Here is a 60,586-nt window from a genome sequence, read left to right as displayed (position 1 = left end):
ACGATTCCTTTTATCGGCTGTGACACAAAGATAGTGACATTTTGTAAGGTTCGTGACTGTCGTCGGGCGAGTGTTGACTTTTTTCTAAAGCCCAGAATTCTGTTCTTACTTTACTTATTCCTTATATGTTTGTTTGTCATGGAAAAAGTATTTTTAACCTGTTCCAAGTCATGCACTTACAACAAACACTCCTAAATTGTATGTCGCCGATGTAAGCTAATTCAATAAGCAGTTTATTTATAATTCAAACAGAAACTTCCAACACTATTCTAGTTGAAAGAGTGTGTAAATAACGTCTGTAACAGATAAGGAATAATTTGTAACAAAATAAGTTGAAGTCAGAATGTGTATTCTGTTTATGAGTGTGTTTAGTGGTAATTTAGTAAATGTTGGTTTAAGAATGTACGCTTCGTTATCTCAATTGTTATAAATGTATTAGCATTATCTATCTAAAGCTTCTTTCTGAATCACGCATGTACTGATATGAAGCAAAAAACTAACAAACATTTGAATATCAATACCAATTTTTGCTCAAATATCAGCCGTGAACTAGCCTGGATGAGGTTCGTTTGTGAAGTTCGTTTTCGAAATAATTTTGTTAATAATGTATTTAATTGGCTCTTCGTGCGAAAGGTCTTCGCGTAGCAGAATTTGAAGTCGTTAACAGTTCATGTGTCCTGCCCGCTTTACATATATCATTTTGCGTTTTTGACAGAAAATAAATCGAAATACAAAAAAATCATACCCACAAGGTCAGGTATTATTGACTATTGAACCATACACTTGATATCGATCCTTATTTTGTGTGACAAAACGACTCATTTGCTTAGAATTATAAATGGTACCGTGTTTTATAACATTGAAAGCATACTGTAGGATTTCCAAAGTTATGTTAGGTTCGTTATTGTTATTAACGAACCTTTCTGATTATATTTCTTCATGTTGCCAAGGAAATACTTAAAATTCCAATTAACACACACTGCATGCATTTTTTTTTCAATATCGTTTTTTCAAATTAATGACCATATCAGTTATCATGGTATATGAGTTAGATTTATTGCAAATGGCTCACTACCTGTACATGAAATATTGACATCCTGTTGTTACTTGGGTTAAAGCATATATTTCAAAAAAGTATTTGCACTTCATAGTTCAATATCATTGAACTACTGAGGTGATTTATCCTTGCTCCAAGTATGATTAATTTGACAAGTATACTGTGGTGAAATTTCTTATAAAATAAGGTTATATAGTGTGTAAGGTTCGTTGGATTTAATATATAACCCCCATTATTGTAAAAAAGAATGTATGCATCTCATGGGAAGCACCCGTCTTATTTTTCAAATGCATAGGTAATTTAAAGCCTAATATAAAGCCTATATAAACTATATTATTATGATAATAGAATATATAGATTTATTCTCCAGTTGTGGATCATTGGTTTGTTCAGAATTATTTCAAATGAATGCAAGCAATTTGCATTTTATCTACTACGATAAACATTTAGTCTGAAAGTAACGAACCTTTCAATATGAAGCATTTTAACTTGTTATCAACCTAATCTTTATTATTTACCGCACCGCTTTATTGAGAATGTATGGTTAAACCTTTGTCATCATGGTTAAAGTACGTTAAAAAGTTAAGTATTGAAGTATTGCGAAGTCTAAAATCTAAAAGAAGACAAATTCGACTCTAAAAATGCTTCACTACGACACAGAAAAAACAGACAACATAGCTGGTAGAGTTTTAAGAGATAAACCGACCAAAACTGTTTATGTGCACAAAATTCATTTTTGCTTAATATAATATTAAAATACACGTATCGTTTCGTTAATTTCCAGGCCGAATTTCTCGAAACTTCTTAAGTCCCTTATAACAGGATTAAGCTAAGGTCATTATTTCCGTTTTTTAATAATTTGGGTAATAGGTACTTTTTTTAGTGTTTTTGTACTTTTGATAGAAATTATCTTTATGATAATGATTAACTATTTTTCATTATCAAAATTCAATTTAAGTATTATTTTGGCTAATTAAAACAACCTTCTTAAGCCTGTTAAGCTCTTTTTTTTCGAGAAATTGGGAGCAGTGTTTTCCTTCATGTACTGTCTGACTGTTCCAATGCGCTAAACTCAACCGAATGGAGTCAATGCTAAACTATGCTTGTTTCTTGTTTGTTCGTCCGTTCGTCTGTTCGGCTTTGATCATTTGCAATTGAACATTACCTACTCGACCTGTCTTTGTAGTTTAAATTTCATAATGTTGTGTTATAAAAATTATTTTTCTTACAATGTCATGATTTCCTGTTTAATACAAATAACCCACAAATGATATACCTATATAGAGGTATGGAATTATCATTAAGTTTTTGATTCAGGTAGAACTATTCGAACTATAGATTGATCTACATCATTACCGATTCACCTATAAGGAAGCATTTTGAACAATTAACGCACTTTAAATGATTTAAACTATCGGAAAACAAACTGTTATGAGGTCTTCTGAGTGAATAGGCCACATACAATGCATTCTAACGGAGGATCCTGACGTTGTATAGCAACAAGCTTTAAAAACTAGTCGTACAACAAAGTCAGTACAATTGGTGTACAATGGATAAAGGACGTTTATTTTCGGGAATAATAATTTTGACCGCTTTTACAGTTGGTAAGTTATACTGATTTATTAAAGAAGATTATGAGTCTAAGCATGTTTTTAAGACTGAGAACCTGAACACATATAATGTTTATGTACTTATTTAATGCTATATCATCCGTGTCGATAGTTAAATACCTACATATCACATATTAACGATATGCCATCCGATTGTGAAAAAATGATTGTTTATTGGGTCAAACTTTAGAATATTTAGTGGAAAAATGTTAGTTTCATTCAACGGGTGAGCACCAAAGGCTATATGACACGAGTGGCTAAGCTTAGTTTTTTGCGTTCAAAATACGATATAAATCCATCTCAATCTGAAAAAAAACTCTGGTTCGAACCAGATTATATATTATATTATATATATTATATGCCTAAAAAGAATACAAATTGGCATTTCAAAAGATATGTCGACAGTCATATTTAACTTTTACGATGAACAATTATTATGTTTCTTATTGCTATGTTTTGTTTACTCAACTTTGAGGTGAAGCTATACTGCCAGAAACCACCGGAAGAAGTTCATCGTCGTGTGCTTATATTTTAACACCAGCTGACTATATGAATGCCACATGCCCTATTAATGACGTTATAGCCCTTAAGTCATTCCGGGTAGCAGCAAAGCCAAAAGAAGCGAATTGCACAGAGGCTACAGTTGCGACCCTGTTCGCCGAGTGTTGTTCATCTATCGACAGTAACAACGATTGTTCGTTTGACTACACCTTTGATGCCTACAACTTATACACACCCGCTTGTAACGGAAACAATAATTGTTTGAGGCAGTCTCAAGTTATTGATTTTTATACATCCGGCTGCAATCAGACACATTATGAGCGATTTTCGGGAAACTATATGCATATGGATTTCTTCTGTATTGCCGGTATGTTTTTATTTATTCTTAAACACTTGTCACACTATTCTATAATTATCAATAAAGGGTTGATAACAAGTAGAACGACTCAGAATGCATCTGTAATCAAATGAGGTATTCGACTGAAGTTGTTACCTCTTCTTGACCAACGCAGGTCGAAGAGCATGTCTGATTTGTGCGTATTTTCCTTAAAGGACCAAGAATCCTGGAAATGCCGAGTTCTTGCAGCGCTACAACCCTTGACACGAGTTCGGCAGGTGAAACCCTGTATATTCAGAGCCCCGGGTTCAGCAGCACAGGCATCCCGTCGTCCCTCGCAGGGTGTACGTGCTCTGTGGAAACTGACAGCTGCTCATCCAACATTGATATCTACACAGTACAGATCATTCTCTACCCGAAGAAGGACAACAAGTATGGACTAACAACACTCTAATTATAAAATAACAAAACAAAGGAAACTATATATGAACGCACCAATCATTCAATAAGTTTCATTCGTGCTTGTGTGAACGTAAATATCTAATGCATTTTCACATTATAGAACGGCCATTGGAAATAATTATCGAGGCAAGAAGGTATTTCTTTGCCTTTTTTCATTTCAATATTCACTTAATAGAGACAGTGTTTTATATTTTCTCCACAGCAATACATGTACAGAGCAAAAACAATCACTGTCCATTATATCCAGTGGTGGCACGGCTTTTGAATGGGATTGCATTGACAGTACGGTCAACATTGGTTCGCAAACTGCAAGCGGGAACTACTTGGTTCTTAACTTAACAAACGCGCATAATGTCGATCAAGGCTCCTTCTGGCTCGGATTCAAAGGCAAGTGTGAAGCATATACACCTACGATAACTGATACTTAATTTTAGAAAAAGAAATAGGCAAAATGTCTTAAATGGCTTTTATTTATATAGCTTCAGATGGAATGGGCAATGTATCGATTAATTGTCCTGCTAAGGAGCAAGTGAATTGTGCTGATACAACGACATCTTCAACAACACTGACCACAGAAACAACATCCACCACAAGTACACAGACCACTGATGCAGACGCAAATACTACTACAACCACATCCACAACACAGTCGAATACAACCACGACGCCTTCAACAACATTGGCCACAGAAACAACATCTACCACAAGTACACAGACCACTAATGCGGACGCAAATATTACTACCACCACATCCACAACACATTCAAATACAACCACGATGCCTTCAACGACGACACTAATGTCGACGACTGTAACTTCTACAATGACCTCCACGATCCCTTTCACAACGTCTACGACAGCCCCTCCTGAAATCGGTAGGTTACTATTGGTCAATTTTACTGTCATTGCAAGGACACCAAATTAGTAAACATAAAGCACAGAACAAATTTATGCTTTCTCCTTCCTTTTTACCAAGAGGAACGAAAGGGTCAGGAATATATTTTTGTGATATTAAACATCATAACCAAGGAAGCGTGTTGTACAGACGGACTTGAGCCTTGTAACTAAAATGTGTTCGTCATTATTGCGTAAAAGGAACAAAATACTGAAGACTTCTACGCTTCTCAAATGACAACAGTTTCAATAGATTAAATCCTAAAGGTATAACTCATACATGCGTTTAAATCATTAATTGTTAAAATCATCTACTTCCTAGTTCCGGAATGTTAATTAATTATACCTCTTATGACGGACATTTAATATACTGCAAAACTGGATTTGATTGGTTGTTCCGATGTATAATGGAACTAAAGTAGGACAAGCAGATACTTCCTCATTCGCTATTATCCTTTTAACGACAAATCAATACCTTTTGTCATTGTTTAATAAAGTTTTCATAAATGGGGTAAGGGTGAACGGATTAATAGCAAATACGAGTAACACGATATGCATTTTTACTCTTCGATTTAAATAACAAAATGAAAATATGTTATCCCATGTCTCGTAATAATTTGTAAAATATGTTATTCAGAAAGAATTGAATTATGTTATGTTTTTATTTATTTATTTATTTATTTATTTATTTATTTATTTATTTATTTATTTATTTATTTATTTATTTATTTATTTATTTATTTATTTATTATTTTATTTATTATTTTATTTATTTATTTATCTATCTATCTATCTGTCTGTCTGTCCGTCCGTCCGTCCATCCATCCATCCATCTATCTATCTATCTATATATTATTTATTCTATCGTTTTGATTTAACTTATAAACTTTTTGACAATGATGTTTTCAAAGGAAATAATTGATATGCGTCCACATTTGAAGTCTACACATTTATTCATATTTAGACTGCGGAGGCTCACCTTCCATAAGCAATGGAAATACAACCCTAATTGACCAAGCCAACACCACCCTTGGTGCCATAGCGGTGGTGACTTGCGAGAAGAACTTTGCACCGGATGGGTTGTACGTGCAATGTTTGCATGACGGGATGTGGTCCTCCACTACTTGCATCAGGACAGGTCAGTTGTTTTTATTAACTACCTACAAGATATAACTGATAAAATGATAAAAAACATATATGTGTGCATCAGCGATGATTAATTATTAATTGATTGATGTATTGATTATTATTTGTTTAGGTTAAAATGCACTGTAATTTATAAAGCGGTAAATAAAACGTTAACAGATGGGTATTTATGCCGATCGCTATTTGTGTGCTTTTGAATTTGGTAAAACATAGAACAACAATACATAAAAATTATATATATATGTAATGAAGTTCATTTTGTATTTGTAATTTTCTTGAACCGGCACACTCAACTTTTGAGATATATAATATACACTTATATATTAGTATGCTGGTTTACATGCAGACACGTAATCGTTTTATAAAGAGTAAACATATTTTATAACAAACAGCTTGCGACCTACCCCCCAACATGGCAAACGGGGAGATCAACCCTCTTAACTCAAGTGATACGTCTTTTGGAACACATGCGAATGTTTCATGCGACGAAGATTTTGCCGCTACCAAAGACTCCATCACATGCTTAGCCACTGGGCAGTGGGAGCAAACTCAATGCTTGCCAACAGGTATAATACAATCTTATAGCTCTAAATGAAACATCAGTTCACCACTTATGACCACATATTGTATGTTATTCGAAAACGTCATATTTTCACAATATGCAAAATTTACATGATTTCTGATTCTTTACAGGTTGCGGAAAACTTCCACCTCTAGATAACGGCGACTATTTACTCGAAATGACTGGGAACCAATCGATTGGAGCAGCTGCTAGGACCGTTTGCGAGAAGGATTACAGCCCAAATGCCAAGACCATTACATGCCTCGGTACGGGGCAATGGGAGAGAACCGAATGCAAAACCAGTAAATATTCATTTTCAGTTATCTGTCACAATATTTTGATTGGTATTACACATACATGCACTCGTGCTATTATGCTTTCAATTTGCAAATGATACCTTTTATGATTTATTTCTTTTACTTCGCCCATTCGGATGGTAATTAACATGCATCAGTCTTCGTATAAAGGTGTATGATCTCGACAATAACATGCACTATTAAGATTTAAGTAGTGTATGCATACCATGGGCATTATATTTTCAATTAAGTCTTTCGACCTTTCTTCTGCTTGCTGACATACCCGATTTCTTTATTATACCGCATCATAAGCATTTGGTTATGTATCAGACTCATAATTTTGTACTCTAATATTTGTAGGTGTTTACAAGACGGGATTTATTGTTGTGATTATTCTACTTGCCTTGATGTTCATTGGCGCAGTAGTGCTAGCCATATTCCTTGTGAAAACGTACCTCAAGACGAAGCGAGATAACGTTCAGGTATGATGACAAAGCAAACAAGCCAATGTTAAATGTGTTTCCCCATGTATTTTCCAAAATAATTGTACTATTCAAGTATGCAACAGCAAATCCATGAAAACATATGGCCACATTTATGGAAACATTCAGGTCCAGTTCATAAAGTTGTATTCTAAACGTTAAAATGTAAATTAATATGACAAAACGAAAGCAACTCACTAGTTAAATCAATCTCCATTAAGACTTTTTTGTTTGTTGATTAAAATATGTTTTGTTCTGACTGTAGAAATCTGATCCCGAGGGTTCGCACGCTGTAACCACAAGCAACAAGAGCATTAATACATTGCCTCCGCCGAATTTCTCGAGTAAAGCCATCATAACAGATACCAAGGAGGAAAGCTCGAAGTCCACACACCCCCTCATAGAAGGAAAGAAAATCGACAAGCTATTAGCATTGGCCTCCGTCCCAAAACCGAAAACGCAAACGTCAAACACACAAACAAGAATTTCTGAACAGATGGCGCAGACACAAACGGATGAAAGAGCAGTTTCACCGTCATCTATTCACCTTGAAACGAAAGACAGTTCATCACAAACGAAAAGAAAACATAAACATAGAAACCCGTCTGTGAAAGAAAACCATACTGAAGAACCAACAAGAGATCCCATTGATTTCAGTGTAGCACCGGTAGAAATTGATAGCACACCTACTATCCCCTCTCAGAACACTTGGGATGGAGATTATACAGAAAACCCCAGCAGAGCACAGTATTGTGGGTCTAGAGATTATACACCAGGTATTCGGAAAGGTGAAAGTCAAGCGATATATTATCTCACTGAAAAATCACAAGGTCAAATGCCTGAACGAAAACTGAAAGTAAAAAAGAAAAAGAAAAAGCGAAGCAAATCTGCAGGACCAAAGCATCACAGCCACTCTGAACATGGCGAGCAACATTTGCGTAACGGGAGCCTAAACAAACAGGAACTTCACAACCAATTAAATGCAAAACAAACAATCATAAACGGGTTGCACTGAACACAATGTGGTATTATGTGTAACTTTCATACTACCTTGTATGTACAAATTAAGGGTAAGTATTTGTCCATTATTTATTATTTGCGAGTGTGCACCGTTATATGTCTACAAACCATTGTGGACGTTTCACTAACTACTTTATGCAAATATTCAATCCACATGGCGAACCTGCCAGCCACTACGAAATATCAATTTGGTGGCAAATTTATCTCACGGTGGCAAACTTTGACAAAATTAAACATAAAATGACATCGTCTTATAAATTACGCGTCAATAAGGTAAACAAATCGGATAATATACGATGTACTAATCATGCTGACAACACCATTGATAAAGTGTTTCGTATTGAGATTTATCAATGAAATAAAAATGATAGTTCACTGTTACCGTGAAATAACATTTTGATATATGTGACTGTTTTGTTTGAGACCGCCCTCAGTTCCAAATCAAACTTCAGCGCGCAGTTTTAACGAAGTCATTTACGAAATGGCGTTACATTCTCATACAATTTGGCGCGCTTTTCTGAAAGACTACAATTTGACATAAGTTTATAACATTTCTAATACATTTGCTTTAAGAGTGTAATATCAAACATGATTCAACTTGATAATTTAAAAGGATTTGTTTGTTGTGAATTTAGTTCTACATTGTATATGACAATTTTAGTTGTGTATGATAACGAAATAGGGAGGTGTTTTCCTGACATTCTATTTACCACGTTTATGGTGTAAAACACACTTTGTACTTATTTCACGTGTGATATTCGCATTACCTTAATTTTACATAAAACTTAATCACTAGCATATGTTATTATAATGATTATGAAATTGCATGCACTCATTTCTGTACAGAGTGTTTCGTCGTGTTTGTCTATGTTGCATACTCACGATTGCTTTTATAACGTTTATATCACTCCCGGTGGAAAAAAGAGAATATAAAACTCTAAATATATTCAAAGACTTTGTTTTCACATAGGCTTACTACGTTCACAATTACATCGTTGCATGACATTGTATCAAGGATATAAATCCTGACAACATATCCACGAGTTATTTCCTTCTCCAATAAACTTGCCTCACACCACACTCAAACTCACATGCCTTTGAAGGATAAACAGTTGTTCTACCATCAGCCACCATAAACCAAAATGCAATCTCAATGAACGTCTTGGCATGGCCTAACACATTTTTGCCATTGTCAGTCACATCAACATTGGCCTTAACAAACCATTGGAATACCTCCAAATGAGGGTGAAACACATATAATAACCCGTCTGTTAAACTTGGTTATTATAAGACTTTACCACACCTTCCCGAAATACACTTAAGGAGTATGTATGTATACCAAAATTCATTACTGTACGACACTGCTGTCTAAGATTTCTGAGGTTTTATAACACGGTTTCCGGCTTTCACAGACACCAGTGATCAACAGCACGCATTGTTTGAGTATGACACAAGTGTTTGATAAACATACTATTCATATATTCAATTATTATGTTTATATAAATAAGTTTATAATATGTATTTTAATACTTCCTCAGGTTGAAATAAAATTACAAACTCTTTTTATGTTTTCAAGCCTGTTTGATTCAGCCTGATTAATTTCGTGCGGTAGTATCAAATAACAAGCTTTATTGTTTAACTTGGCAGATAAAGTATTGACTATTGCTGGTATATAAAGATCTTGGTGTACTCCTCTCATAACAATGTGCATGATAAACAGAATGAGGTTTATTTCATTCCAACTTTATATCCTTGTATCATAAATGTATCTCTTGTTTCTAAAACTGCGGTGGATTTCAAATTAACCTTGAAGGTATGTATGTGTCTTGTATTTGAATACTGCGTGTGTCTTTCTATCGTGAACTAATTCGCTTTAATTATACATGATATTTACCTTGTCAAGGGTCCAAATATTTTATAGATATTTTATAGATACATGTTGAAATGGAAAAGCACATTCTACAACAAGTCGTAGACGAATCGCGCAGCATATCGCCATCAAGCGATGATGGAAGCGAAGAGGAAGAAAGTATTGAATCGAAAGAAACCGCTAAAGGCAACCTTGGTCAAGACGAACATATCGTTGATAGACAAACATGCCAAGCCGGCGAAAAACACAATGTGCAAGCTTCTACGACGCGTGAACACACCGCTGCAAAGCTAGCTTTAAGAAAACTACAGAAAGCAGTGTACAACTCATCGAATACACGAGTAACTAATTATTTAAAGCCAAAAGCTGAAGGCTGTACGTCTGTCGCAGAAACCACAAAACAACGAAAATTGAAAAGAACGCAAAGCGCTACTTCTGCTAACAACAGGGGGCAGTTGTCATACAAACACATCTACAGTAATGTAAATGGTAAGGACATTACTTCGAGAGAAAGGGAAAACGTGAAAAACACCAAGAAAGACCCTGAATTAGCGACAACAAATAGAAAACAAAAACTCCGTAAAGTTGTTAAACGTCTTACAAATAAAGAGAACCAAGATGAAAATACAGCAGAAAAAGCTGAATATGTTTATGAACGATATGAGGCCAATTTAAGGAATTTAACCAAATCGTTTTTCGCTTTGGAGTGTACTGAACATAAACTTGTCAAGTTCGTCAACAGAAAGGGACGTAACAACAGTAAACGAAGTTCTCAGAGAAAAACTGAACCTAAATGGGGCGTAAAAAGAAAGTCAAACAAGTCTGGAAAACGTACAAGATCTACAAAGTCATAACTGTAAACATTATTAAAAGTAAACAGCGCGGTTGTTCAGTTTTTTATGTTTAATGATAATTTTGAGCTAAGTATATTTCATTAAAATCGGCTACAATAATAGGCTTTTAACGTAACGCTCGCGTTATCAACATGCATTTCTTAAAGTTTGTTTTATTTCAAACATCTAACCAAACTGACTGAGGAATACTTTCCAATGTCGATATAATAAAATAATCCTTAAACGGTACAAAACGCATGTGTGAATATTTGTATTGGATCAAACCCCCAAAATGGCCACTAGAAAGGAACATGACTGACACCGCTTAGTCTATCAATTTTACAAATAAAGCATTATCAACGGCAAGTTTTTGCATGTAATTCAAAGACGTAACACTAAATCCAACGCAGTGACGTAATAGACATCTTATTCTTGAAATACATCCGAGTTAAAAAGTCACGGATACTGTTTTCGTTTCATGTATCGTACGGGTTCATGTATAGAGATAGCTATAGTATTTTGTCATTCTGTGTTACATGAACTGATACCACCAATACTCAATCCTTTTAAGTTAATCATTTTCTTTCAGTTTCAATTTTTATCTCGCGAGCGATGTGTTGAACTTAACTAATACCCCTGGGATACAGTCCATTGGTGCTTTCGTTTAAGTCTTAGACATGTAGACACGTTTTCTTGGGGTATTAGTTTAGTCCTACAAGGACTAGAGTAAATACAAGCTGGATTTCTACGCGGCCTTTCCCGTAAGGGCCATACGTGTGCTTGCTCTGTTGAAGATGACGATTGTATTTTAAAACTATTATAATACTCGTTGAAAGTGACATCTTGTTACCAGTAGGTGTTTGTTTATTTTGTGCTATTTTCGTTTGCAAAAGGCACACTTTCTTTCTGTACAAGGTGGTGAAAGGGCACGTACAAGCCATTGACATTGACCAATTTCTTAAAACTCAAAAGACCTTAAAAAACTATAAGGGCTAAAAAAATTGAAGACTACGTCAATACAAACATTGTTGAGAACTCAGTGAACAACAACACCAAATGCTTTGTGGCTATTCATGCTAAAAGTGAACTTTATAAAAACTAATTCTTTGTGAGAACAGCTATCGACTGGAACATTAGGTGACAATATAGTACACTCTGATTCAGTGAACTTTTTTAAATCGCCATTAACAAAAAAGTGATTAAGCGCACTCCCTCCCCGTGGTCTTATAGCCAGTATTGGACTCTACCACCTATCATTCAGATTCAGATCATTCTCGTATACGATACATACTTCATAGCAGGTTCATGTATCGGCTTGGTTAAAGCGGTGACCACAGCAGATGCTGAGAAAGATACTTTGATGGATGTGCCTGTCGGAGTTGTTCGATCTGTTTTACTTAATCAATTATTAAAAAAATAAAATAATACATAACAACAATGTTTCAAGTCATGTAAATATACTGATGATTCAATGTAACAACGAGTAGTGTTTAAAACAGCATTTTTATCCATTCAGATACACCAAAATAATGACAGCAACAAAACATCCCTATTAATATATAAGGTCCTTTTGAAAAAGGTACTTGCAGTTACTAGATCTTTACGGTACTTGTGTCAACATGTAATTAAATTTTAAATGTCAGAATTTTTTTCATCTGCAGAATTATGGCCCTTATTTGAATTCAATAAGGTAATTTCTTCTTAAATGATAAGGACATTAAACAAAAACATTACATTTTCAGCTTGTGGCTATTTTTTAAAAATGATCCCTCGACCGAATGTTAAAGGCCCGGAAAGAACACAGCAACGCATGTTTGTTATATAAGAAACTGAACAAGTGACCAGAAGTATGTGCTGGTGTGCAAGAAAAGATTTAAAACTTAATTCTCAATTAAAAAGCATATTTGGCGTATGATGTTTTTTGTGTAGAATATGTGACGCCAATATAGGACACCACCGGTAATACTGAACAAAGAGATCCTTACGAACAAAGAGATCCTTACGTATGATGCATGTCCACCCTGATACAAAGATGATAATTAAATCAATTACTATCGACATATATTCATGTTAACAGGTGTATGTGTGGTACTTATGTAATGACAGCCTCATATTATTTACATATGTGTATACCATATACCTATTTTCTCAAGTATATGAACATTGTTTGAATGCCAATTAAGTAACTGTTTCATATTTCTTCAATGTAAAATAAAACAAGAGCTGTCACAGAGACAGCACGCTGGGCTATTCCCTGTTTAAACCAGTATTCTTGAGGAATCCATTTGCAATAATAAGTCATGTACATTTAGATGGTTGAGGGCCTTTTTTAAATTGAATATAATACATCATGTAGTTGCTGAGATATTAACTTATATGGGCTAACATGCAAAATCTTTACCAGAATTTGAACAATAAAGGTCCATAACTTGCATTATATTCAATATAGAGTTATGTCACCTAAATAATGAAGTTGATTGGATAGTTGGGAACACTGCTGTTAAGTACCAATGCAAAATATGAAGTATTGGCTTAAATATGCTACACGGACACTATTGTGTGTAGCATAGCTCTCCATATTTTTCAAATAGATTAACTAATAAAACTAGTAATGATATTCCATGTTTTTACTCTATCTTTTCTCAATAAGGACAAATTGGCAAACATCATGCATATACACTGATTTTGAGTCAATATTAATGTGAAATGATATCCACTGCACTTCCAAATGCTATCTTCTGAACCAGGCAGGTACACCCAGGGATTCATTCATCTTCTCATAGTTTGTCTTTTTTCTCTCAATGAGTTTCTCCGCAACTTCTTTATCTTCTGCAACTTTTGATTTCGGTACTTCCGGATAGGTAAAGGTATCTTTTGCCTGAATAATACATTGCATACATCCTAATTTTGCTTGAATAATACATTGCATAAATCTTTATTTTGTCGAAATAAAACATTGCATAGATCTTGATATTGTCTGAATCAAACATTGCATACATCCTAATTCTGTCTGAATCATGCATTGAATAGATCTTAATTTTGCATTAATCATTAATTGCATAGATCTTAATTCTGCCTGAATAATACATTACATACATCCTAATTTTGCCTGAATCATACATTGCATAGATCTTGATTTTGCCTGAATCATACTTTGCATAAATCTTGATTTTGTCTGAATCATACATTGCATAGATCTTGATTTTGTCTGAATCGTACATTGCACAGAAGTTAATTCTGCCTGAATCATACATTGCATAGATTTTAATTTTGCCTGAATCATACATTGCATAGATCTTGATTTTGCCTGAATCATACATTGCATAGAAGTTAATTTTGCCTTAATCATACATTGCATAGATTTTAATTTTGCTTGAATCATACATTGCACAGATCTTGTTTTCTTCTGAATAATAATTCATCAAATAGATCTTGATCAATGAAAAAATTGTACTTAATTAAACAAAGCTTTATTCATTCAAGATTTGTAACTTTAAATGATGAAAAATAATCTTTATTGGAGAATCTTTTCTTTCAATTTTCTTATTTTAACCCAAAATTTAATAAGAAATAATTTGATCTAAAATTAAAGTATAATGTAGTCCAAGAACAGAAGTTTTAAACAAATTGGCTATTACGGTATACTATATTTATCTATTCTATACAGTGCTATCCAAATGTCACTTTTTATAAGTGTCACCTTTGCTACTGACTGTCATTTTCAGAATTTCCAAAATAAGGCCTCTATCATATATTTTCTTTTTCTCTATAAGGCAAGTATCAAGATAAGTTAATTAATTGACAGTCACATAATTGTATTTCTTGATCATTCCTTTAAACAAAAATGTTAAAAAAAATGGAAGAAATATCTTAATTGGCAATTATAGGATTAAAATTAGACAGAACTTAGCACTGCATGGAAACTACATGAGTGTGCAGGGATGTTAGGACCGCATTTACATACATGTATTGTCGATGTGTCTATGATACTCCAATTAAGGTCACAAATTAAAATGCCAGTACAACCAAAAATACGCGACATACTTACCAAAGTAACATAGGCATACTTCTCAAAATCCCTGGCTATAACATTCTTTCTAACCATACCTGCAACATAAAAGTACATAGATAGGAGAAAACATGATGGTTTAAAATCTCAAAATAACTAGTAACAAAATAAACAAGAGCTGACAAAGAGATGGTGCACTCGGCTATTACGCCACTTTTCCTTTAAGTTAAGAACTGCAAAGTTTTGGTGAAATGTGCATGGATTACTGTAAAATTAGATGTAAAAACATTAAGGGGCATAATTTGCATTATATCCTATTCATACTCGAATAAGTTGAATGTATAAAGTTTCGATGCAATACATCAAGTAGTGACTGTGATATTAACCGACAGTATGTGTGCTTACATGCAAAACCTTAACCAGAATTTCTTGATTAAATAATATAGGCCAATAATTTGCATCAGTCATCGAAATTAGACTTTTGGATCAACAAGCCCAAATTATTATATTATTGCATGGCATCAAATTTTTGAACAAGCACTGCTATATAAAATTCAGAATTTGAGGAAGCCCGAAAGACATTTAACCAGTCAGTGCAGGGCTTCCGGGCTTGTGCTAATTTAATTTCGACCACTGTTGCATCATATTCAAAATTATAAACATCTTCCATGGCCTAGAGTGTAAGATAGGTTCATCCAACCCTAGCATAGGGTAATTTACAGAGACGAGGTGTTCAAGCCCAACACCCTGCACAAGGTTTGGGATAAACCCATCTTACAGGAGTGGCCATGGAAGATGCTTTTTCGGCCACCTCAGTTAAACAAAATAAAGTTAAAATGTATTTTTGTTGGAACTCTTATGTGCATGGTGAAAACATTTCGCATATAGAAATATGATAATTAGTGGTTGTCAAAAATATGCGCGCAATGAATTAAAATAATAATATATAAATATTAATAGTTAAATCATTCATTAAATATTTCTGAGCAGAGTACAGCATAATTATTTGAATGCAACATGAAAACATTATTTTTGGTGCCATTTGAAACGAGAAATGAATTATTTGGATTTTAAATATTGCCACAAAACAAGGTTTCCATGGTGCTACAAAAACAATCTGTAAGAAGGGAGGTAATTAACTGATGTCAATAAAAAGTAGTACCATATTGATACTTTTTTATATTTGCCTGTGGCCATGATGAGGGTTTCCAGCATGGCCAAATATTTGGATCTACTTATCTGGGGTGGGAGAAAGAGTTTTCTCCCACCTCAGATAAGTAGATCCAATAATTTAACCATGCTAGGTATTCTTATCTTGCCCACTGGCGAAGATAAAATGCCCGTATGGAACTCCTTTTTAGTAGTCACCACAATGTAATTACCTCCCTTTTTGAAGACTGTCGTCAGTAGCATCAAGGAAATCTTGTCTTATGGTAATATTTAGAATGCTAATTAATTATTTCTCGCTTCAAATGTCACCATAAAACACTGTTCACGCACCATTCAAGAAATAATGCTTTATTCTCCTTAGAACAATTTAAAAGACCAATTTGACTATTAACATTAACTGGATCACTGCGCGTATAACCATGACAACCATGTGCTATCGCATATCCATACTCAATTATTTTCACTAAGCACAAAAGAGTTCCAGCAAAAAATACATTTTTACTTAATTTTGTTTAACTGAGGTGGGAGAAAAAGCATCTACCATCGCCGCTCCTGTAAGATAGGTTCACGGTAAACCTCGTTTCCGCAAAACACCCTACACTCGGGTCGGAATGAACCTTTCTTACACTCTCGGCCATGGAAGATACTTATATTCTTACTTAACAAATCAAGTTGGTTGGATAGATAGGACCATATGTCTTAAGTTTCAAAGCAATATATGATGTTTTGCTAAGATATTGACTAAAATGAGGTTACATCACTAAACTCAACCAGAATTATCAAGTTGATTAATAAAGGTCACTAATTGCCATTTTATGCAAAAAAGAGTTATCATACTTGATTATTTAAGTAGGTTGGATGGTTGAGTACCATTGTATAAAGTCACGATGTAAGTGGTTAGACTTTAACCAATATGTGGTTACATGCAAAACCTTAACAAGAATTTCTAACATGAAAAATGAAGGCCTATAATTTGCATAGTCTAGAACACATATCTAAAGTTTTAATGCAATAAATGATGTTTTTGCTGAGATAATGAATTGAAGGTGCTTACATGCAAAACCTTAACCAAGGTGGGATGCCGATGCTACGGTGAGTAGCATAGCTCTCCTTATTCTTTGAATAGCCATACTATGGTAGTGTGTAAGTTTATTTATACTCCCACTCGGGCCTTGCCCATTTTGGAAAATGCTCCGATAAGATTGTTAGTCATTTCCTGTTTTTGGAGCAAAGTGCACAGACAGAATGTAACTCTGGTTAGAGTAAACCTGGGTTCTTTAACATAAACCTGTGTATGGCACTATCACATGGGACCCCCATTTAACGTGTGATTAGAGGTGGCATGAAACATGAATTATACAGAGTGTTGTATAAAACAATGTACAGGAGGAAAACCTGCATTTATGCTCTAGTAACATGCAACAAACGTACTATTTTATATACCTTCAAATAACTTTTATTCATTGTAAATAATAATAGTTATTGGAACTGTATCCTTTGATAAGCAACACTTACCAGTAATTCCATTAAAACATTTCAATTATCACTTTCTACCTATATTATCATGGAATTTTCTGTCTCATCTTCTTTACTTAAATAAACATTTAATAACTAGATTTAAACTATGGACTTTTCTTAAGATTGTAATGTAAATATTATAGAAAAAAAAACTAACTTTGTTTGTCCTGGTCTTTAAATACAGCTCCCATATAAGCGACCTCCCTCAGCTCCGTCCTCACTGTGGAAACAGATGTGTCATATATCTTTTCTAGGTACTGTTTAATCTCGGGTCTGGTCATCCTGCAAACATCTTCATGACATTAAAAAGGCATATTGGCTGTCTTATCTCTGAATATATCATATGATCAATTTTGAAATCAACTTTTCTAAGAAGAATAAAAATTAAAAATCTATTTTTGAAATCAGTTTTATAGTCAAAATGTTTTTGAATATGCAAGCAAAGCATTCAATTTAAATAGCAAATCTGAAATTCTTTTTATCATGATAACTATTGTGTCGTACGCACATAAAATGGTCCAACAGTTAACAAACATGTATGGATACAATGGTGTATCATTATGTATGAATTGGTACACTGTATTTCAATTTAGTTCAATTCACTTTGGGTGTGTTATGGACTGCACAAATTGTTATGTTTCTCTTGGTGCTCAAACCTTCTAACCCTCACTGAGTCACTCTGTAGGCAAAAACATCTAAACGTCACTCATAAAAGCTAGCTCAATAGCCAAACAGTATAAGATCTGCTATTTTCATACATAAATCAACATTATATGTAATCAGTGAAAGGAAACTTGCATGGAATATAAGTTTAATGAACTTACTGAGGATGAACTTTAAAATGAACAACATTTGGTGGGACCTTCTTTGTAGGTTTCACCATTTTCATCCAAAAGAGTGGCAGAAACACCCTCGGTTGTGGGTCGCCTCTGTAGTAAAGTGGGTATCTGGGAATAGTTCTTTTCCATAATGGTCTGAAAAAAATAAAAATCTTTTGTTATATAAGTAATTGTAGCTATTTTGATGCATCATAAGTGTTATAAATATCTCACATTCAATTAACCAAGTCGCATATTTTTTAACATACAGCATTTTAAATTTACAAGTTGTTATCAATATGGCATGCTGCAATGTATTGTAAATTTTATGGTAAAAGTTACTGATGTATTTTAACATTTAGCCCAGCTTCGAAAGTAATCATGTATTAAGTATGACAATAACTTTAGTTTTAGGCATTAGAACATTACCCCTAAGCCACTGTTATCCACAGCACACAAATTCTTTTTTTAATATGTCAATTTCGTACTTGTGATGCTTTCATACATTGGTCTGAATCTAGCCACAAGAATGCATGTTAAGGGAACTTTTTGGCACTTGGGACTTTCATTATGTTCTCCTTAATGTGTTGCGTCGCCAAAACAAAAATTGTCAAAGACCCTGTTTATATTCATTTGTCTAAATCAGCACACTACAGCTTAGTCTAAAATAATAGACGTCTTCTACAGGATTCTTCCAATCCCTAACGCTTAAACGGGTTTGTGCAAAAACCAGGGATGTTTGAAAAATATTGAAATTGTATTAAGTGAAGTATTTTATGGTTGAAATGGATAATAAAGGTTTATGTTCATATTTTACCATGGAAGTGCAAAGCTATTTTGCACAAAACAAGCATTTAATGAATTAAAACACATTATTTACCTTTCCAATAAAACGAAAGTTGACTGACACAGACAACAATTATGCCAAGCAGAACAACTTGACCCAATCGTTATAACTCAGCCAACTCTGACAAGCTTCGAGATAGACCTCATAAATACAATCGTAACATCTCGGCCATGGCCGAAATGTTTGGATTGTTGTAAAATTGTGATCTGCAGCATTTCAGGTGCCATTCATGTATATATCGTTATGTTTTGACAGAATGCAATGAAGAAAACCTGTCAAACTCACAATATAAAATAACATTATCTGGTAATATTTTTTGTTTTTATATTTTATAGACGCAATATGCTTTAACCCGGAATCCCCATCAGAATAACTACCCACTTTTCATACAAAACAATTTGCACATGAAGGATTTACCATATCAAAAATCATAAAAAAACCATCAACGTACAATTATTTGGACTAAGACAGCATTGACTGCAAAGGTAAAATGCTTCACCCATTTCCCAAATTCTCACTTTCATAACACAGGGCTCATTAAAAAAGTTAAATTGCGAGCAATTTTTTCATAATCCGGAATAATTCAGCCAAAAGTCTAATGTCGATGACAGCATACACAATATCCGAATTAGTTATTCATCCGAAACCTTTTCACAAACATAAAAATGAAGGTCATCCTGTTAACGATGCTTCACAATATTATTTTACATTGTGTTTACATGTGAATGTTATTGCTACTTACAATCGTTCCAAAAATCCAAGTTTTGTCATTGTAACATGGAGTAAACAGAGAAAATGTACAAGCAATGTTGTCAGTAGCACGCAACAGTTTCTTATCTCGGAGACAGACAACATACGCTGTACGTGTTGTGATTCATACAAAACTTAGCGCAGTCTATACTCAAGGGCATTGATGTCAGGTGGGTCCAGGTTCCTCGATTCGATGAGAATAAACATTGTTTTCAAAATGTCAAAAAACGATATTTTAACCAAATAAACAAAACAAAAAACATACATTTTAATAACATCCCATACTATATATTTTGTACGTAAATATCACAAGAAACATTTGGTTAATTTTCTACTTTTGAAAGGACTTCAATAGATAAAAAAGACTGTTTTCATCTCCAGCGTTATTTTCTATTCCATATAATAAGTTTGATCAATAACATGCGTCCTTCGCCATATCTACTACATTTAAAGAAATTACTTTCTGCGTGCATCTTCTGTTCATTGTCCACAGTACCCAATAGGTGTATATTAAAAAGTCTGTCCCCAATCAGATAATATTTCTGAACGACTGAGCCTTTGTATCTTTTACTCGTGACTTAAATTTGTCAAGCGTTTTATTGTTGCAAACGTAAACATCACGTCGGTTCCACAAATCGATGGAAGATGGAATTGTTGGTTTCGAACAAATGCTTAAACGTCTAGGTATGGTTGCATAATTAAGTTTATTTCGAAGCGGATAGTTGGTAATTTGTTCAGTTGTTTGTGGTATTTGTTCGCGAAGATACTGTGGCAATCTTCCGCTTTTTTGGCGACAAATGCACTCACCTGCGCTCACTTTGTGCAATTCAACCAATTACAATAAAAAGTCTGTGATTAGAAACTGTTTGGGTTAATTACAAATTATTGGGTCAGTTACAAATGAACTCTAGCCGCTTTATGTTGCATTTTTTCTTAACATTCATGCTCATAGACGGCACAAATATCCCATACTAAAGATGAATATTCCATCAAACGTCACATAAACGATATTTATGTATTGCTCAACGTCATGGTACTTAGTGACAGACCGGGTCGAACTCGTATGGATGAAGGGAAACGGTAACACAAGCTTTGAATGAAAATAGGGCATTTATTAATGCCCCTTATGTACCCAAGCACTTAAGAGACTGATTTAATAATTTGGTGTATATGCTCGTGCAATGTTGCATTCGCTGCAAACCAAAGTTTATGATTTTCAACAAGTTCAGTGAAGTGCCGTCGAAATAATATTTGGTAGAATTTGATTGCATAGGGTAATGACATAACTTCAGTCTGTGCACGTAAACCGGTTTAAACCCCCAGTAAATTAACATTTTACTGACCGTGCCAAGGCGGTAACTAACAATCCTTGATAAACATACATAGTTTTTTATATATGATATATGCATTGTGTTGTTTGTGGAGTTTTGTGCTATTTTCCATGTTTGTGATTTTTTGTTTTTGTGTTCTATGTGTTTGGCTGCGATTTGCCGAGTGAGTGTGTCATTAAAAGGGGTTTATGTTTACACTTTTGGCTACTGAGCTTGTTTCGGTAGTTTTTCACATAAGTATTGAGGGATTGAACTGTACAAGCCTTTGTTAAGCCCAATTTGAAATCTTTTTAAGATCGCTATTTATTTTAGACTCAATATGACTGGTATCTGATGAAGAAACGGGTAGCAAGCTTTCATCTGCAAAGAGTCGCGTTGTACTTACAAGGTAGTCGGCAATACAACAGAATTTACATTGCGAGCTTCAGATAATGTTTGTCCAACTATGACTTTGTGTCACCTTTATGACAAATGATGAGAAATCCAATCTTTCACATTGTGGGTAATGCTATATTCTTGTATTTTGAAAATAAGACATGTATTCAAGACTCTGTCAAAAGCTTTGGAAATGTCAATGAAATCCGTGCATGTTGATTTCGTTTTCTCAAATGTCTTTCATATTTGACTGAATATATGTCAATCAACTGAAAAACTGGAATGACCCGGCAAAAATCCAGATTGTAACTTATGAATAAAATAATTGGCATGAACATGATTGAAAACATATTTGAAGACAATTCGTTCCATCATCTTTTCCACACTGCTTATTAACGAAATCGGGCGATTATTAGACGTAAGAGATATATCATCCCTTTTAAAACGAGGAGTCACATCACCGGATTATTTAAAATGTCTTTTATGTCATCTTCAAAAACAGTTATGTCTACCAGAGTAGTATTACTTTTGCGTATTTAGTTGGGGAAGAACGACTATAGTTTCGACATATCAGATACATGTACGGAGGTAAAGAAATTATTCACTGAATTCGCTTCATCGCCATCTTTGGAAATGAGATTATATGTAGATGTATTCAAAAGTGGAAAACGGAATAACGTTTGTATTATTTTTTTTCCTTTATGTCAACCTTTCAACTACTTTCCAATATTGTCGCGGGTTCGTTTGACTGGCATCACTTAAATAAAATGTTATTATAGAATGTTCATTAAGCGTGAATTTACATTATTTGCAGTGCTCCGTATTTGTTTGTATCTTTTCCAGTCAATGACCTTGCGAGAACTTATCGCATTACGTTCTTGTCTGCCGCATTTACGAAACATTCGACGGTTTTCTGTAGTAAACCAATGTTTATTATTAAGTCTAATCGTGACCTATCAGGACGCTTTCACATTTAAAACCTCAGATTCGAGTATACGATGAAAACCACATGAACAATACATGTTTAAATTATTATATTCAAACAATTTTATAAACGCCTTCAAAACTAATCGCACCAGAAATGATTATTATAATTAATACGCACTTATGCTAATACATGTTAAACATTGAATAATACATCCACAATACACACCCATTAAAGCCATACAAATACCGAAGCTGAACCTTTGTCGCGTATTTTATTCCTTTTAAAATACCACCCCTTAAATTACAGTATGGGCTAGTATGTGCTCTAAATTCTCACTTTCTTTCTACAAATGTTTATGCCATCTGCGCATAAATTTAAATTATTGCTTGTTTTTTTTTTTCTAAATTCCATATCTTCATGCATTTGCTTAAAGGAATAAGACTTTAAAATCAATAACAGGAAATGGTACGATTTATAGTATACCCAATCATGTGGTATACGTTTATTCGTAAGTATAACATGAAGGTTACACAGATTGTTTACTATTAGCATTTGCAGTGACGGTGAACTGTAAATACTGTACCACCTGTCGTGTTCGCCTGGGTCTTACATGCCTTGGTCGACCATGTCCCTTTCGTAAATGATTGTGTCGTAAGGACCTGTCGTACATGCCTGAACCGTTCAGACCTGTCGTACATGCCTGAACCGTTCAGACCTGTCGTACATGCCTGGACCGTTCAGACCAGTCGTACATGCCTGGACCGTTCATACCTGTCGTACATGCCTGGACCGTTCAGACCAGTCGTACATGCCTGGACCGTTCAGACCTGTCGTACATGCCTGAACCGTTCAGACCTGTCGTACATGCCTGAACCGTTCAGACCTGTCGTACATGCCTGAACCGTTCAGACCTGTCGTACATGCCTGGACCGTTCATACCTGTCGTACATGCCTGGACCGTTCAGACCAGTCGTACATGCCTGAACCGTTCATACCTGTCGTACATGCCTTGACCGTTCATACCTGTCGAACATGCCTGGACCGTTCAGACCAGTCGTACATGCCTGGACCGTTCATACCTGTCGTACATGCCTGGACCGTTCAGACCAGTCGTACATGCCTGGACCGTTCATACCTGTCGTACATTCCTGGACCGTTCAGACCAGTCGTACATGCCTGGACCGTTCATACCTGTCGTACATGCCTGGACCGTTCAGACCAGTCGTACATGCCTGGACCGTTCATACCTGTCGTACATGCCTGAACCATTCAGACCTGTCGTACATGCCTGACCCGTTCAGACCTGTCGTACATGCCTGGCATGTACGACAGGTATGAACGGTTCAGACATGCTCGACAGGTCTGAACCGTTCAGACCTGTCGAGCATGCCTGAACCGTTCAGACCTGTCGAGCATGCCTGAACCGTTCAGACCTGTCGAGCATGCCTGAACCGTTCAGACCTGTCGAGCATGTCTGAACCGTTCATACCTGTCGTACAAGCCTGAACCGTTCGGAGTTGTCGAGCATGCCTGAACCGTTCAGACCTGTCGTACATGCCTGAACCGTTCAGACCTGTCGTACATGCCTGGACCGTTCAGACCTGTCGAACATGCCTGAACCGTTCAGAGTTGTCGAGCATGCCTAAACCGTTCAGACCTGTCGTACATGCCTGGACCGTTCAGACCTGTCGAACATGCCTTGACCGCTATTACCTATCGTACATTTCTTGTTCGTGCATGCCTGGGTCGTACATGCCTGGGTCGTACATGCCTGGGTAAAACAAACCTGTCATACATGACTGGGTCATTCATGTCTGGGTCGAACACACCTGTCGTACACGGTTGGGGCATACTTTCCTGGGTCTTACATGCCTGGATGATAACGTGCACACCTGTCGTACATGCCTTGGTCAAACACACCTGTCGTACACGGTTGGGTCGTACACGGTTGGATCGTACATCCCTGGGTCTTACATGCCTAGGTCGAACTACAAAGTGCACTTAGTATGTGATGCATCTGAAGCTCCTTTGAGATGATAACTTCACACTTCTACATGTTAGAATTCTATAACATGATACAATTCCAGTACATTTACAGGCCCGCTTTGCACTCACCAAACGGAAAATGCAATTCCTTTTTAATGCATATTTACGGACAAGGATTTAATTCATTTAATGTCACTTGGAACATTCAGTTATAGCCATAGAAAGATTGTCTCTTACACATTCGCGTTTTTTTTCACTTTTGTAAACGCCAAAACTTGATAAACCTTATGGACTGTTGTTTTACCAAAGTCCTCTGATAAATATGTTATGGGGGATGGAGTCTAAGGTAACCTTTACCGAATTCGATTAGAAAAATATTGCCATCTGCGTTGTTTTTGAGTACTATATTTGCAGGTGTTCCAGTGATATTAGCAGAGGGATGGATAAACTAAGTCTCCTTGATTGTTTCTAAGATAAAATTTTTTATCAGAATATGCAATATATTTTTAACATTGTAAGCAGCAAAGATAGAAATACAGAATGGACCTCTTGATTAAAGTGCAGTTATGGTAATTCAATAGAAAGCCACAATAATATTTAAGAAAACAACAAGAGATACAGACTTAGTTTTACTACAGCTGAAAAATGCTAGACTAAGTATATTTACACCAAACTATTGGTGAATGTTTAATCTCGAATAAATCTAAAGAAATATGTGTCTCTAGTGCTAAAACAGTGTTAACAACAATAAAACAAATACAAATACAAAATATAAAAACGTGTTCTTGTCGATTTCTTTGAAAGGTTCCTAATCAGTATAATGTAATCGCTTCAAGATCTGATCACTAGTAGCGGTTGTCCGGACCACTAGTCAAGTTAGAGACCCATAGCTTCGAGTTCTCTCTGCATCTGGCAAATGGCACACAGGCCACAAAACGACAACACCATGCAGTCACCGCAGATAGAACCCTGAAATATAGAGGTACAACAGTTATGGCCAATGCAGTCACCACAGGTGGACCCTAAAACAGACCGACATAACATTTAATGTCATGCAGTCCTTGTCAAAGGTATGTGAACAGTATTAATGACGCAAATGAACTTGACCCTTATTATCATTATGTCTCGATACAGCTTTATCTTTGGATCTCCTCTTCATAGAATAGTTTTTATCTGCGGCAGAATAAGGAAATAATCACATTTTCCTTCCCCGATGTATGTTTGTTTAGTAGTAAAATCCGTGTACACAAGTTAAACGATTTAGGAACACTTTTCTTCCTACAATTGTACCTTAAAGCCAGTAAAAACACACACCCACGCTTAGCGCCCACATAGAAATGTTACACTTTCTTATCACACCATTTTCGTACACCAGAGCCATGATGCTATGCGTACACAATAGTGATGAATGTTTATATAACTTAAGCATACATAGCTCATCGTTATAAATATGATCAAACCTGATGAATGAGAAAATATCACACTTAATGTGCCTGAATGTGTCCAATGGTCCTTATGCGGGCTCTGAGAGCCAGGAGTCCCCCAGGGACAACCCAGGGCATGCAATACAAACTCCCGTCCGCATGGAGATATTAAAACACACAACGTACCTGAATACCTCCAAGGGTCCTCAAACGAGCCCTGAGAGCCAGGAGTCCCCCAGGGACAAACCAGGGCATGCACATACATTCTCCCGTACGTGTCGAGATGTCACAGATGGCGCACGGCAGGCAAAAATACGTCATCAACACTGGCAATAACAAGGGTTAACTAAGCTTTGCTTTTAGACAAACTACATGTATATGGTGATAAATAATACAGTTTATTTTTTATTTTTCAGCAAAATATAATAAACTTATGTTTAACAAAAATGCCTAGATGACATTCTTTCCTTAAAGATGCACTCCTACTCCAAAATAAAATTTACCAAAATTGATAAAAGTTGTTTTAATATACCAAAAGGGATGAATAAATGTCGAAAACGATGTTTTTTATGAAGGATGCCGAGTTTAAATTGACAGAAATGTGTAAAAAACACACGCTATTTCTACCTTATGAGACGATAGTAGATCACAGTAAATCGTTTTGCATTCACCAATGATTTCATAATTTTGCGTTTTCAGCTATTAAATACACGGTTATAATTTTGTTATCAGTAATCAATATTTTCCATAAATGCATTATTTAGTAAGTAGTTAAAGGTTTATCACTGAAATTTTATGTTTGTTATACATGTGTACGTACTGATTTTGAATAAGAGTGTCACTTTAAACCTATTTTCTTATACACTTGTAGACGTATGTTCAGTTCAGAAGGAGGGAGTCTAATTTCACTAATAGGCTACCCTATCAACCGATACAGGCGGGACTTATATTGTACGATCTGGCCGCTACATTTGAACGCGATGATTAGTTTTAGATTAGGGGATTAATTTTCGATAAAAATGTTTTTGTGGGCAAAGGGAATATAATCCTAAAGTTTTTTACAACATCACAAGGTATGCTGTCAGTGATTAAATAAAAAAATGAAAAGCTGTTAAAATGATTTCAAGTATTTTAGATGTCAAGGCCAACACAAAGAGATGACCGCCTGTGTAATAGAATCTGTTGATTTAAAAAGTCAGTCACTTTACACTAATAAATAAGGAAATTAAAACGCACACATACTTATAATACATATAGGTTAATGTAGACTAGAACTGAAGTCCAATATGAATAATTATGGGAAAACGCAATTAATTATTGGGTCGGAAATTCAGCAAATATCTAGGATAAATCAAGTAACTGTTATTAACATATACAGATTCTTATCCTCTGAAGTGATCACTGTAAGGATATTGTCAATAAAATTTATCAGTTTGATAAGAGGGCGTATCATTTAATGAAATCACCAGGAATTGAACCAGTTAATCAACACTTAGCGGGTCATCCTGTTGGGCTAATTATGTACTGTTTGATACTGGTCTAATCTTGTTTTTCCTGCAATTACCAATACAAATGATGGTTGTAAAGTAAGTAAGTAGCATACTAATATATGTTATATATAATTTCAGTTTGCCGCCTCTCAGCTATGGATAATCAGACACAAATCAAACACAACGACTATTGTTTCAATGGAAGCCCAATCCAAAAACTATTTCATTTGTATCAACCTTATTAAACCGGTTAGCAACAAATAATATAATTTAGAATACATTGTGATAACGAATTTTTAATTGTCGGGTGATTTGGGGAAATTGGTATGTAAAATGTTACTTTGAATTCCTTTAAAAAAGTCCTTGCAGTTTTGCTGATCTTTCAAGTGGTTTTGACAGAGAATTACACTTGACGCCTCTTGTTGTCATATAAGATATCAAATTAACTTATTTGCAAGCGAGATAACTAATTCAGTAATGCACATAAGAATCTTTATGTCCAACATCAAGCGTTCATGTGCCTCAAGTGTACTAGGATATCAAAACATAATACATTAAGTAGCTTTAAGTGTGCACTGATAGTACAACGTATTTACATTTAGTAGCATATGAATAAACATCTAAAAGCAAGTAATCAGTATCAATACCATTCCGTCTTATAGTTTTGTTTGAATTGTATTGCTTGTTATTGGAAAACACATTAAAAAAGAGTCATTTTCACTTTTCGGAGTCTTATTACTTTTTGCTGACTCCACATGTGACCCCTCTCGTCCAATCAAAATTGCTTGTACGTGTGGGGTGATTCTATTTTACATAAAGACCACACGTACAACATATAACATCTGCACATGAACACCATTTGATAAAGATTTGAAATTAGTTGATTGCCTATCATTCACCGGGTATTAAATTTAACCAATCTGGGGGGCGGCGGCTTTGCCTCTTGGCGGTTTACCCACCCAGATATTGTATTAAGGGAAACATAACGTAACACTTGTCAACCTATTCTTGTTGACTTTGATTTTATTTTATGGCATTTTGAATTAATGCCCATTATCAATCAACGCAGTGCTTCTTGTTTCTTTTCCTACATACATTACTAGTTCAACCGGCTTGCGGTCGCCTTTACAACCTTTATAAGTGTACAATATATAAAACCAATAAATGATACACACTGTTCTTTACCGAGATAAGGAATTTATAGATAACTTCAACATAACCGGTGAACACCAATTGATAGGACTAGGAAAAGCGTATCCCACCGTTACAAGTAAAAGTCAGTACTGTTACACACGTGATTTGCAGTCGGAGCAGCAGTCAAAGATCCCGCTGTTCCAGTCCCTGTGGCCCTGGACGGACCCGATCATCATTTGTCTGCCCGCCGGCTGCTGGGTTACCACTATGGTAGCCATCTTTGTTGGTCACCGCTATAACCTGCATGATACGAGTTTTGTAAAGGTTTAGGCGTGAATATATAGTTTAATCATAATTGGAATGCAGGTAAACGTAAGTTTAAAGGTTCCAAAAAGCAGGGTTGACATGAATTGATACACCCCGATAAAATATGATAAAACGGGAGGAGAATAAGTGTGTTTGTTTGTTCTTTCGTTGTAGTCGTCTGGCTAACATTCCTTTAAGATCTGAAAATATATATCATATCGTTACATATTTACATCTATTAACGGATATCAAAAAGGTTCATTTACAACATTCTTATGGGCAGTCGAAAGAAATGTGTTATCGATAAGTATTCACTTTTCTGACATATTTTCATCCATCCAATATATTCATAGTTCGTTCGAGTATATTTCAAAACAAATGTATGAGCTTCCCAGTCTGAATAACTTGGAAAAATGTTTGACTATGTAAGATTATAAAGAATATATACTTCTATGACGGACATATAGGTTTATAGGTCTGTGTTTCTATGTTGATTGATGGAGCAGTTTTTCATTTCATTAAATATGGATATCATTACAATAAAAGAAACATTAGATGATTACACCAATATTAATAATGCATGAAAAGCGTCATTCATTATGGAGAAAGGAAGAAAAGCAGCGAAAATGTTGAACTTCTAAATGGAAATTAATATACATTTTATTTCCCTAAATTTGAGTTTTATGAAAGTGATTATTTTTTTCTACTGTAATAGAATTCCGATGTTATTTAGAATACATTATTTTAAAGTTGAGGGCCAGTATCAATAATACATCTAAAGTCATTACATATCTTAATCCCTTTTCCTAAGTAGCTCACTGATCATATGATATAATAATTTAAAATAACTGTAATACTTATTTACTTATATATTGATATTAAAAACACTTTGCATTTGCGTTTACATCTTAAGTACCTTGTTGCTAAAAGTAGCGCTGTAATGAGTATGCATAAAATGTTATGCGATTAATATGCATTGTTGCGTTATTTCGCTATTAGAATCATAGAAAAGGCAATTATTTTTATACACGAGTTACAGAACGCAATATAAAAAGCAGAATTTGCAAATAGTTTAAAAATAAACGCGTTCTGTATATAAAAAAAAAATGTGTATTCTGTGTTGGCATTTTGGCCGCGGCCGGGGAACTTTATACGACCGGTTAAAGTTAGGATCTTGGACATCCGATTCGGACAGATTTATTCCCCGGAAATTTACCCGGACAACTCGTTTAAACCCGGAAAAACGCTTTCAGTACTTTGATTTTTGTATGTAGCAAAGTAAGCTCAGCATAAGCCAATGCAAATTTTATACTGTCTTTTGCTTTCGAGGTTTTCGTCCTTGAACATTTAATATCGCTTTAGTGGGCCACCTCACAGAGTATTGAAAGTATGTTGCAGATCCCAACAGCTGCCCATGGCTTTCATTAAACTGTTGCCTGTGGCCTCCGCTTGGTCAATTATGTGGACTTTTAGCTTTGATTTTACGGTGAAATATCATGATTAATAGTTGTCCCATGACGTGTTTAGCAGCCAAATAAAAGTTGTATTTTTATTTTCAAGACTGATTTTACCCAGTTGAGGCCACAGGCAACTACTTAAAGTAAACCAGGGGCAGCTGCTGGGACTTGCATCATACTTTCAAGGCTCTGTAGTTGGACTCGGCGCAATCGGTGTGACCCCTACCATAAGTGTCAGTGGCCACTCTACACTGAGTGTGCAGCTGTCTGATAAAATAAATTAAGCAATGTACTCGAAGAAAAAATATTCTTGCTGAACGCTGCTTAAAATAAAGCTTAGAAATACTCAAATATATGTTAATCAAGAAGGTATATAGTTTTCAACATCTTCCTAGTAAAAATAAAAAATGAAATAAAAACACTATGGATAATTTTAAAATAGATAGATGCAAAAGGAAAAGGGGTGATATACTTAGCAAACTGTCGCCAAACGTATACAAAACTGTAATAAATTTACCTCGTAAGATAATCCACTAACGATTATTTTTCCGCCAATTGCTGGAGATGTCAGAAACTATCCTTTAAGATTAAATGTTTTCTCACCGAGCGATGCATGCAAACGAAACTGAGACACTCAACCGCCGCGTTTACATTCAAAAATTTGACCTTGGACCCGGATAACGGAAATTAATTGCAATTAATAGATTTTGTTTACTATCGTAGCGAATTAACATCTTGAGATAAAATCAACATAACGACATATTAATGCAATAACTCAATATCTGCTTCTATTTCTATATGAAGTTATTGAGTTATTGCACTAATGCGAATATAGTATATGTATTTTTTTGCATTGACGTGGAATAGCCTAATTTGAAATATTTCGTGACTAAAATGTGTGAGTGTACTATATTTTCGCTTTTTCACATATAATTTCATGACACGTCAAGTCTTTTGCCATGATACCAAAATAACAGGGGGTCACAAGCATTAAAAACCCCACACGATTTACAAAAGATACCTTAAGTCGACGGGTGTCACGTAATGTAACATGAACCATGAAATACATAGACTATAATATATATATATATATATATATATATATATATATATATATATATATATATATATATATATATATATATATATATATATATATATATATATATATATATATATGTGAATAAATGTGTTTATGGGTGTGTAGGTATTGTACCATCGAAAGTATTTCTACAGATCGATAACCCTTACCTTTACCCTTAAGGAACACAAAAGGTGATTCATATATACTTACTTAATGGCTTATCAGGTCAAAAGTCAAAACTAGTTGCGCAAACTTGGGGAAGGATCAGTGAACTATAACTCGAGGACGAAACGTTTTGGTCCTTCCTTAATGGAGAAACTAGCATTTAGGCTGTAGACCGCTATGCATGCAGACTTATAAAAGTTAATCGGAATCTATCATCGCAGATCGACTTAACATTTTAAAATTATGACAAATTAATGCGCGCACGGGCAAATCACACCAATCGCTGTAAGATCTGCTGCTATCAACGACCTTATTTACAATACAAATCTGCTGTTATAGCTACGACTGCGTTCTGCATGAGGATGTTTGTAAATGAACACGTGTTGCGGTTAATATAGTGCGAATAAGATGCATTTTTGCGTAATTACGCAATTAGAATAAGGCCACTGGTCTTTCAATGTTCGTTTAACAAACCCGCCGCTCAAAAAAAAATGGAAATACCAAACTTTTTTATTCTTTCCTCTCCAAATTTTACCCGTCCATTAAAACAAAACGTCGGGGAGAGAAAGACAACTCCTTCCAAATAAACTTCATCGTTTCTAAAGCCAGCCTATAAGTCATCCAATCGTAAGCGCTGATTTTTGTATCCAGACGTTTGATTGGACATCAACGATCGAAGAAACTGGCGGACTGGTTCCAGTCAAGCTCTTTCTCAGACAGCAAACATTAAATTCATTTGTTAAAAAAATAAAAATGATACTGTCTCCGATATTGATAACACAATCATTCCCTCTAATACACTCGTAAAGAATGTATGTGGATATCCAACGGCTGGAAATGCAAGTAAACATGAAGGGAGATCGTTATACCAAATGATCATAGAAAACCCAATTGTTTTAAAAATCGATGAGTAACAAAACACAAAAGATAAGGCAGAATACGCAATTAATTTGAAAGGACGCGTAATGAATTAAAAATGAAAATTGGAAATTCATTCCGTCTAATTTGCCGAAGTTGATTCGATTAACTCAGTTAAAATAGATAATGGTTTCCGTAATTGGCCGATCATTTTCCGGAAGCAAGCCGGAAATAATCGAAGACCTCGGGGTTTGCCTAAAGACGATTTCCGTTGATAAACGAGTAAATACGATTATAGACTGATGCAGGCGGAAACTCACATGTTATTTTCACTTTTCCCGCGAAGATGTCAACGAGGAAAATAGGTCCAAAAAAGATACTACCAACCCAGTCAAATTTGCTTATCTAAACCCAACATCATCATCGGAAATAGTTGGTGAAATATAAGAAACAATAATAAAGGATTCTGTGCTCTTATGCGATGCTAAATCAATCGGAGGATCAATAATCGACCAGCGACATTGCAGGACTATGGCGAGTCAAAAGCCAAAACATATGTGGGTATGTTAACAAAAGCAAATTATTCCAAACAGTCGATTTCTTTACAAGTAATTTAAATGCTTATGGTATCATTTAGAATTATAATAAACGAACTTATGCTATTATGTTTATTTTTTGTGTTAATTTGTAGTGATTTTCTGATATTTAAGCTGCACTAACACAGATTGACTGTTTTGACAAAATAATTGTCTTGGAATGAGCATATTTTCGTGTAAACTTCCATAAACTATTGGAATTTGACTCTTTCTATATATATTTTAATCACAAATATGTAGGAGTAATATTTTGTTAAAAGATGGGATATGACAGCCCTGTAGGTTCATGATATTTGTTGACATACCAAATAACTTGTTTTTCTTTTTTTCCCATTTTTGCACCTTTTTCAGATTTAACTTGGTATCATTCGTAAGAACCATTGTTTTTCGACATTTCTTATTTCTTTTGGTATTGTTAAACAATTGCATTTAATGTGTAAGTCTTATGTAGTGTTCACTATTATTGCCATAATGCTATTGTAATGCAAAACGTACTCTACGTAGTTAATGTGTGTTGTGAGTTATTGTCATAATGGTATGCGTTGTATATGTCATGCAAGTTGTGCACTCACTTATTTTTGATTATTAAGTTATTACCATTAATTGTTTCAAATCACACTAATAAACAAATAATCGTTCATTGTTGTTTCTCAATTAAAATCAAAACGATGGGGTAATAGAAACTTGAACTACTCATTTATAATGTGAGATACCCAATTATTTTCAAAAGTGTGGAGTTATACTCAATCACATTTGAAAACTTATCTTTAACTATGTAAATTGTCATAATTTGTCATAATATAGTTTTATAGTTTATTCATGTCTCATATGTACACAACATGAGCAAGCATAAAATACAAATATCTAAGAGTTCAGTGCACATCCATTCATAAAATTGAATTACAGGAGACTAAAAAACAACATATCTCGACATTGTTGATAAAGGATTAAAACAATTAAGTTTACTCTAAAAAACGAACAACTTAATCTTATTTACATGACTCATTTAAGCTAAGAAACTATTATACATCTAAAGGATTATCTCTTAACTACTTGAACAAATCATTGAAACAGATTTCAAGTATATTAAAACAGGTTATGGCGGTTAATTTAACAATATCTGTATATTTAACAATATCTGTATTGGAGAGTAAAAAAACACACTTATGTACATCATCCATGTTTACAAACTCAGCATTGATATCCTTAGCTTTATCATATAGAGAATTTCTAAGTGGTTGGTAAGCAGAGCACTTAGTTAACACATGTAATTCTGACTCAACATCTTGTTTACATATAGGACAGGTTCTATCATTCAGCGCCAGATTTTCATATCTGCCAGTCTCCAGACGAAGAGGTGCTACCCCGCACATAAACTTAGCAAGTGCTGTTCTATATTTTATAGGCATTGGAATTGATACATAGGACTCAGTTTCAAATTGAGATTTTAATAGTTGATATGTTCTCAACTTATTTCTGCCACGTCCACTAGGACCAGTTGCACTGGTTATACAATTTTTACATGTATTAACATATAAATCCATACTACATGTATTATTTTCAACAAAATCACAAAATCTTTTCGATGAGAACTGAGAATGTGTAATAAGCAGATTTAACAAATCTGTTTTTTTCTAATTGTTGTACAAAAATATATTGCCAGTTTTTGCATCTAGGACTTGCTTTTTTATTACAGTATTCATATATTTTATAGTTCAACCTAGTTCTTTTCATATTATTAAATATATGCCATTGTCTAGCTACAGATCTTCACTGTTTCACAAAAGCGGGTCGCCAACCAAGTTCACCATATAGAGCCGCAGTTGGAATATATTTTCACAGACCTAGATGAAAGCGCATAGCCCTATTTTGCACCGCATTTATACTGGAGTAGCACTTAGTACCCCATATAGAGGCACCATAAGCAACGATGGGCCACACCGAGCTTTCATATAGTTTTGTGAAAACATTATATGGCATGCCACCCAGGCTTTTCGTTTTTGCTATCATGAGCCCTAGTGCTCTTCCAGCTCTTTTTTTTCAAAATCTAAATGCTCATCCAAAAGAAGACACAAGTAGGTGTACTGGCTGACGACTTGTAAAGTATGGTCACCAATTGCATAATTAAACTCACAAATCGTTGCGGGAAATAAGCCTTTCAACGCTTTAAGCGCTTTGATTAAAGTATTTACAACCACGTTCGATCATTATCCATGAAGTGCCTTGGTACCTCTAAAAGTGGACCGGCTAGCAGCAATAAATACTGTACATGATATTTTTGAGGGACATGCTAGGCAAATTTTAATTGTAAATCGGCCAACTATAGAGACACACTATTGGCAACCATCTCCGATTATTCAGGAAACACCTATATAAAGGTTGAATAACGAGCGCTCGTGAAAGCCTTTGTGGGTACTTGCGCATGGAACTGAGAACTCGGGGAGTATAAGCCACGTGAACGTCGAGGCATCGTTTATCTTAAAATGCATAAGCATTCCTGATAATTCAATCAAATACGTTTGAAACGTAATAAGATCAGGCTAAAAAGTGTAACGCCTAACATGACGTTAATTTGTCTTCTTGTCATAATAACACCAACACCATTTGTTACAGCAGTTAAATCAATAAAGATATGACACACTCGATAAGCAGTTCGAGTTTAGACATTGCTTTCCCCCAGTACTAGGTCATACCCTAGCTTATAGCTCCGGTATAAGTCCATAAAAACCCGGTACCATACTATAATCCAGGTACTACTAGACTACACTACGGTACTAGAGTATACCCTTCAAATAGGATTATACTCCCGGAACTAGACTATACCTTCGGTACTAGATTTTACGGCCGGTTCTAGACCATAACCTCGGTACTAGACCATACTCCCGGTACTTGACAATACTCCCGGTTCTAGACCATACTACCAGTACTAGACCAAACCCCCGGTTCTAGACCATAACCTCGGTACTATACCATACTCCTGGTTCTACACAATACCCCCGGTACTAGACCATAATATTCCTGCGGTGTTTAAGTATATGCTCGGTTCTAGACTATACACCGCGGCTAGACTATAACCCTGACACCAGACTTTACTCCCGGAACTAGACCCCGGTACTTAACTATACTCCCGGTATTGTTATTAAAGACTTTCGTTGATTTTCTTATTTTTCAGTGACCAAAATCTTAACCGCACGCACAGTGACTAATTTAGAATTTATTGTAATGGAAATATTTATGAAGCACACTGAAGTTTGTATTTTTCAGTGAGCAAACTCTTAAAAGAAAGATAAAGCCAAAAGAGAAAACGATCTTGATGAAATTTACACAATAGTTTGGGTGTATTGAGTAACTTGATTCACTTGCATTCGTACGGCCCTGAATACCGGCCATTCTCTAAACTCATAATTATAGACAACAAAACAAAGCAATGCTATCATTTGAAAATCTGGGAAGAGCACTTTGGAACCCGATAAACATAAACAGCATGCAACTGCAACATCAATCGTAACAACTCGGCCATCTCCGGCAGGCTTCGAGATAGACCTCGTAAATAGTAGTAAGGATATACGAAAGTGCGATGCGGCTACCGGCGATTAACACCGTTTTCAATCCGCGTAAAGAAGGCCCATTGTAACAACAAGGAAATTGATTGTGTTAAATTAAATGTGGTAGTTAAAGAGAAAATATTTATTGTAACCTCAAATAATGTTCGTTTTATGAATACTTAGATGTTTCCATATACATGAAGCACTCTGTTTCCTCTAGAAAAATCATGAGTACACAGAAAATAAGCTACAATAATGAGCGATCAGGGATACTTTTTATTATTTTGACATTTCATGTGTATCCCTGTAGCGACGTCTCGAGTCTGCCATAGTCTAAAAATCGTCAACAGACTCATTGACGGCCATTTAGGTGGACTAAACAGAAAATGTACTTGACAGTAATTGAAATGATCATACGGTTCATGGCATGCATGAATCATTTACATCGGATTAAATGCATGCATGGACTAAATGTCAGCATTTTCTCAACAGCCATACGATTACCCTATGAAATGTAAGTTTTAAGTCATACTTTGCTTGTGTTAATTTTCACACCATGCTTTGCCATTCTAACAGCATTACTATTCTGTAAAATCATTAATTGCATTGCGCAGAGTTTTGTGGGTTGTGGGTGGGTGCGAGCTTGGCACCCAGTCAGCTTTACCAGCTGATAGCCATGCATACCTTTACTTCAGCATTATTGGGTTTGGGGTGCAAAGTGAATGTTTTTGTCTAAACAGTTCTGTGGCCAAAGGGGGGTTGGGGTGGGGCGGTGACTAGCCACCCAGTAAGCTCAATTGGTAGTACCATACAACGGTCATGTGGCTATGCACCAGTCAATTGTAACCACGCCCACCCACCCCCACCCCGGTCCGGGGAATAGCGGGGACTTTGACTTTCAGTACAGCTAACCCCGGCTAAAACCCCACCATGCGCGGATGATAAAATGGTAAAATCCCTGCAAAATGCCCCCACACCCCAGGGAATCTAGTTAAGGCCCATTCCCCTCTATATTTTAAGCGAAGACAAAACCATCGCATTAACCAAGCACTGCAGGGCCACCTGATAGGTAAAAACACGTCCCATTTCCTCGTTTAACCCCAGTATACCCCCGGACCTGGGGTCGGGGGGGGGGGGAGTACAATTGACTGGTGCACTAAGTTGATAGAACTTGTCTTCAAATAGTATTTGTTCACGGCAGGTCATGCTTCACTTTACCTCCTAGGCTTTGGAGAAACCCACTCATTAAAAGTGTCTATACACATTCTATTTGTCTAAATCAATAATTATAAGTCTCAATATCTTTGAGTAAATTGTCATTCTTTATTAAAAACAACAACACCAAAACAGTAACTGATAAGATACTCAATTGATTTTTTTGAACAAATATTTAGCCTTGTTACTAAGCTTTTCAGCAATGTATACCTGACATTTTTTCATTATTACTTAATCTATTTCGAATAATTAGCCTTTAGATCACTCTTCACACAATGACTCTTAAATGTCCAACTCCATAAAATGCAAACAAGAATAATTACAATTTTGATCAACATGTCCCTTAATTTTATTTTTAATATTAGTCAAGCAATAACAGAGCCATCTGTATGCAATCCAATGTAAAATTAATGATAATTTAGTTATTGCTCCCATTTTTACTTTCATTTCTGTGCCAAGCTCTTTTAAGTGCATTGAGTATTTTGGAAGACTTCACAATCTTTCTGGCATTTAATCCCCATATATATATATATATATATATATATATATATATATATATATATATATATATATATATATGGCTTTAAGTTGCCATACAAATTTAAGTCTTCATTATAAAAGATACTGTAAGTCTCAGTCTTAACCATAAACACACAATGAGAGGACTAAAGCATTACCATGTGTCAGAGGTATAGATCTTTCTATGCATTTTATTTGTCTAAATATATTACCGGTCTCTTTAGCAATATCCTTGTGCCTCTTTGAGTACTTTGCTTGACGGTTTGGTTTTTAATACATAGTTTTGAATGTTTTACTTGCACACAACAATAATGATGATGATGACACTATGCTATGCCAAAGCCTCAATACATTTTCTTCAAACTAAAAAAAGGACATTCAGAATAACTTTTATTACATCATTTGAGAAAATAAACTCATACAATCAACAAAATAAACATGCATCTGTAAAATCACAAGTCATGTTATGTGTTCGTTAAATTCAACTTAAAGAAACAATAAAGAAAATAAATATTGGTTGCGGTAAGCAATGCTCATCACTTCTAATAAACATTCCAACAGACTGAAAAACAAATCAACACAAATGGAAAAACTGTTTGCAATTGTCAGCTAGTATCTTATTTTATGCCTAATCAAATTGCTATGGAAGCTTACAGAAGCACTCTTAAGTCTGTTGCCAAAGTAGAAACAAGTACGGACATCCTTTTCCTGAGGTCATGAGAAAGTATCTTGGAGGGGCTTGAACCCACACCTTGGATTTGAAGCTTATCCATAATCCTCTAGACCACTTTCACCTTTTTACATTTTAAAGAGCCCAGTTTTCAATATGGCATTTGCAAGGATGTGCCCTATTAAAGGCTTTTCTAAAGACTTAAAAATTTAACTGAACAAAATAGTTCTCCTTTATTTGGTCTGACAATGTCATCTGTTTCTGTTTTTGTAGTTATCTTCCCTCCTTAATATAGGACTTTTATCTGCAACTTCACATCAGTATTGAGTCATCAAATATTTGAGATGACAAGATGTTTCACTGAACGCTTTGTTTCCATATTGCACTCATTTCCCCAAGGTAGGCGTTGCAGTTGTGTTAGATGATTTCCATGCATTGCAGGTCAATCCTCATACAATGGCATTTTTGATTTCATTCGGATTCCAGTGCCTAAAATAGAAAACATAAAATACAACAGAAATAATAGGAATTATATTTTCAGATCAATTATTTTAAAAGCCTGTACAACAACAGAAAAATATTCACAAAATATTAAGGGCAACACCAAATTAAAGCTGCATCCTCACAGTTTTACTGTTCTGCCTTATATAATATCAGATCACAGTCTATATATTCAAGATTGAAAATTTGGTATAAATGCCTTCTACTTAGTCATATAAGGTCACACATAATAGAACAGATTTCAATTGTTTGGAAATAATTTGTTGCTATTGCTTTAAGCCATATATGTGTGTACATTTTTATTTTATTACTCCTTTGATATCAATTGAGGGCTTTTGAAGAATGACCAAGAAGAACTGTCAATCTGTGAGAGAGCAGCTTTTAGCTCTGGGCTACTGGTAAATTTAAGAATATGAAATGAAATTGTTATCATGTTTAAATTCCACTACAATGTTGATATTTTAATAATAATAATATCAATCCTTGTTGATTAATTGTACATACATGCAGGTACATTTGGGCTTAAACCAATAGGATACTTGATTGGTAAATTATTGTTCCAATTTCGACCTCATCCGTCTTTTTTCATTAGAACAAGCCAAGAATTCAGTCGGCTGCACCACTGGTACCATACTGCTCCCTGAAAATGACCATAAGATTAAAATTCAAATGTCTGCATTTCATTGGCACAGTAAAAATGTACGCATTTTTCAATGTTTCTGCATCACCACCGGTGGATATCATAGAATTTAACCATGAATTTGAAACTGGGACCAATAATAGTAATCTTACTCCCAGCTTGAAAAAAATGTGTGCTGGTTTATGCGTTCAAACTCATTTTGCTAAAGCACTTGAATGAAGATCTAATTTATTTAAAGAGCTATATTAGTGAACAGGCATCAATTGTGCCATTACATTTTAAAAGCTGTTCGATACCAACACTCACGGACATATCAACCATACATCCTTGGTTAAAAGAATGTAAATTTTAATTATAAAAAAAATCAAGTTAATGAAATGAAATGTATATCTTAGAATCTGTCAAATGGAAGAAGACTTTACCCCACCCACTAAGAATTAATGACATTTCCATTTAGTTTCTCATTAGGGCTTTTTTAAAACCATTTTTATATTTTGATAAAATACAACAAGTATAAAAATAACACTTACACACAAATAAGTGGTAATAGTTCGCTCCTCATTCTGTCTTTGTCTAACATATCTCTTGGTTATTTGAACATCTTCTTGGTCGGCCATGATGGACTATTTTCTTACGACCCGTATTATATCCGATGCCATATTTTGATACTAGCCGAGGAGTTCCGATTGCTGCAACATGTGAGCAGACGTGGTCGAATGACTAAGGAAAAACTGAGATAACCCCCTCTTTTAAGGAAAAAAACTCTGAAACCTCAAACCGTTTGTCATCCCGATTTACAGGATCTGTCTTACCACTAGATGCCGGGCCTCACCAACCGTAATGATACCACAATTATATACAAATGTTATACAGTTACAAAAAAGCGGCAAGGCTGATTCACGGCGGCATCGTCAGAGATGAATAATAAAAGTACACGGTTGCATCACCAGTACCAGATAACATGGTATATACCTAACTTGGTAATATCACGTGATAACATCGACTAGCCAATCACGCATACGGAATGAATTCTACTAGGTAGACATACCTAGTAATCGTTTTTAATGAAACAATACGAAAAAACTGCGAAAAATAAATTAATTGTAAACTATGTGGTACTTCAGTTAGTAAGTTTCTATGCATTGTACACATCGTTAACAAGTTTATGACAGTTTTCTTCTTTTTTTTCGCTATTTCATCATACGGGGTACAGCCCTTTAACATGAGCAATTCCAATCAATTATTGCCTGTGAAAATACAAAATAGTCTTTGTTTGAATTGACACGTGAACTTGTCTTAAATCAAGGGAAGCAAGAACATACACACTCATATGATCTTCAGATTATCTCCCTTAATATTTCATCACTAATGTAAGCATTCTGAAGTGCCACAGAACACCTCTGGCGTTTTTTCCATTTAACTCTATTATCTAATATTACTTTTGACCAATAAAGCTTGTCATCTAAGATTGAGAGAAAAAATAAAACTTTCACTGTGATAAGTAGCCGCCTTCATTAGCAAATGGCATCTCGAGTGGGTGGTTGTGATGAAAATGACATTTTCAATTTAAACATTAAAATTGCAGTGTTTTTCAAGTGGATTTGTTTACCTGGATGCATAGCTTCAAAATGTTGTTTACTCAATGTTTAGGAACCTGTTATCGACAGTCGAAGATGATATTTTATGATTATTTGAACGAAAAATTTGGTCTACATTCTGTCAACCTCTATGATATATCGAGAGATATACCGAGTAATACGCACATTTAAAGTTGGTTTTAGCACGTATTAATTGAGGTTAAACCCAGGGCGTTTCGATATCATACCTTGTAATGTTTTGCATTTTATAACCGCATTATTGCAAATCTTTCTCGTTCAATTAGGAGATGATTGAAATTCATAAATAATACTTATCTTTGCATATTGAACTTTTGGCCACAAGTGTCGAGGCTTACTAGTGATATTAAAATAGAAACCCACAACAGTCTGGGGAACACCACCGGAAGCGCGGCACGTGAGCAGGAAGTGACAGAAAAGGGAAAGAGAAATAAAAACCAAGCAAAACCATGACATATACGTATTTGATAACTATAACTTTAAGGTACGCATGGGTTCACACACATGCTCAAATTCACACATAAAATACACACATATATTAATACAATCAGAATGCTAAGCGTATGTAAAATTTAAACAAATCAAGAGGGAGCGGCAGCAAGTACATCGTTTCCTTTGGAAATGGCAATAGATACAAAATTCCCCGGATTCCTGATAGGCCTAACATAATGGCTTTAAAAGGTAGATACAAAGTTGTCAAAAGTGTTAAACATTTTTTTATGTTATAATTATTATATATAAGAACAACTTTAACCCAACTTAGTTTAATTATTACGAATGAAATGTTTCTTAATTTTTTATCACATAAATATCTTATAATAGAGTTTGAGGAGCTCATAACTTTGCGCCTTGAACCTTACAAAAGTATGGAGTTATACTTAATTGCATATCCAACCTTATCTGGAACAATGTACTGCAACGGATTAAGCATTTAGGCATTTTAGTAAAATATACTCTTCACTTTGACTGGGTCGTATTTAATTTACTTCCAGGGTATGCCAGCTTAACCGAATGAATCCAACCAAATGCATTGGACATGCAATTTAAGTTTTTGTTTAAGGTTACTTTCTACAATGGCGCAAAATTCCTCCGGATCGAATCACCCATATACTTTTTGTATCCTGTATGTATTGATGTATCTTGATATTGCCCTCAACATAAATAATGTCAATCGTTGACAAAATGAACATATTTATATCAGTGGTTTATAAATATTCACATGCAAAATGCTTAAGATTTTGAGCTGAACTTACTGACGTACAAACTGAGAACTCTTCACTCACGTCTCGTTCCGTTCGGCATTGCATGACTGTACTCACAAATTGTAGAAGGCCGAATGCCTGTGAATGCTTTAAGAGCTTTGATTTTAATTGTAATAAGTATATAATATGTATTTACTCTTGGTTAAAGGTTGTTAGTATGTACTTACACAAGTCAATGGTTTGATGCGACATAGTCGCATAAGCATTTATTTTGTGTGAGTACAAACTCGCAATTGTAATAAAAATGTCAAGAAAGAGCCGATTTTACAAGCTAATTTAACATAGAAAACACACTTATAAATACATTACAATCATTGAAAACCGATTGTAAGATAAAATGAAATATTATAGTTTTATTTAAGTTATTTAGATTTGATATTCGCACTATATTTATCGCACACCATATTACAACGCTACTTTTAGCAAGCTACTTGATATGCAGAACGCAGCTCCGTAGTGCTCTATAAGAGCAGATCGTAAATGCAAATTAGGTCGTTGATCAGCGCATTCTAACAACCCCAGGGTTGATACGCAAGTACGTGCATTAATTCATTCGTCAAATGTTAAAAATGTAATGTCAATCTGCCGATGGTAGATTCCTATTTACGGTTTTAAAAGTCTGCAGGCCTAGCGGTATACAACCAACCTAAAGACCATGCTTTGTCAGGCTTCTTCAGGAAACACGGAGTCCTGCCTACTGCCCGTAACGACCTCAAATTTAACAATTAATTGAATCAATTTGAACCTATCGGTTCTAATATACCAAATGCCTTCACATTCTTATGTGACCCTATAAAGGAGAGGGTTCGCAAACGTATTTGAACGCATTTTAAACTCGTTCTTTCTACCTGTACCTTTAAAAATGTATATAAGACAACAGATGCAGAGCTAGTCTTTTGCAACCCTCATATTGGTATCGCTCAGTAAACAGTGTAATTGCCATAATTATCACAATAATAAGAAATGGTTCTTATGTTTTATTATCGCTCAAGTATGTTAAACATTTTCGTAGAATTGTCCAAATGATTAACTATGCAAACATTTCGTAATGTGTCTTTGTTTACAAAAGCAAAGCAATCATGTTCTTGTTCATTTCTGTGAAAGGTGCATGACCAGTATAAGGATATAACTCCAAGATCACTAACAGAAATGACCCGGACTGTTGGTCAAGTTAAAGGCCCATAGCTTCCAGTTCTCTCTGCATTTGACAAATGGCGCACAGGCCACAACACGACATCGCCATGCAGTCACCGCAGATGGAACCCTGAAACAGACGGGCGTAACAGTTATTGCCATGCAGTCACCGCGTAGGAACCTTGAAACAGACGGTCATGACATGTATTGCAATGCTGTCCTGGAACATACGGAAATAATATATATTGACATGCAGCCACCGCAGATGGAACCCTGAAACAGACGGTCATAACATTTATTGCAATGCAGTCACCGCAGAAGGAACCTTGAAACAGACGGTCATGACATGTATTGCAATGCAGTCCTGGAACATACGGAAATAATATATATTGACATGCAGCCACCGCAGATGGAACCCTGAAACAGACGGTCATAACATTTATTGCAATGCAGTCACCGCAGAAGGAACCTTGAAACAGACGGTCATGACATGTATTGCAATGCAGTCCTGGAACATACGGAAATAATATATATTGACATGCAGCCACCGCAGATGGAACCCTGAAACAGACGGTCATAACATTTATTGCAATGCAGTCACCGCAGAAGGAACCTTGAAACAGACGGTCATGACATGTATTGCAATGCAGTCCTGGAACATACGGAAATAATATATATTGACATGCAACCACCGCAGATGGAACCCTGAAACAGACGGTCATAACATTTATTGCAATGCAGTCGTGGAACATACGGAAATAATATATATTGACATGCAGCCACCGCAGATGGAACCCTGAAACAGACGGTCATAACATTTATTGCAATGCAGTCACCGCAGATGGAACCCTGGAACAGACGGAAATAATATATATTGCCATGCAGTCACCGCAGATGGATCCCTGGAACAGACGGAAATAATATATATTGCCATGCAGTCACCGCAGATGGAAACCTGAAACAGACGGTCATAACATTTACTGCCATACAGTCACCGCAGATGGAACCCTAAAACAGACGGGTATAACAGTTATTGCAATACAGTCAACGCAGATGGAACCCTAAAACAGACGGGTATAACGTTTATTGCAATGCTGTAACCGAAGACGGAACCTTGAAACAAACGTGTATAACAGTTATTGCCATGCAGTCACCGAAGATGGAGCATTGAAACAGACGGGTCTCAAAGATGCAAGATAAGTGTTTCATAGATGCAATAAACGAGTCTCAAGCAAGCAAGACACGAGTCTCAGACATGCAAGACACGAGTCTCAGACATGCAAGACACGAGTCTCAGACATGCAAGAAACGAGTTTCAAACATGTTTGACCCAATCTCAAACATATGCAAGAAACGAGTTTCAAACATGCAAGACACGAGTCTGAATCATGCGAGACACGAGTCTGAATCATTCGAGACACGAGTCTCAAACATGCAAGACACGAGTCTCAAACATGCAAGACACGAGTCTGAATCATTCGAGACACGAGTCCCAAACATATGCAAGACACGAGTCCAAAACATGCAAGACACGAGTCTGAATCATTCGAGACACGAGTCTCAAACATGCAAGACACGAGTCTCAAACATGCAAGACACGAGTCTCAGAAATGCAAGAAACGAGTTTCAAACATGTTTGACCCAATCTCAAACATATGCAAGACACGAGTTTCAAACATGCAAGACACGAGTCTGAATCATTAGAGACACGAGTCTCACACATATACAAGACACGAGTCCAAAACATGCAAAACACGAGTCTGAATCATGCGAGACACGAGTCTCAAACATGCAAAGTACGAGTCTCAAACATGCAAGAAACGTGCCTCATAAATGCAAGGCAAGAGTCAAGCAAAAACAAAGCCTACTGAAACTTCTTAGATTAAAAGCAGCTTTATGCAAAACACGAGTTCAGCGCGAAAAAAAACCCTGAAACTTATTCAATTTAAGTGCAGTTTCGTGCAATCTCACATAATTCTATTTGAATATTAAAGGCGGTATTGATCGGTAAAGATTTAAAGTTAACATGCATGGATTTATTTACATAATGAGCTTTTTCAAGTGTTTATGATTGAAAACACTTGCTTATAAAATGATTTATTTCTGAAGAACGTGATTAGATTTAAATTTGGCATCTTCAATATATATATACCTTCAAGGGCAAACGATGAAACGCACACTGTCACTGGCACGTTTTCATTCCATTAAAGATTGCTATTGAACACAAATATTTTATCTTTGGCAGTTATGAAACAAATCTTCGTAACGTAGATTATGATGCATACAGGACTGTTTGTTTTCTACGCAACGTACATGGTCCTTAAATTAAATGAATAATAACTAGTACTTTTATGTAAATGATTATTTTTATACAGCTTGCAAATATGACCGATATTTTGTATGGACTTTCGATTTTATTCCTGTATTTAAAATGGTACATTTATTAGAAATGCCCCCATTAGTCTCCAATATTGTGATGCAAATACATATATTTCGATTTTTGGAGTAACATGTAATACATTGCCATTGTTTCATTTCAATTCATTTTCGTGCTGTTATTTTTTTTTAGTAATAAAAACAAAACATAAAAAAAATATTAGTAGTAGTTGTCCTTTTTTATTTTTCAAATCGTACAAAGACTTCTTGTTTTAAGGTTGGTCAGAGACAGGTTACTTTATTTTCACCAGGAACAACAAATGTACTAAATTAACTATACGTCCATAAGTCCTCGTCTTGAAACTAGGAGTGGCTATTTGGACAAAAACCACCGACATATTCCGATGTTTGATCACGAATCGCGAGACATCGGTTGGAAAAAAATACATAATGCATGACAAAATTCATGTTTCTTTCGTGTTTATATCATACTTCTTTCACTTCCTGTTTAGATAACCTGTAAATATGACATATTGATGGATATTCATTTGTCCTTGCTCGCTGTGTATATATATATATATATGCCTTGTCACCGGTTTGTCTACAATAATGACGTAATTGAACTTCAGTGTGTGTATACCACGTGATAAATAGCGTCATATATGCTACGTCGGAGGCAATATTTTGCATTTCATGAAGACTTTACACAGATAAAAAAAGATAATTTTTCTATTTCTTTACCATTTTAGATGAAACAAAGGGCAGTCTATGCCGCTTTAAGAGCCCCACCTTTGTTTCATTACCGGAGTTTGATTAGGTGGTTAGTTTCATCAAACACTTCGACAAACTTGTTTACAAAATAATGTTTTGACAATGCTCTGTCAGACGGCCGTATTGTGAAAAGATTTGTCAATGTTAACTAAGCTCTCAACCAAACTCTGGTAAAAGAGCTATGATGTGGCTATGTTAGCGGCGTAGACTGCGCCACGTTTCTTTAATATTGGCGAAGACAAAGTGGAGTTATCTTTGTTTAAAGTCTTCATTCGAAACAAAATATTGCCTTCCGACGTAGCATTTATGACGCAACTTATCACGTGATATATACACACTCCTGTCTTAATTATATCTCGAGAAAGCTTTGTCGTTGGATTGGCCGCTCCTCTTTGAATATTTTCTGATATGCGACAGGATAAGGGTAGGGGTATGGCGACAGAATCACATTTTCCTTCTGAAATATTTTAATCCTACTCCACGACTAAACGTACCTGAATACCTCCAAGGGTCCTGATGCGGGCCCTGAGAGCCAGGAGTCCCCCAGGGACAAACCAGGGCATGCACATACATTCTCCCGCCCGTGTCGAGATGTCACAGATGGCGCACGGTAGGCAACAATACGTCATCAACACTGGCAATAACAAGGGTTAACTAAGCTTTGCTCTCAAACAAACTACATGTATATGATGAAAGATAATACAATTTAATACTTTTATTGTTCAGCAAAATGTTACAAAATTAATGATTAACAAACACGCCTTAATGAAATACTTGTGGCTAAACATTTAAACCTATTTTCTTTTACATTTATAGGCTTCTTTCTGTTTAAGAGGGATTCTTAATCAGCCAAACACGGTTTACCGACAAGCTCTTACCCTAGCAACTGATACAGGTTAGAGAACTTTTGTACGACCTGGCGTCTCAATCGCCTGTGTCAGATTGTTTTGAAACATGAACATTCATAAGAATAAATAAGGAAATTAGAGCGCACATAGTCTTTTAAGTTGTAAATAATGGCAAACACATACATTCATTGTGGTTGAAACTCGGCACATTTCTATGATTAAACATGTTATTGCTATTCATATAAACAGATTGTTATCTTTCGAAGGGATCAGAGTGAGGAACTTGCCCTTCAAATGTATAATTTTGAAAAAAAAACGTAAACAAAATCATGAAATCACCAGCAAATTGAGACATCTGCTTTTGATATATTCGGAACTCCTCGGCCATTTTTATCGAAAACAACCTAGGATATATGCAGATACATCAGTTGAAGTAGTTCGTATTTTTTTAATTATATCATTATTTAAATGTAGTGTTTTTGAGTTTATGTATTGATCTAAGTTTAAATTGATTGCCAATGAAGTGTATAATTGCAAACATAATTAAGATTTCCAAGAGTCAAGTCATAAAGTTTAACTGCTTAATAAAATTACTACGCGATCTACTTGCAGCGGACTTAAACATACCGCTTTTCGAGTATATAAACCGTCCAAATACATCCGAGGTTGTTTTCGATACAAATTGCCGAGGACATCCGAATGCTTTTGATAATCCGACACGAATCAAAGACAGTGACAATGGTTACAATCGAATCCCCTTCCAACAACTATTTCATTTGTATCAAATTTTGAACCGGATGTAGCAGTTCACTTTTCAAATTGATGAATATGATGTTGCACCACTTTTAAAAAAAATCTTTACTTGTTCATATTTTAATCAAGAGTCTACGAATGAAATGGAGTGTACGCATATACATGTATACTTTTTGTCAAAGTTTCTGTTGTATAATATTTGAAATTTAATTCATTGCCAAATTATTCACCGGGTATTAAATGAAGCCTCTAAGTGATACACACTCTACTTGACCGAGATAAGGACTTTAAAGATAACTTAAACATAACCAGATAGCATCAATTGATACGACTATGTACAGAGTGAGCCGTCGTTACAAAAGAATGTTAGTACTGTAACCCACATGATTTGCAGTCAGAGCAGCAGGCAAAGAGCCCGCTATCCCAGTCCCTGTGGCCCTGGACGGACCCGATCATCATTTGTCTGCCCGCCGGCTGCTGGGTTACAACTACGGTGTTCATATGTGTTGTTCACTGGTATGGACTGCAAAAAATGCGTTATGATTATAGACAACTCAATATATTTCCTATATTGTATGGTGAAATGACACTATAGTGTATAGTAAAATGAGACTATATTGTATGGAGAAAATAATCTATTTTGTATGGTGAAATGACACTATAGTGTATATTAAAATGACACTATATTGTATGGAGAAAAGAATCTATATTTTATGGTGAAATTGCACTGTATTATATGGTATGGCACTGTATTGTATGGTGAAATAACACTTTATTATATGGTGAAATAATACTATATTGTATGGTGAAATGGCACTGTATTGTATGGTGAAATGACACTATATTGTATGGTGAAATGATACTATATTATATGGTGAAATAACACTATATTGTATGGTGAAATGGCACTGTATTGTATGGTGAAATGACACAATATTATATTGTGAAATGATACTATATTATATGGTGAAATAACACTATATTGTATGGTGAAATGGCACTATATTGTATGGTGAAATGGCACTGTATTGTATGGTGAAATGGCACTATATTATATGGTGAAATAATACTATATTGTATGGTGAAATGGCACTATATTGTATGGAAAACATAGCACTTTATTGTATGGTGAAATAACACTATATTGTGTGGTGAAATAACACTATATTGTATGGTGAAATGGCATTGTATTGTATGGTGAAATGACACTATATTGTATGATGAAATGATACTATATTGTATAGTGAAATGACCGATTTTGCCCGCGAAATAACACTGATTTATAAATTTTACGATCCTCAACACCATATATGGGGTGAAAGTTCAGCTTGCGCATTAAACATTAAACAACATTAGAAACAAGCGTTTCTTGTTACAACAAAAAGTGTTGAACGTAACCACTATGTATTCGATAAAGTTGCGCAGACAAGGTGGGAAAATGTAAACAATAGAAACGTATATCAAGTAGATCCAGCATGTTCAGCACGTTCTTTTTATCTACGAACCATTTAGCTTCAAAACCTACAAAAATGGAAAGTAGCAAACAGTATGATGTGGATAAACGATGCCCGTATATGGGGCGTCATGGGTTTTAAAAAAAAGAGGAACAAAACATGTATTACTGTGACGTCACTTCCTACTTAGTGTTTTTGCCCTTATGCATACGTTATAATGTAAGGCATCGCCGAAGCAAATGGATTCCTCTTGATGATTGAGATTACTCAAGCTTTGTTTGTAAGCACATCCTAGTTTGTTAAAAACACAAGTTCAACCCACCGTTTGTGTCTTCAAAATAACCAAGAAACCAGTATTTACTCTCCACCATGTTTTTATTGACGGTTGTTATTGATGTACACTGGCGAGGTTTGCCTGTGTTCTTTAAGGTGTTTTTTGTTGTTGTTTGTTTTATCTTAGTGTCGTTAAACAAAGGTAGCGTTCGTAAGGTTGTTTCCTTTTGGCTACAGCTGACGTTTGTGGTGCCTGTACCACTGACATAAGAATAATTTAATTGTGTTAAGTACTGAATATAATATGATGAAAAGTTGCATTCGTATAACGTCAAAACCTGCATGTACATTATAATATAATTTGAAGTTATTTTAAGATCTTTAATGAATACATGGTCCAACGACTGTGACATGTTTTCAAACATTTTCATCGGTCTTTCAAATATGTTTCAAAACGTCTGTATGAGGTAGTCTTAAAATACACGGGAAAATGTATTTGGCTATGTGAGATTATAAGAGTTATACCATAATCGATATTTGATGAATTCGAAATAACATTTAGATTTAGAAAGTATAATTTCCCCGGTCCTACATGCCGCGCAAAATTGAGGATGTAACATTACAATGTATCTTTGTTTATCAAACATTCTCATTGTTTCCAACACGAAATGCGTATGTCGATGGTCGTGAAGATTAGAGGCGGCTTTCAAAAGAAAATGCTGCTCTATGATTTGTTTTCCTTGTAAGAAGGCGGTACTGTGTTGATTGCGCATGTCTTTGTTTTCTTTTACAACATGAAACACTCTGGTGTTTTACTAGTACACCATACAACATGTATTTAATTTGAATTTTAGATAAGTGCAAAATGTTGTACAGTGAGTAGTAAACAAGTTCCGTTCACCAAGCGCAAGCTGCTTCAAGCCGATAACCAACACCAGCTCTGTCGTTGTTGTTGACAAACTGACGCAAAAATATGCCAGTAGAATTTGCTTGCTGTAAGCACTCAACAGAGTACATTTGGGTTCTTGATATCGCGATTTTGTAATCATCGCTTAATACCAGTTCCGCATTACGGTGTTTCTAATGATCTAAATCTAATCACTGAGACTACAATCTAGGTAAATATATATAGTAAAACATATTGTATTTCATCTAAAAACATCACACAAAACGTCGCTTTTACACTGTTCAATCATAAGGCAGCTAAATTGCATGTAGCTGTGTGTTTTTTTCTGTCGAACTAACGTGGACTGTTCACATACTGTGTATGTCTCCATCTTCTAATCTATATAATCGAATACTGAACAATAATGCAGCTCATTCAATGTCTTTAGACTGAAGAAAGCATACGAATTTAGGCGATGGTTTTGGGATTTAATCTTGAGTCAACGTCAAACACGGTTTTCATATCACATCGCAGTAATTCAAATTGCTAAATAAATAAACCGTGCAAACAAGTTTCCAAACAGCTAAATACCATGAATATATGTAGGCAAGTAATATCTGCCGAAGAAAACAACATGACTAAGTGCAAATGTTCATAATATCATTTTTGAATTATTTGTTCTCGAAATATCACTCGAGTCGGTGCAATGGGCGTCGACGCTGATACACCTACCATGGTGTCATTGGGCGGCGACGCTGTTACACCTACCAAAGTGTCATTTGGCGTCGACGCTGTTACACCTACCATAGTTTCATTGGGTGTCGACGCTGTTACACTTACCAGTGTGCCTTTGGGCGTCGACGATGTTACACCTACCATGGTGTCATTGGGCGTCGACGCTGTTACACCTACCATGGTGTCATTGGGCGTCGACGCTGTTACACCTACCATGGTGTCATTGGGCGTCGACGCTGTTACACCTCCCATGGTGTCATTGGGCGTCGACGCTGTTACACCTCCCATGGTGTCATTGGGCGTCGATGCTGTTACACCTCCCATGGTGTCATTGGGCGTCGACGCTGTTACACCTACCATGGTTTCATTGGGCGTCGATGCTGTTACACCTACCATGGTGTCATTGGGCGTCGACGCTGTTACACCTACCATAGTTTCATTGGGCGTCGACGCTGTTACACTTACCATTGTGCCTTTGGGCGTCGACGATATTACACCTACCATGGTGTCATTGGGCGTCGACGCTGTTACACCTCCCATGGTGTCATTGTGCGTCGACGCTGTTACACCTTCCATGGTATCATTGGGCGTCGACGCTGTTACACCTACCATGGTTTTATTTGGCGTCGACGCTGTTACGCCTACCATAGTGCCTTTGGGCGTCGACGCTGTTACACCTACCATAGTGTCTTTGGGCACTAGACAACCTCAATTCTGAGACCGTTATGTTCATATGTTTTGTGTTATTATTTCTTTTCCAAATCTACTAGGGGTGTTGGCGTTTGATACAAAACAAATTACTCGAAGAATATTTATTTTTATGAACGTGATGCTTGAAATAAAGTATGTTAAATAAATAATTAATAAATAAGGTGAAATTTGAAAGCATAACGCCGACATGTTTGGATAAAAAACAACAACAACATAACGTGATTGTGTGATGTTTTTATATATTATATTTTTCATAAATGCTTAGAAATACTTTATGTATGTTTTCAGAAAGATTGGAAATTGTTTTCAACACTTTCATAGATAAAAGAAATAAAGTAATATAAATAATAATTTCATACATAAACGCAAAGGGTAAAAAGTGACATACTAAGGAAACTGTGGTAAGACGTATACAAGACTATACTATATGTACCGAGTATGAGAATCTACCAATGCTTACTTTTCCGAAAATTCCTTAAGATGTCGGTAAATATCCCTTCAATATTAATGTATGCTCACCGGGCGATTCACTTTGCTGAAATGACTAAACCGCCTGGTTATCATTCATAAGTTTGACCCGGGTAAAAGGAAGGGTTGTATCAAATAGAGTACTATCGAAGTTTATTAACGTCGTACGATAAAATCAATATTACATACCTTTGCTGTCATGTTTGTTAAAATGAATAAGCAACAGACACGCGACGTCGGCTCGGCGTCGAAAATACGTCAGTTTCTCGTCTTCATCAACAAATCGTACGACTTATCTACGAGTTAAGGTATGCAAAGTTTAAATAAGCTTGCCATTTTAAAGATCCATCGGCACTTAGGTTAATTTGTTGCCTGGTGACCCCATATAGAATATATAATTTGTATTTCTGTGTTGACGGGAAATGGCTATTCTTGAAATATATCATGACTAAAATTGTGTTTTTGGAATATTTAATTATTTCTTTAACGTAAGTTTTTCTCTACAAGTCGAACCTTTTCACATGATATGAAATAATATAAGTCACCCTGCATCAAAAAGTGCCCGCGATTGTTCGAAAGATATCGTATGCCGACGATAGGATGTGATATCGAGCAAAATTTGTCGTCTAACGGACGTCTATTCATGGAAAAAAGTAGACGGAAAATAATTCGTTCCGACCCAAATGACCGACGTCTTACCGACGTCTATTTATGCCAAAATCCGACGTCCAACCGACATCCATTCGTAGAATAAAACCGACGTTAGGAAACCGATTAAAATCAGACTTCAAACCGACGTCTTTTCCTGGTCTTAAACCGACGATAAGACAGTGATACATATCCCATTCCAACCTCCAAACGACGTATATTCCTGGCCTGAATCCGATGTTAGAAGTACGAGACTATACCCCGGTACTAGATCATACTTCCTGTACTAGACTTAAAACCGGTACAAGACAATACTCCGGTACTAGACTATACCCAGTTACTAGATTATACTCCCTGTATTAGAATATAAAACTGTACTGGAAGATATTCCGGTACAAGACTTAATACCCCGGTTATAGACATTACTCCCGATATAAGACTACACATGGGTACAATACTATACCCCGGTACTAGACCTTACTCTCGGTATTAGACTATACACCGGTATAAGACTGTATCTCGGTACTACACCATACTCCCGGTACAAGTCTATACTCCAGTTCTAGACCAAACCCACGGAGCTAGACTTTACTCCGGTACAAGAATATGCCCCGGTACCAGACTATACACCCCGGCAGAAGACTATACTCCAGAAACTAGACCATACCCCGATACTAGACCAACCCTCCGGTACTAAACCTTACCCCGGTATAAGACTATACCCCAATACTAGACAATACTTCCGGAACTACACTATACATTGGTACAAGACTATACACCGCTACAACACTATACTTAAGGTACAAGACCATACTCCCGGTACAAGACTATACCCCGTAACTACACCATACTTCCGGTACAAGACCATATCCCAGGTACTAGACCATAATCCCGGTACTAGACTATACGCCGGTACTAGACTATACACCGGTACTAAACCCTACTACCGGTACAAAACTCAACGCCGGTACTAGACCATACCCCGGTACTAGACCCATATACCCGGTACAAGACTATACCCCGTTACCAGACCATTCTTCCGGTACTAAACCATACCCGCGTTTCTAACCAGTACCCCGGTACAAGACTATACACGGGTACTTAACCATACTCCCGGTACTATACAGAACGCCGGTACTACTAGTTACACTGTTAGTAGCTGGGGTGTTTATCACATACCCCCCAGTTACTAACAGTGTAACGAATATATCTCACCGAGTACCTTTTACAATAAGATTATATTAAGATATAATGTATTTGTTAAAAAAATATTCAGTGACGCTTAAATATTGTCTCAAAATTATATTTTAAGAAATACAAAAAGTTTATGTTATCAAGTTTATTTGGAATAAATACAATAACAATGTAAATATAGTAATAGCATTGTTTGACAGCATATATATTTTCTCAGTAAGGTTACATTAAATTATAACTGTACAAGAAAGATGTATCACAGTCAATAAATGTAATAATAATGAAAACAACAACAGTTAACTGTTTTTAACACTTATTTTTTAACAATTTCTTGAAGGTAACTCCTCAGCTCATTTGCAGATTTCTTGTTGCATCGAAGCGTCTCTTCTGAATTTAATTTTAACCTTTTTTGAGAGATTCGTCACTTGTTGTGCTTGTAAACCTCTAAAAACTTTTTTAGTCGCCATTTTGTAACCATTGACTCATGTGAACAGTCGGTTACACACAACAGATTGCTTGAATAAAATCAATATTCAATAACGTGCATGAATTAGCTCCCCAACAGTGAAAAGATAAGCCGAGAGAGAAGTTACACATTTTTCGGCCGCCATTTTGTTATGTCTTTGGGGAGTATGAAAGTTACAGGGGTGGTATGAATCATACTGGAAATTACAGGGGGGGGGGGTATGGATTATACCCGTCGTGCACGTGACCGCTCTCGGCCAATCGGATAGCGTCATTCATGTAGGAGGTGAGATATAAGACTATACCCAAATACTAAACTATACTCCCGGTACTAGACTATACCCCGGTACAAGACTTTACCCCGGTACTGGACCATACCAAGGTGCATGACTTTATCCCGGTAGTAGATGTTACTCCCTATACAAGACTATACACCGGCACAATACTATACCCCGGCACAAGACTATACCCGGTACTTGATAATTCTCCCGGTACTAGACTTTAACCCCGGTACTAGACCATACCCCGGGTAAAAGACCATTTCCCCAGACAATTACCCTGGAACTAGACCATACGCCAGGAACTGGACTATACTGTCGGTACTTGTCCATACCCCCGAGTACTGGGCTATAACCCGGTACTAGACCATACATCCGATACTAGACCATACCCCGGTACTTGACATTCCCCCGGTACTACACCATTTCCCTGGAATTAGTCCATACGCCCGGTACTGGACTATACTGTCAGTACTTGACCATACTCCAGGTACTAGATTATACTCCAGGTACTAAACCATATCCCCGGTACTAGACCATCAACCCCGGTACTATACCATATATCCGATTCTAGACCATACCCCCGATATTAGACTAGACTGTCGGTACTAGACTATACTCTGGTACTAGAACGTACCCTGGTACTTGGCCCTAACCCGGTACTAAAACACCCCCCGGTACAACATCATATCCCCGGTACTAGACCATACCCCCGATACTACACCATACCCCCGTTACAAGACCATACTTCCAGTACTAGACCATACTCTACTTTACCCCGGTATAAGACCATATTCCCGGTACTACACCATACCCCAGATACTAGACTATACTGTCGGTACCGGACTATACCCTCGATACTAGACCATACCCACGGTACAAGATCATACCCTGGTACTAGGCCATACTCCCGCTACTTGACCATACGCCCGGTTCAAGACCATACCCCCTTTACTAAACCATAACCCCGTACAAGACCATACCCCGTGTACTAGGCCACCCGCCTGTTTTAGACTATACCCCAGGTACTAGACCATACCCCTGGTACTAGGCAATACCCTTGGTACTAGACCATACCCCCGGTACAAGACCATTTCCCCTAAACTAGGCCATACCCTGCTACCAGGCCATACTCATTTACTAAACAATGTCCCCAGGATTGATTCATAACCCCCGGTACTATACTATACTTCTGCTACTAGACCATACCTCTGGTACCATACTGTATCTCCGGTTCTAGGCCATCCCCGCGGTACAAGAGCATACATCGGCACTGTTCAAGGCAATATCCCAGGTTCTACATCTTACTTCACCTTAACCCTGGTACAAGGCTAAACCCCTGGTGCAAGAATATACCCCCGTAACTTGACTGAATCTTCTGGCAATCGCTGCCGCTATCCAAGATAAAACTTGGAAGAATAAACGAGAGTGTGTTTCTACAGTTTGTTTTATTGCATACGCACACAAACACAAATAATGTTTTATGTATAAATTTTATTCATTTTAGAATATCGTAGAATTTTAAATCTTGAAGTTACTTAACTGAATATAAGGGCAGACTTGAAAACGATCTCAAGATTGTGAGCTTATTTTCCAGCTGATTTATATATTGCAGTTGCATTAGGCTGTGATCTTCCAGGTGTTTCTGGCGTTAACTGACAAAAAGTTGTGGTCTCTTACAGAATAGCTTTGATCTCTTGTGTACCTTTTATCGCTTAGTGCATTCATACTTTTTGAAAAAAAGTTTTGGAAGAATAAATGTTGTTAGAAGAAAATCATTAATGTTACAGCTTCTACACCTAAGGCTAAGCTCATATTGATAGCCAAATTAAGATAACACGATCTGAACATGGTTCACGCAACTCAAATACCACCAAGTACGAACACTTCAATTATTAGAAAATAACCTCTTTATATTTGATTCACAAACGTATTTTTAACCTCATCTGCGTCAATTATTCTACCTTAACCTTTAAAATGTCATACAAAAACAGGTCGATGTAGAAGTAGAATTAAGCCAATTCGAGAATCCACATACTAGTATCGTTCAGTAAATAGTGTTATTGTCATGACTATCAAATTAATAAAACATAGTTCTCATGCTTTTATATCGCACGATTTATAAACAATATTTTGGAAACATATACAGACTAAACACTCGTAAAGTTTCTCTATTTAAAAAGAACAACATGCATCGTCTTGATTTATATGCAAGGAAAATGAAAGTGCATGATATCTCTTCGAAATCATTTCACTAACATAAATGGCCCGGACTGCTGGTCAAGTTAAAGGCCCATAGATTCCAGTTCTCTCTGCATCTGACAAATTGCACACAAGGGAAAGCACCACATCGCCATGCAGTCACAGCAGATGGAACCCTGAAAGAGACGGACATAAAAATTTTGCCACGAAATCACGACATATGGAAACCTTAAACAGACGCGATAATTGTTATTGCCATGTAGTAATGGCAGACGGATTCCTAAAGTTAACGGGCATAACATTTATTGCCATGGGGTCACCGCAGATGGATCCCTAAATCAGACGGGCATAACTTTTATTGTAATGCAGTCACAACAGGTGGAACCTGAAACAGACGGGCATATAATTATTGCCATACAATCACCCTGAAACAGACGGGCATATTATTTTCTGCCATGCAGTCTCCACAGGTGGACCATGAAACAGGTAAGCATATTGTTTATTGCCATGCAGACTCCACAAGGTCGACCATGAAACAGACGGGCATACCATTTATTACCATGCAGTCACCACAGGTCGACCTTGAAACAGACGGGCATACCATTTATTACCATGCAGTCACCACAGGTCGAACATGAAACAGACGGGCATAACATTTATTGCCATGTAGTCACCACAGGTCGACCATGAAACAGACGGGCATAACTTTATTGCCATGTAGTCACCACAGGTCGACCATGAAACAGACGGGCATAACATTTATTGCCATGTAGTCACCACAGGTCGACCATGAAACAGACGGGCATAACATTTATTGCCATGTAGTCACCACAGGTCGACCATGAAACAGACGGGCATATTGTTTATTGCAATGCAATCTCCACAAGATCGACCATGAAACAGACGGGCATATTGTTTATTGCAATGCAATCTCCACAGGTCGACCATGAAACAGACGGGCATATTGTTTATTGCAATGCAATCTCCACAAGATCGACCATGAAACAGACGGGCATATTGTTTATTGCAATGCAATCTCCACAAGATCGACCATGAAACAGACGGGCATATTGTTTATTGCAATGCAATCTCCACAGGTCGACCATGAAACAGACGGGCATATTGTTTATTGCAATGCAATCTCCACAAGATCGACCATGAAACAGACGGGCATATTGTTTATTGCAATGCAATCTCCACAAGATCGACCATGAAACAGACGGGCATAACATTTATTGCCATGGAACCTCCACAGGTCGACCATGAAACAGACGGACATATCATTTTTATGCCATGAAATCACCAATGGATGACTTTGAAACAGACGGGCATAACATTCATTGCCATGCAGTCACCGCAAATGGAACCTTAAAACAGACGGACATGACGGTTATTGCCATGCAGTCACCGCAGATGGAACCTCGAAACAGATGGGTATAGTAGTGCCTGCCATGCAGTCACGCAGATTGATCCCTGAAAAAGACGTGTATAACAATTATTACCATGCAATCATTGCATCCCTGAATCGCACGTGAATAACAGTCATTTTTATGCATTTACCGCAGACAGAGCCCTGAAACATGCGTATGTTATAGTCATTACCACGCAATCATCGCAAATAAAGCCCAGAACAGAGTTGTAAAAAATCATCACATTGCAGTCACCGCAGATGGAACCCTAAAACAGATCGGTATAACAGTTATTGCCATGCAGTCACCGCAGGGGGAACCCCAAAACATACGGGTAAAACAGTTATTGACTTGCAGTCACTGCAGATAGAACCCTGAAACATACGGGTAAAACAGTTATTGCCATGCAGTCACCGCAGAAGGAACCCTGAAACATACGGGTAAAACCGTTATTGACATGCAGTCACCGCACATGGAACCCTAAAACAGATGGGTAAAACCGTTATTGACATGCAGTCACCGCATATGGAACCATGCAAGACATGGGTCTCAAACATGCGATACAAGAGTCTGAAACATGCAAGAAATCAGTCTGAAACGTACAAGACACGATTCTGACACATGCAAGACACGAGTTTGAAATATTCGAGACAGGAGTCTTAAACATTCAAAACTAGAATCCGAAACTTGCAAGACA

General features: G+C 36.1%; 4 protein-coding genes across 5 annotated transcripts; 1 reads left to right on the top strand and 3 right to left on the bottom strand.

Moving 5' to 3' along the window:
• The first annotated feature begins 2,478 nt into the window (after positions 1–2,478).
• Positions 2,479–12,435, top strand: LOC128236738 (mucin-5AC-like). Of its 2 annotated transcripts, none has more exons than XM_052951821.1 (11): positions 2,479–2,661; positions 3,143–3,535; positions 3,721–3,937; positions 4,170–4,354; positions 4,447–4,842; positions 5,826–5,999; positions 6,400–6,573; positions 6,701–6,871; positions 7,226–7,347; positions 7,613–10,180; positions 10,300–12,435. In XM_052951821.1, the coding sequence occupies exons 1-10, from the start codon at positions 2,607–2,609 to the stop codon at positions 8,360–8,362; spliced, it is 2,637 nt and encodes an 878-aa protein (XP_052807781.1). In that variant the 5' UTR covers positions 2,479–2,606; the 3' UTR covers positions 8,363–10,180; positions 10,300–12,435. The 2 variants fall into 2 exon arrangements, with proteins under 2 accessions (XP_052807781.1, XP_052807782.1); XM_052951822.1 differs by having other exon boundaries at positions 10,289–12,435.
• Positions 12,436–13,679: 1,244 nt separating this feature from the next.
• Positions 13,680–20,275, bottom strand: LOC128238668 (probable 39S ribosomal protein L23, mitochondrial). The gene is made up of 5 exons (XM_052954803.1): positions 20,175–20,275; positions 18,592–18,741; positions 17,925–18,049; positions 15,119–15,177; positions 13,680–13,948 (listed from the first exon to the last, which is right to left on the bottom strand). The coding sequence occupies exons 1-5, from the start codon at positions 20,201–20,203 to the stop codon at positions 13,802–13,804; spliced, it is 510 nt and encodes a 169-aa protein (XP_052810763.1). The 5' UTR covers positions 20,204–20,275; the 3' UTR covers positions 13,680–13,801.
• A 4,985-nt stretch (positions 20,276–25,260) lies between these two features.
• LOC128236399 (cornifelin homolog) lies at positions 25,261–31,278 on the bottom strand. Its single transcript, XM_052951246.1, has 4 exons — positions 31,131–31,278; positions 29,011–29,150; positions 26,413–26,552; positions 25,261–25,771 (listed from the first exon to the last, which is right to left on the bottom strand). Exons 2-4 carry the CDS (start codon positions 29,126–29,128, stop codon positions 25,679–25,681), a joined length of 351 nt encoding a protein of 116 aa, XP_052807206.1. The 5' UTR covers positions 29,129–29,150; positions 31,131–31,278; the 3' UTR covers positions 25,261–25,678.
• Positions 31,279–44,248: 12,970 nt separating this feature from the next.
• On the bottom strand, positions 44,249–53,825 carry LOC128239252 (PLAC8-like protein 1). The gene is made up of 4 exons (XM_052955814.1): positions 53,686–53,825; positions 49,550–49,689; positions 48,060–48,199; positions 44,249–44,548 (listed from the first exon to the last, which is right to left on the bottom strand). The coding sequence occupies exons 2-4, from the start codon at positions 49,665–49,667 to the stop codon at positions 44,456–44,458; spliced, it is 351 nt and encodes a 116-aa protein (XP_052811774.1). The 5' UTR covers positions 49,668–49,689; positions 53,686–53,825; the 3' UTR covers positions 44,249–44,455.
• Between the last annotated feature and the right edge of the window lie 6,761 nt (positions 53,826–60,586).

The sequence above is a fragment of the Mya arenaria genome, chromosome 6 (genome assembly GCF_026914265.1).
Source record: "Mya arenaria isolate MELC-2E11 chromosome 6, ASM2691426v1".
Lineage (NCBI taxonomy): Eukaryota > Metazoa > Mollusca > Bivalvia > Myida > Myidae > Mya > Mya arenaria.
Note: the sequence above shows the minus strand (reverse complement) of the source record. Positions and strands in the feature narration are given on the sequence as shown.

What these genes read in the sequence shown, in the direction of transcription:
- LOC128236738 (XM_052951821.1), top strand. Translation starts at nt 2,607, where the DNA reads ATGGATAAAGGACGTTTATTTTCGGGAATAATAATTTTGACCGCTTTT. An exon ending in CACTACTTGCATCAGGACAG is followed by an intron (nt 6,000 to 6,399) that starts GTCAGTTGTTTT and finishes TATAACAAACAG; the next exon opens with CTTGCGACCTACCCCCCAAC. An exon ending in AACTCAATGCTTGCCAACAG is followed by an intron (nt 6,574 to 6,700) that starts GTATAATACAAT and finishes GATTCTTTACAG; the next exon opens with GTTGCGGAAAACTTCCACCT.
- LOC128238668 (XM_052954803.1), bottom strand. Translation starts at nt 20,203, where the DNA reads ATGACAAAACTTGGATTTTTGGAACGATT. An exon ending in CTTGGATTTTTGGAACGATT is followed by an intron (nt 18,742 to 20,174) that starts GTAAGTAGCAAT and finishes TATTTTTTTCAG; the next exon opens with ACCATTATGGAAAAGAACTA. An exon ending in AGTATGCCTATGTTACTTTG is followed by an intron (nt 13,949 to 15,118) that starts GTAAGTATGTCG and finishes TGTATTATTCAG; the next exon opens with GCAAAAGATACCTTTACCTA.
- LOC128236399 (XM_052951246.1), bottom strand. Translation starts at nt 29,128, where the DNA reads ATGGCTACCATAGTGGTAACCCAGCAGCCGGCGGGCAGACAAATGATG. An exon ending in CTGCTCCGACTGCAAATCAC is followed by an intron (nt 26,553 to 29,010) that starts GTGTGTAACAGT and finishes TGTTATTGCCAG; the next exon opens with TGTTGATGACGTATTTTTGC. An exon ending in GGACCCTTGGAGGTATTCAG is followed by an intron (nt 25,772 to 26,412) that starts GTACGTTGTGTG and finishes TCTATATTTCAG; the next exon opens with GGTTCTATCTGCGGTGACTG.
- LOC128239252 (XM_052955814.1), bottom strand. Translation starts at nt 49,667, where the DNA reads ATGAACACCGTAGTTGTAACCCAGCAGCCGGCGGGCAGACAAATGATG. An exon ending in CTGCTCTGACTGCAAATCAT is followed by an intron (nt 48,200 to 49,549) that starts GTGGGTTACAGT and finishes TGTTATTGCCAG; the next exon opens with TGTTGATGACGTATTGTTGC. An exon ending in GGACCCTTGGAGGTATTCAG is followed by an intron (nt 44,549 to 48,059) that starts GTACGTTTAGTC and finishes CGTCTGTTTCAG; the next exon opens with GGTTCCATCTGCGGTGACTG.